General features: G+C 41.1%; 2 protein-coding genes across 2 annotated transcripts in view; both read right to left on the bottom strand.

Moving 5' to 3' along the window:
- The window catches only part of ethe1 (ETHE1 persulfide dioxygenase), a 14,485-nt gene extending 9,215 nt beyond the window's left edge, over nucleotides 1–5,270 (bottom strand). The window contains exons 1-2 of the mRNA XM_017703924.2: nucleotides 4,845–5,270; nucleotides 1,456–1,600 (exon numbers count right to left, since the gene is read on the bottom strand). Coding sequence (XP_017559413.1) covers nucleotides 1,456–1,600; nucleotides 4,845–4,964 — 265 coding nt within the window. The 5' untranslated portion in view covers nucleotides 4,965–5,270. The remainder of the gene's footprint in view (nucleotides 1–1,455; nucleotides 1,601–4,844) is intronic.
- Nucleotides 5,271–24,055: 18,785 nt separating this feature from the next.
- On the bottom strand, nucleotides 24,056–71,016 carry drd2l (dopamine receptor D2 like). Its single transcript, XM_037534182.1, has 8 exons — nucleotides 70,988–71,016; nucleotides 53,056–53,466; nucleotides 52,673–52,782; nucleotides 46,753–46,889; nucleotides 32,617–32,822; nucleotides 28,664–28,747; nucleotides 27,624–27,906; nucleotides 24,056–25,184 (listed from the first exon to the last, which is right to left on the bottom strand). The coding sequence occupies exons 2-8, from the start codon at nucleotides 53,452–53,454 to the stop codon at nucleotides 24,988–24,990; spliced, it is 1,416 nt and encodes a 471-aa protein (XP_037390079.1). The 5' UTR covers nucleotides 53,455–53,466; nucleotides 70,988–71,016; the 3' UTR covers nucleotides 24,056–24,987.
- Nucleotides 71,017–72,089: the final 1,073 nt, after the last annotated feature.

Raw genomic sequence — 72,089 nt, 5'->3', positions numbered from 1 at the left:
AAAAAAAGTCTCCTGATTGTGTCTCACTGAGTTTCGTGAAAAGGTGAGGGCGAATTAAAGAAGGAAGTTTTTTATGGGGAGCTCTCAGTTCGGGTCATCTTTTGAAGTCTTTAGATAGCTTGGCCACTATTCCCTTTGGAGGCACACTGCCTGGCACATTAGTCGAGCAACATGGTAACTGAGGGTTTGACCCTCAATTTTGACCAGTTTTTTCACATCATGCCCTATTTAATACGTTGCTTGTTTAGTTTGTTTTCACAGCTCTCAGCCCCTTTCGTTTCTTTTTGGGGCTGTACCTTTTCTCAGTGTCAGAAACCACATAATCAAGACTACTACAGATAGACAACATCTGAACATGCTCTGAGGACAGTGTGTGATGATTTAGATGTGCAGTTAGCATCATGCTAATTGGTGGGCTGTATGCCTTCATCATTTGGTAGCCAAATTAGCCTCATAGCTCCAGGGCTAAAACTAAAGAAGAAAACATTAGACTCGTCTTAAGTGTACAGGAGCGAACATGGACACATCTGATTTCTGACTGAATTATCCAGCATAAGAGAATGACAAAAAACAGGCTAAATAAAAATACCCTATAATAATAATAAAAATAATAATAAAGAGATAGAGAATGACAAAAAAACAGGGAAAACAAAAGCTATGTTATAATAATAATAATAATAATAATAATAATAATAATAATAATAATAATAATAATAATAATAATGAGAGAAAGAGAAGAATAGAAAACAAGCAAAAAAAGCCCTGAATAAGGAAGGAAAAATTTAAATGTAATAAAAATTCTAAATCATTCTTAAAAATATGCACAAAAAAAACTTTTCATAAATTATTAGCTCTCTCTATACTAAAGAAGCTATATTAATATATACTTATATTAATAATATACCATACCTATAATAATAATAATAATAAAAGATAAATAAATAAAAGCCCTGAATAAGTAAAAAAAATAGAAATGTCATAAAAATTCTCCATAATCCAATACAAAAAAGTAACAATAGAAATAAGCAAAAACAAAATAATTCTAAAATACAAAAGACCAAAAAATAATAAGTAATCTACAAATAAATCTTCTAATTTACCAATTTTTTCATTGAAATACAAGGGAAGAGTGTGTGATGTTAGCAGGTGTTAACAATTCCATCTCACACCAAACCACTCTGAATATTTGGTGGAATTCCCCTTTAAGCCATGCTAAGTGTTTTAGATATATCACATTTGTTTAACAGCTAAAAAACCTGAGCCTTTAATAGTGAACATGCTAACTGGAGGTCCGTAAGCTTCCATCACATGGTAGTGACATTAGCCTTGTAGCTCCAGGGCTGAAACTGAAGGGCAGTTCTGACGCTGAACTTGTGTTTTTGGGGGTGTTATATAGGCACAATCTGAGGGTTTTGTCTGAACTACGCTTTAAAGTGCTATTTGATCTTTGTTTACCGGCTACTTTGAGTTTGAGGCCGAGTTCGTCAATGAGCTTCAGGTCTCGCTCCACCGTCTCCAGCACCGGGTCGATCAGCACGGCCTCCCTGCTCTCCACATCTGCCAGCAGGTAGGAGTACGTACTGCTCTCAGACTCGAACAGCTACAGAGAGAGACAGACAGAGAGAGAAAGCAAGAGCGTGAGAGACAGACTGTATGAGTATTCATCACATCTTTTTTGTTCCTTGTTAATCACATTAATGTATCTGATAATTAACTTTTTTCTTGTTATATAACACTTTATTATTATTATTATATATTATTGTTTTATTATTAGATATTTTATGTTATTAATTCATAGATGTTTTATTTACTTTCTTAACTGTCATATTGTTATATATTATATATTGTTTTCCTTCACCTTTAGTCTTTTACCTCTTTAAACATGACTGTTGCAGTGCTTTGATTTACTGACATGACAAAAATGTCAAACTTGAACTTGAGACAGAGAGATACAGATACCGAGAAAGAAAGAAAGAAAGAAAGAAAGAAAGAAAGAAAGAAAGAAAGAGAGAGAGAGAGAGAGAGAGAAGGAGAGAGAGAGAGAGAGAGAGAGAGAGAAAGAAAGAAAGAAAGAAAGAAAGAAAGAAAGAAAGAAAGAAAGAAAGAAAGAAAGAAAGAGACAGAGATACCGAGAGAGAGACAGAGAGAGAGACAGAGATAACAAGAGAGAGAGAGAGAGACATTTACATTTACAACATTTGGCGTGACGCTCTTATCCAGAGCGACTTACAATTTGATCATTTTACACAAGTAGGCGAAGGTGGTGTTAGGACTCTTGCCCAAGGACTCTTATTGGTATAGTGTAGGGTGCTTAAGAGGTGTTAACCACTACACTACACCAACCACTACCACTAATTCTTGAGATGTGCTATGGTAATGGTGTTGTGTTATGGTTACTGGCCATTACTGGTCATTTCTAAAACTGCCCTTAGTACACTTGTGGGTCTTTACAGTATTAAAATGTTTGAAACTCTGTCCACACTCTGAACAGTGATACGGAGACAGACAGAGAGAGACAGAGATATAGAGATACCAAGAGAGAGATACAGAGAGAGAGAGAGAGAGATACAGAGAGAGAGAGAGAGAGAGAGATACAGAGAGAGAGAGAGAGAGAGAGAGAGAGAGAGAGAGAGAGAGAGAGAGAGAGAGAGAGAGATACAGAGACACTGAGAGAGACATACAGAGATACCAAGACAGAGACAGAGAGAGACAGACAGAGACAGAAAGAAAAAGAGAGAGAGACAGAAAAAAGAGAGAGAAGAGACAAAAAGAGAGAAAAAAGAGGCAGAGAAAGAGAGAACGTGATAGATACACAATGAGAGACAAATGCAAAGAGAGAGAGAGAGAGAGAGAGAGAGAGAGAGAGAGAGAGAGAGAGAGAGAGAGAGAGACAGTGAATCAGTTAAATGTACAGGTCCCTCCTCCCAGCTTATCTTCAGACCTCTATCACTACAATATCATAAACACTGTTTCTGTCAAAGGTCACATGCTAACACTCACTAACACTCGCTACCCTACATTATATACACGTTACAGCTGCATGTGGACCTTCACTAAATCTCACTGCTGACTGATACAGTAGCTGCTGCTCTGCCCTAATCAGTGTTGATTAATTCTGTTTAAGTGAGTGATAATGATGCAGACCAGAGAAAAAGCTCTTTAACAGGACTTAATGTTGACCTGCAACACAGTATGGAACACAGTGCGGATCCTAGTGCGGATCCTAGTGCGGATCCTAGTGCGGATCCTAGTGCGGATCCTAGTGCGGATCATAGTACGGATCATAGTACGGATCATAGTACGGATCATAGTACGGATCATAACAGCTCTAATAAACATCTCTCTATAAGCTAAATAAAAATTATTGATGAAAATAATGCCAATTACACAATACACAGAATACTTCAAATATAACCTATTAATGATGCACCTGCTTTACAAGGATAAAGGCAAACAAAAATCAGCACAAGAACAGAACAGAAAATAGGCAAAATAAAAGTCCAGAATAAGGAGCAAAAATGAAAATATAACAAAAATTCTAAATCATTGTATAAATATTCACTAAAACAACAAGATAGAATGTTTACTAGTCATCATCATTATATATGATGAGATTAACCTATAGCCTAATAATAGTAATTAATAATAATAATAATAATAATAATAAAAATAATAATAATAAAAATAATAATAATAATAATAAATTACAATAACAATAATATAAGAGGAAAATAAGAAGAGAAAGAGGAAGACTAAAATGTCATATAATGACACGGTGACTTGTGTCAACCCTTTCAACACTTTGTGTGTCATAATGTCATAATACATTTTTTTAACACATTTGCTTTAAGAGTGAGCAACAGTAACAATAATAAAGAGAAGAACAGAAAACAGGGAAAATAAAAGCCCTGAATAAGTAAGGAAAAATGAAAATGTCATAAAAACTTTAAAATAATCAATTCTAAAAAAGTATCAACAGAAATAAGCAAAAAGATTAAAAAAAAAAAATCAATATTCTATAAACTGAGCTTATTCCTTTTTTCCATAGAAACACGATGGAAGATTGTGGGGTGTTTATAAGTAGCCTTAAAGGGCAAGTCCACCATCGTTTTGTCCGAATAATTAAATTGTAAACAAAAGTAATTCGGAGTCCTCCCACCACCGCTGCAGAGAGATCTGAGCTTCTCTACAGTGAACCAAACACCTTTTTGGGTGGACCTGCCCTTTGAGCGTTTCAGAAATGTCAGATTTGTTTATCAGTGACCTGCAGAGCCTTTAACAGTAGAGCAGACCGTATAACGCCGTATACAGAGATCAGATTAGCTCCACAGAGGAGCTGCACAACTACACGTAGGCTCTGAGTGCCAGAGGAGGGGCTCTCACTCACTCAAACATCAACAACAAACAAACGAGAAAAAACGATCTCCGCTTTAACCCCCTGACTCCCTTTAGGGTCTAATTTCAGTCTGATTTGCTGGTTCAGCTGCTAACCTGCTTAAACTTCCATGACTCTCCGGATTCTCCTTCCAACTTCCCGGTCCACCTTAAAACGCTGCTGCTCACATTCTGGCGCCTGACGTGCAATAGATGCGCACTTTTAAGGCGGACCGGGGAATTGAATCAATAAGCAGAGCTTAGCCTCGTAGCTCCTGCGCTGATGTTCTAAGAAGCTCCGCTGCAGTTCCATAAAATACTCAGAAGTTCGATGGGTTCTAGGTTCTATGTTCTAGGCTTCAGTTCTTCCTCTGCTTGAGTCGCTACGTCGGTTTGGAAGTTATTTGTAAACGCAGTGGAACCTTTTCCCCTCCTCTGCTCTGCAGGTGAGCGCTGTGAGGCGACCTCACCTGTCGGAACAGCAGCCCCCTGGTCTCCATGCGCGCGCAGTAAGCCCTCAGACCGGTGTATCTCCAGCTCGCAGCGGTCAGCGCAGCTTTAAACCCGCGCGCGGCCAAGCCCAAACCCATACTTATCAGATTAGGTTACCAAAACAAACTAAACCGGTTTGAGAAGTAGCTCGAGCCGCGTTCCACAGACCTATGCGCGTGCGAGCGTCTCAGATAAGAGCACCGTAATGACCGTAACTGGCGCGCGGAGAGTGTTTTATTCCGCAATGTCCGTTCCGCTCTCCGTTGCGGCGTGACGTCACGCAACGTCACTGGCTTTTGGGTTTCATTCCTGAACACTGACTGGATCGGATCTGATCTCCACATCGGATCTGATCTCCAGATCGGATCTGATCCCGCCGCAATCCGTTCAGGTTCGTTTGTTTTTGTTTGGAATAGTCTCGCGCGCTCACAGCACAAACAGGATAAGCGGAGTGCTTCTTTTTGTGCACAAGCACGGCACGAGCGCACTCTGGCGCCAACTGGTGGTGGGAAAGCGCAAAAAAGAGCCCCCCAAAAAATCCCATCGCCTTAAACCTTCATTTATACTGCCAAGAGCTAATAAAGGCAATGGCTCTGTTTAGAACCATGAGTTCTGTATGGAACCACTTGCATGCTTAAATGGTTCTCTGCATGGTGAAATGGTTCTTTAGGTTGATGATGAAAGTGCTGTATAAGGTTCTATATAGCACCAAAAAGTGTTCTGCTAGTGCTGTGATGTGAAGCTTGTAACAGCAGAAGATCCTTTTTTTGGTGGAGCTGTGCAGAAAACCCCTTCAAAAAGGTTCTGTGTGGAACAATATACGTCACCTTCTTCATCGATCTGAAGGGTTCTTCTAAATAGAAATGCAGTTCAGTCCAAGGCTAGGCTTAATCTATGGCCACAAATCCGGCACCTGCTTTTCATATTCAACATTTATTAAAGGACAATTCCACCCAATTTCCAACATTTCCTCATAGCTAAGTGGTTAAAATGTAATCAGAGTGGTTCAGAGCAGTTTGGTGTGAAACACTCTGTTCTAGATAAACTTACTGAGTCAGTATTGTTCAAAGTGGTGGTGATAGGAACTTTGAGAACTTTCATGGTGAAGGGATACATGCAGGGCGCTGTGAGGCAAAATAGTCCCCAAAGAAAACGTATTATTTCAGATTTCCCACTATTTTCCATCATCAACATTCCAGATGAACTCAGAAGACCTGTGTAGGTTCACTGGTGGTTTTGGTTAGTAAATAAAATAATCTGTGTTGTAGTCATGGCAACCCCTGGGTCCTATCAACTCCAATGTAAAGACATCTAAACCTCTACAATGAACAATTTCATGCTGGGCTGGTCTAAGCTGGTTTTGTGCTGCCTTAGCTGGTTAACCTGCATGGTTATTCTGGTTGACCAGTGCAGTTTCTGTAAACTCTAGTTAATTTTTGTATTGAGTTGAATGTCATGATGAACAGACCAAAGGGAACCAGTTTAAAATGACTTAGAAAACAAAATTTCACTTTAATTTCTGTTACAAGTTAATGATAATGATCATTTTCTCCTTCTTCTATAAAGATACTGTTTTAGAAATATGAGATTTGCTCATATTTGCTCATTTGCTCCTACTTGATGCTGATCCGTGCATCCTTAGTGACCTTCACATTCATTTATTGTGTTTTAGTAATGCTAACATTTGCTAGCTGTTCTAGCACTAATGGTAATGGGTGTTGTTTTAGAGGTGGACAATACGAGGAAAAGTAATATCGTGATGCATCAGGAAGATTCTAATGGTGCATGATGTGTCATAATATCTAGTTTTTAAGTTATGAGAGACAAAGTGGTGTCATAATAAAAAATACTATTAAAAACTAAGAATCCACTGATTTGTGTTCAGCATTTCACACTTAATCCAATCAAGCAGGACTGAGTAAGTTCTCTTTTTAACAACCCCAACAACAACCCCTAATTAACCTCTTGGACCCCAACTGTCTCAAAAGTAAAATTCTATGGGTCCCTAAAAATAAACTGGTGCTGTTCTGCTGTCTGTTGGGGAAAAACAGATGCTCAAATCCAGACTCAGTGAAGCTGATTGTTTATCTGCTTCACCCACAATCAGCTTCAGTCTCTGGTGATCTAAACTAACTAGAGCTGCAGCTCTGCTCTGCCTCAGGGTGGCACTGTAGCAGACTGGTTCACCCAGTTGGTCCTTCATAGACTAGAAACTGTAACTTTGCCCAGATTCCTCTGAAAAACTTTACAATGTGCTGCAGCAAATCTGAAAATCTGAAAACTAGCCCAGTTTCCCAAGAATTTAGAGTAAAGAGTGACTGTTACTCATTTTTCACAATGAAGACAGAAGAGGAGACAATGAAGATTTCAGTTAATGTGTGGAAGAGTATAGAACTGCACTAAAACAGAGAATTTACAGAAGAACAGCTGATAAAACAGACGTTTACTGACACTGAAGCATCAGCTGTGCAGTGTGTTGTTCCATACACTGGTACTGATGACGTCTATGATATGTTCAGAAAACCAACCATATAGTGACATGTTGTGTAATTTATCACAATAACCCTAAATATTGTCTTATTGCTCAGAAGCCATATTATAGAAACTTCCTCCGATTAGTCCTAAGTTAAGATCTGACAGGTCAAGATAAGATTTTATACAAATGTGTGTTACAGAATCAAATCTGATCTTAATCTAGGAATTTTATCTGATCTCCAGTTAGGAAATCTTCACCTACTCAATCAGAGTCAACAATCAGCTATCATGTCTGTTTCTTAGGAACTGACCATAAACACACGGCTGAAACATAAACATGTCAGTTGCTGTTACTGATGCAAAAAAGCTCAAACGGAACTAAAGTGTGATAAACAGTAAATAGTGAATGCTGTGAGAGCGCCCCCTGTTGTTTATCAGAGCATCGCCGCTCGTCAGTTTCAGTCTCCATTTCCCAAACGCTTTAGCCAAGCGTGCTAATGTTATTCCTGCTAATTATTCACCAGCATCACTGTAATATTTCATCATCAACATTAACACTCAAAGGTAATAAAAGGGACAGTGGAGAAAAGAGAAACATCTAACAGTGAGAGCAGCGTTTCACAGTTTAAATATATGTAGCTCATTATGCTGGTAGTGAGCTATGCTGCCTGACACAGCTGCCTAAAAACCATAGAAACGGACCTTAAACAGAAGTTAGGAGCCTGTTGGGGTTTATCCTAAAGTTAGGACAGTATTTAGGAGGTTTAGTCTAGTCAGGGTGTTTGTGTGATACTGTTTTCTTATTTGGAGTTAATGATGAGATTGTGAAGTTAGGACTCTTATTCTGGAATAGCTACTGCCTTGAATTCAGTATGTCATGGTGACTAAACAGATCAGATGTCAGAGTTAAGGTGGTTTTCTAATGCAGCTCTACGTCCTTTTCTTTTCAGTGTAATAGTAGAGTGTAAAGTTGCTGTTAATCTCTCCTGCCCACTCTGGAGCAGCTGAATTAGCTGAGTAATGCTAAGTTAGTATGTTAACTTTAGGTGAAACACTAAACCAGCATGTAGCACCTGATGCTCAAGCACTCCTAAAGTTCCAGGAGGAGGTAAAACATTAAAACACACTATAAATGTCCTGACGCTGTAGGAGCAGCTGGTAGGAAGCTCTTTATTAGTATGTTGGCGAAAAGCCACCAAACCTGTACAGGAGCCTAGCATGGTCTACGTGACTATAAGCAGGTTCCTCTACTGAAAATATCAGTAATATACAACATAACAAAAATATCAGTATAACAAAAACATTGTTTATGACAATATTGATTAAAAAAACGGATCAGAATGTGTCATCCAGTGACGTCAGATCTCCATCTGATCTCCCTGAGTCTTCAGCCTGAAACACACAGTTACAGCTCACTGCAAATACACAGAGAACAGAGTTCTGTACAGTATCAAAAAGATTCTATGTCTTGTGACAATAGAGGAACTCTTTGGTGCTATAGAGAACAAATTTAAATGGTTTGTTAAAGAAGTGCCTACAACAGGCACTTCTCGTGGAGAATAAAAGATTATAAAATGGAAAAGATCTCAGAGTTCTATAAATAATAATTGTCTTTATTAAAGAACCCTTCAAGAACCCAATTTTTTAAAAATGTAGCACAGAGAGATGGTAAAGGATATACCTGTATGTATTGATTGCTGTACCTGTATGTATTGATTGACTTATGGGTATGTATTGATTGCTGTGTCTGGATGTGTTGATTACTCTACCTGTAAGTACTGATTATTGTACCCATATGTATTGATTGCTGTACCTGTATGTATTGGTTTAGCCACTGCTGTAGCTGAGAAACGCGAGTGTAAACGCCTGGTTTGTTTGGTCTGCCGCATCCCTCGCCCCAGCTGACCACCCCCGCCAGCCTCCACTGTCCATCACCCGTCTGGCACACCAGAGGACCCCCGCTGTCGCCCTGAGGGGCAGAACACATACACTGTGTGAACCAGTGAACGTGCCCTGGGGCAGGTAGCTCTCTTGCAGCTGTACCTGGAATACCTGACAAGCATCCACCCCTCCATCCATAGTCCCGGCGCAAAGCATTCTCGGAGTGAGGTAGGAGCCGTAGACCGACTGAGCGGAGCACACGGTCTGATCGATGACCTGCACCTGCGCCTGCCTCAGCTGGGGAGACACGGTACCTACTCACATGAGAAACAACAGCACTGTGTTACCACAGCGTGTGGACTAAAACGCCTACAAACAGTATATGTAGATATGACTTTAATACGTTGATCATTTGTTTATTGGCCATATGATTTTTTATGATTTATGTTTTGATTGTTTATTGAGAAAATTGCTAACAAAAATCATGGTTGGGGCTGGGCGATATGACAATATATTGTTATAGTGATAAATTGTGTCTTAGTACAATACAACATGCTTTTCTGAACATAATGTGTATCGTCAATGCTTATAGACACTAATCAACTGCTTGATTCATTATAAAGAGAGTAAAATTAGTCCTGTTTAACTGGATTTAGTGACAAACACTGAATAAAAATCACAGCGTTTGATAATTTTTAAAAAAATGTAGTACTGCTAGATAGACAGACAGACAGTCAGACGAACAGTCAGATAGATCTTTGTTGATCCTGAAGGGTAATTGCAGTGTTTCAGTAGCAAAACATATCATTTCACATAAATTTCATGGTGGTGTGGTGGGTAGCGCTGTCGCCTCACAGCAAGGAGGGCCTGGGTTCGATTTCCCGGCTGGGCAGCCGGGGTCCTCTCTGTGTGGAGTTTGCATGTTCTCCCCGTGTCTGCGTGGGTTTCCTCCGGGTTCTCCGGTTTCCTCCCACAGTCCAAAGACATGCAGTCAGGCCAATTGGACATGCTAAATTGCCCCTAGGTGTGAGTGTGTGAGTGACTGTCTGTGTCTGTCTGTCTGCCCTGTGATGGACTGGCGACCTGTCCAGGGTGTATCCTGCCTTCCGCCCGGAGACTGCTGGGATAGGCTCTGACCTGCTGTGATTTATTACATCTACTACAGGAGGACGGCATGGGCTAAAGGTGAAGTCATGATTGTTTACTGTACGTGTGTAAATGGTCTGAAAATTTTTTATCATAAGGGAGCAGTCAGTGCTCACTGTTTTACCTCCTTCTCGCGTGTAGCCCCAGCCAGTCACCCAGCAGGAGGAACCAGCCAAGAATGACTGTTTATAACCCGGCAAACACACTGGCCTCACGCCATCTACAACACACACGGCACTTTCTCAGAACTGGAGAACATAACAGTTACTGCTACATTACTGTTACAGGTGATGTTCATGCACTGAACTCAGAGGAGCACAGTCTTTAAAGTTTAAAAAGGACAAAAATGAGTCCAGAGAAACATCCAAAAGTGTGCAGACAGCCCATTTAATGAGTGAATTCAGTCATTTTAAAAGGGTACTCCACCAAATTACAAAAACTAAGATGTAAACAGAGTCGTTCAGTGTGGTTTTAGTGTGAAATGCTCTGTTCTAGAGAAACTTACTGAGTCAGAATTGTTCACAGTGGTGGTGATAGGAACCAGATGTCCACCTCTAAAACCACTGAAAACAATTCTGACTTCTCTAGAGAAACTTATTAAATGACTCTGTTCACATCTTTATTAGTTAATAATCCAGATTTTAAAAAAAAAATCAGTGTTCCTCTTTAAGCTATATTTCATAATCACAGGAAACAAGAAACAGGAACAGAAGTCCATCAATTTTCCAAAATTCTTTCCACAGTTAAATGATTAACATGGAGAGTGTTACCACAGAGTGGTTTGGTGCGAAACGTTCTCTTCTAGATAAAATAACAGAGTCAAACTGTTCACAGTGTGGTGGTGATAAGAGCCAGACATCCACCTTTAAAAGCTCCCTCACAGAAAGTTACCACGTGAAATGGTTATGAATTCACTGCCTGATGACTGAGACACTGTTTTATGATAGTTTTGAGAACTTAAACTCCATTCATGGTGGAGGGATACATGCAGGGTGCTGTGAGGCAAAATAGTCCCCAAACAAAACTTATTATTTCAGATTTTCCACTATTTTCCATAATCAACATTCCATATAAACTCAGAAGACTTGTGAAGGTTCACTGATGGTTTTGGATAGTAAATAAAATGTCTATATTTGGCGACGCCTGGTTCCCATCACCACCATTGTAAAGACATCTAAGCTGGTAAGTTTCAAAGATTAAACTATGTAAAAAATATTTTTAAATGGTGGAATTCCCCTTTAAGGTGCACCCACTGTTAGCACTGCTTGTATAATCTCCTTTAAAAAGCACTGACTAATAGAATGGGACACTCTGCAGCAGCTGCACATGAGTCTAAGGTCTCCATGCCCAATGCCAAGCATGGGCTAGGGGGGTATAAAGGCCCCCCCAGCATGAGCTCAGCATCTACTATGAATTATTCAGCATGTACTATGAATTAGTCAGTGTCTACTGTGAATTATTCAGTATTTATTATGAATTATTCAGTATTTACTATAAATTGTTTAGTAATTACTATGAATTATTTAGCATCTAGGTGGGGACAGCTAAGTGCCAAGCCAATGTGGCTAACAGTAAATGAACATCAGTGAGGACTGAATGCTGAGCAGTGAGTACCGATGCTTCTCCATTCACTGCGGTGTTTGCATTTCTGGGTAAATAAACAGTCTCAGTTGTTTGTAGCTGCTGGGAGTGAGAGTCTGTGTGAAACTTACCTCCCATCCTCATCTCCGTCTCGGTGCGCAGGAGGCCCAGGTCGTAGTCGTTGGTGTCCACAGAGAATTTGGGGTGGGGGTGTATCTGCAGGGTGTTATAGCGTTTGCCATGCGTCACAACAATCGAATCGATCAACACCTGCCAGTCCGATTCCAACATCATGTTATATCTGCCATAGAGAAACAATATCAGAGGATTAATCCTTTAAAGACATCGTCCAGATACTCACACCGTCTCTCTCTGTCTCACTCTCTCTCTCTCTGTATCTCCATACTATCTCTCTGTCTTTCTCTCTGTCTCTCTCCCTCTCTCTGTCTCTCTCTCTCTCTCTCCCTCTCTCTGTCTCTCTCTCTCTCTCTCTCTTTCTCTCTCTCTCTCTCTCTCTCTCTTTCATTCTCTCTCTCTCTTTCTCTCTCTCTCTCTCTCTCTCGCTCTCTTTCTCTCTCTCTCTCTCTCTCTCTCTCTCGCTCTCTCTCTCTCTCTCTCCCTCTCTCTCTTTGCTTACTCTACGAAGCAGTGTGCGGCGGTGATGATCCAGCGGGGGGTTATTATTGCCCCCCCACAGACATGCTGCCCCCTCCACTGCAGGCTGGCCTGCCACCCCCACTGATCCTCCACCGCCAAAGACCCCCCAACTATCCGTACCGCTTGGCCCCCTGCTCCCACCAACTCCACACAGTCTGAAACACACAAACACACATGGGGGGACATAAAGGCTGTTCATCCAACACAGAACTACACAACACGCCTCCACTTCAGAACCATTAGAACAGGTTCGGTTCTATGGTGAAGAACCCACATCCAGAGGTTTCTGGACAGTTTAGTCTGAGCAGCAGGTGTGGAAACTGTACCTGACGAGATGGTGACTGTTTGATTTACAGGAACCTTCTCTGAAGGGGAAAAGGGGGCCAACGTGCCGCTGCAGTTCCATTTGATGTCTTGCGGTTTGGATGGAAAGTAGACGTACTTCACTACAGAGGAGAAAATGATGAGACTCTTCATCAGACAGTGTCTCTGACCCTCATATCAGAAACCAGAGACGGACAAACACGCTTTTAAAATATTCACATTAAAACATTGACTTCTGTCTTGAAGGAAAGGCTGTGTAGGGTGGCTATTTTGCATATAGGCAAACATGAACAGTATAAAACTGGAGTTTCATATAGCACTGTGTCTTCTGTTGATTCCTTAAAATAACTTTGTAATTGGATGTTTTTATTATTGTTGTTGTTGTAGTTGTTGTTTGTTGTTTGTCCTGTCTCTGATATGGAGTAGTGTTTATAATACCATGTCTTGCTGAGAGTGTAGATGTATATGAGTGTACAGAGTGTGAACAGGCTGTGTGATGGACAGCGTTACAGACCTGTTATAGCAACAATGACGACACAGGTGATGAAGATGATAATCAGAGCTGAAACTATCGCCAGACGAGAGGAACACGCAGACTGAGGAGAGACACCTGAGAACAAAAAACAGAAATATTCACTTAATCCTTAATCAACTTCACTTTTATTACACACTTGTTAACTATTTCTTCAGTATCTAATATGAATTACTCAGGTTTTATTCTAAATTATTAATTAACTGCAATAAAGTATTCAGTATCTAATATAAAACTACTGTGTAAGTTCTGTAGTTATGAGAGTGACTTATTAACTACTATGACTGAATTATTTAAACACTATTAGACAGACTATTATGAATTAGTAAAGAACTACCACTAATATTTACAGTTTACTTTGAATTATTTAGTATCTACTATGAAGTATTCAGTATATAATATGAAGTATTCAGGGTCTACTATGAATTACTCAGTATTTACTATGAATTATGCAATATCTACTATGAATTATTCAGTAGCTAATTCAAATTATTCTTATTCAGTTATTCAGATTTTATTAAAGCAATAAGCAATAATTTTAGTTATTATTAATAGTAATTGACATAAACAGCTATTCTGCCAAGAAATGTAGTTCCTTTAGTGTATGGCATCATTACCACGGATCGCTGAATGAGGAGAACGTTCTATCACCCTTCACTGTATGTTGGGATCATTTCAGGATTTTTTTTCACTTTGGTCACATAACAAGGAACATATCGCTGTTGACGGGAGAAAACCTTGTATCTCCATTTTTTATGTTTTTCGGTTTTTGACATTATTTGAAAATATCTGGTGCCTTTTATACTGTATGTAAATTCTATGATAAATGTTCTAAAAGAAATGACCCAAAATAACTTGAAAAAATGTTCCGTTGATTTACATTAAAAGTAAAGTAGAATTTTTTCTTCTCCTGTTATCATTTTTGGAAATACAAGGTTTTGTTCCAACAACAGTTATATGAAAACATAGCACTGTTTAATGCAGAAACCTTCACTTTATAACTACTTTCTGGTCAACAAATCACCATTGCAAGTCTTATTTAGCACCAATCCAGCGGTGCCCTCTTCTCACACTGGGGCTGAATCTCAAATGGCTCCCTGCTCCCTACATAGTGCACTATGTAGGAATTAAAATACTGGATCCTGCAGCTCAGCAGAGCAAAATACAACTAAGAAACAGTCACTTGGTACTACATACTTGATACAAGATGCACTGCTTGACTGTAGAGGCTAGAATTTCTAAGCTTTCATATCTAGAGCCGTTTGGGATTCAGCCTGGGTTTGATGTGACTTCTGACTGAAACACAGACAGTAAGACATTCAGGTGACATTTTTAGTTTTTCATATTGCAGTTTTACAGTTACAGTTAAGTATTTTAATTCACGACCGCGAGGTGGTCATAGGTGTGCATATATCGTGGATTTTACAATGGCTTCTAACACAGCTCAGCCAATCAGATTTCAGGACCATAACTATCTGTTTATGCTCATTATTAAAGCAGGACTCAGCAGAGGAGCGTTCAGTACCTGACTGTTCCTCAGGAGTATCTTTAGAAAAAGCAGCGCCCCCTGCTGTAGCCGAATCCTCCACAGACAACAACTCTGCCTGACCGTTAGGGTGAGCCTCAATCTGCTGAGAAGGTAGGGCAGTACTTGGCATAGCAGTACTGGGCCGATTCGGCGGGGCAGTACTGGGCAGGGGGGGCAGGGGGGCTGAAGCAGTGTCAGGAGCGGGGTGATATACAGCTGTTACCTGTGGACAGGTAGAAGATGCTGGAGGGGTGAGGAGGTGGGTGGGGAAAGGAGAGAGGGAGGAGTTTGGGAAAGGCAGTGTGAGCTGCGTTAACACTGCTCCTGAGTCATGGAGACTGAGGAGGAGGGGCAGCTGAGCTATGGCAGAGGGATTCTGGGAAATGGAGTTTAGGGGTGGGGTCATAAATGCAGGTCCAGGGGCAGATAAAACAGCCAGGGGAGGGACTGTGAGTAGAGGCGGGGCCGTGGGAAGAGGTGGGGCTGTGGCAGGAGGTGGAGGTGCAAAATGAGACGGGACTGTAAGTGGAGGCGGGGCTGTGGGTGGAAGTGGTGGGGGGTGAGATGGCTGTGGAGGTGGATAGATGGTGGATAGATTTTGGGGGGATGCTGCTTCCTGGAGAAAAGACAGATGACAGGCATTAGTGCATTTAAAAACCCCTAAAGGCTAAAAATAGTAATTGCAATATTAAATATACAATCCAACATACTAACTCAAGGATATTGTAATATAACAGGTCCTGCATTACAGTGATTTTAACCTGTGACAAAATCACTAACACACACCCTAAAGTGCCTCATTACTGTAGGAAAACAGCAAAAATGTAAATTTGTAAATAAAAAATGTAAATAAAAAAATGTAAAACATGTAAAATATGACAAAATACACAAACATATAATTAATAATTTAATCCACAATTTTTATGAAAATTCCAACATATTTCAGTGTGTGAGTTGTAATCAGAGAGATTCAGAGTGGTTTGGTGTGAAATGATTCAGATCTCTTTACATTGGTGGTGATAGGAACCAGGGGTCGCCATGACTACAACACAGATATAGACAATTTATTTACCATCCAAAACCACCAGTGAACCTAAATGGGTCTTCTGAGTTTATATGGAATGTTGATGATGGAAAATAGTGGAAAATCTGAAATAATAAGTTTTGTTTGGGGACTATTTTGCCTCACAGCTCCCTGCATGTATCCCTCCACCATGAATGGAGTTTAAGTTCTCAAAACTATCATAAATCAGTGTCTCAGTCATCAGGTAGTGAATTCATAACCATTTCATGTGGTAACTTTCTGTGAGGGAGCTTTTAAAGGTGGATGTCTGGCTCCTATCACCACCACACTGTGAACAGTTTGACTCTGTTATTTTATCTAGAACAGAACGTTTCGCACCAAACCACTCTGAACGACTCTGTTTACATGTTAATCATTTAACTGTGGAAAGAAGTTTTTTGGAAAATGTATGGACTTCTGTTCCTGTTTCTTGTTTCCTGTTATTATTATGAAATATAGCTTAAAGAGGAACACTGATTTTTAAAAAAAATCTGGATTATTAGCTAATAAAGATGTGAACAGAGTCATTTAATAAGTTTCTCTAGAGAAATCAGAATTGTTTTCAGTGGTGGTGATAGTAACCAGACATCCACCTCTAAAAGTTCCCTCACAGAAAGTTACTACATGAAATGGTTATGAATTCACTGCCTGATGACTGAGACACTGTTTTATGATAGTTTTGAGAACTTAAACTCCATTCATGGTGGAGGGATACATGCAGGGCGCTGTGAGGAAAAATAGTCCCCAAAGAAAACTTGTTATTTCAGATTTTCCAATATTTTCCATCAAAGTTGTGCAGGTTCACTGGTGGTTTTGGATATAAATAAAATGTCTATATTTGTGTTGTAGTCATGGCGACCGCTGATTCCTTTCACCACCTCTGTAAAGACATCTGAACCATTTCACACCAAACCACTCTGAATCTCTCTGATTATAAAATTTTGAAAAAAAAAAAAACTCTTTATACTCTCTCAAAGTGGACCTTCACTATTCTCTGACAGGGTCTGACCCCTGGGCGATTTCTGTGTAATTGTACACTCTCCGAAATGATTGACCACTGCACACAGAGAATATGCTCAATTATTAATTTCTGAATGGTGTCCTGGTTCTACATGGAGATCAAAAGCAGGATGTTGGCTGTATTTTTCAGAATGTTCCTCCGTTTAACAGTTCAAAGACAGGAAGGCCAGTGCAGCCTATTTCAGCTCGATCTGTAGAAAAGGCTTTCACTCCAGTCCCATTGACGAACTCACCGGCTGGTACAGCTTCTCCTTACCTCAGGCAGAGCCATAATGAAAGAGTTGGCTTTGCTGCTGTTCGTCTTTTCTTCTACTCCTCAGCTCCCATATGAGACTCCAGCAGGTGAAGCTGTGAGTAAAAGCCTTCTGAAGGCAGCAGGAGCAAACAAGTGAAGTACAAAGCCATGGACGGTCAGCAGAGCTGCAGGAGGTCGCAGGGCGTCTCACTCATCACGCTCTGTTCTTTATTCCTCTTCACAGTCTTGTTTGCTCTGCCTTTTTGCCACTTCTTCCTCTCTAAACCTCCATCACTCCATCTCTACCTGCCCTCCAGGTGTCCTGGCTGGCGTGCTCAGTGGATGCGACGGCCTGACTGTAACGGATAGCTGTACGTCAGTCAGCCTAATGAAAAATGCATGCTAATGATTGTGGAGTTGGGTCAGAGTTGAGCAGTTGAGGATAATGTATACTCTGTTATGGGGTCATAGTTGAGCGCAGCGGCCTAAACACTGCACACACAGGCCAAACACCTGCTGTACATGATAAATTAGAATGAATTCCACACATTTTTCTAAATATCTGTATAATGTTGTAACTCTTTGTGGACAAACTTAATAAACCAGATGTCTTTGCAGGGATGGTAATAGAAACCAAGGGTCACCATGACTACAACACAAATATAGACATTTTTTTATTTACTGTCCAAAACCACCAGGTAACCTACACAAGTCTTCTGAGCTTATAAGGAATGATGATGGTGGAAAATAGTGGAAAATCTGGGAATTATTTTGTCTCATAGCGTCCTTCATATTATGTATCCCTTCACCATGAATGGAGTTTAAGGCCAAAATTTTCTCAAAATTATCGTAAAACGATAACGTAGTGTAAAACTGAGGCCTATTCACTATACCATACACTATTTTGGATTTCTGCTGTTTTTTAGTGGCATCCCAAAACATAGATCCAGTGCAACCAACGTAACATAACAGATAGGGGACACCTGTATTGTTTGGTTTGAAGATTCACACACAGCTTCTCTGGGTAGGATTAACAAGTGCAGCTACAAAACCAGCATCCCCACAGACCTTCAGACCTGTTACATAGGTCAGATCAGTGAATTCATAAACATTTCATGTAGTAATTTTCTGCAAGGGAGCTTTTAAAGGTGGACGTCTAGTTCCTATCACCACCACTGTGAGCAATTCTAATTGCATTTCACACAAGCCACTCTGAACCACTCTGTTTAAAAGGGCAATTGTTCAATATTTCTGCATAATGAACAGTTAAGATGTAAACAGAGCCACTGTTTAAGGATAGTTAGGAGAATTTAAACTCCATTCATGGTGGAGGGATACATGCAAGGAGTTGTGAGGCAAAGTAGTCCCCAAAGTGAACTCATTATTTCAGATTTCCCGCTATTTTCCATGGCTTTATGCAACATAAGACACCTGCTTCATAAGACACCTAGTTCAATAGCTCAGCCAGTCCCTGTAAGTGGATAATAAGCCATAGTATATAATAAACCTGCACCCTTAAAAAAAATATGTAGATGGTTCTATAAAGAACCAAAAAAGGGTTCTTCTCTTGCTACAGACAATACTCTTATGACCTCATAGCAGCAGTATAACCATTTTTGGTGCCTTATTTAAGCAATAGAACCCAACAAGGGTGATGTGCAGAGCTGCAGTAACTACAGAGGTATAATGATGAGCCACACCATGAAGGTATGGGAAAGAATTGTTGAAGCAAGGCTAAGGTGAGAGGTTCAGTTTGGTTTCATGCCCAGAAAGAGTACCACAGATGCAATTTTTGCATTGAGAGTGTTGGTAGAGAAGTACAGAGAAGGTCAGAAGGAGCTACATTGTGTCTTTGTGGATCTAGAGAAGGCATATGATAGGGTGCCAAGAGAGGAACTGTGATACTGTATGAGGAAGTCAGGTGTAGCTGAAAAGTATGTTAGGGTCATGCAGGACATGTATGAGGATAGTGAGACAGTGGTGAGGTGTGCAGTTGGAGTGACAAATGGTTTCAAGGTGAAGGTAGGGTTACATCATGGATCAGCTTTGAGCCCCTTCTTGTTTGCAATGGTGATGGAAACAAGGTTGACAGGATGACTTTATACCTCTGTAGTTACTGCAGCTCTGCACATCACCCTTGTTCGTAAAAATGGGGACCAATACACTGCTTCTCCACTCTTCAGGCATCCTCTCACTAACCAGGATTTAACAACCTGGTTAAAAAGTCCACTGCCTTCTCTCCTAAACATCTCCATACCTCCCTAGGTATGTCATCTGGACCAACTGCCTTTCCAATCTTCATCCTTTTTAAAGCTGCCCTCACTTCCACCTTACTAATTCTCTGCACTTCCTGATCCACTATCTCTCCCCCCGTTGTCCTCCTCTCTCTCTCGTTTTCCTCATTCATTAGTTCTTCAAAGTACTCCTTCCATCTACTCAACACTCTCTGTTCACTCACTAGTACATTTCCCTCTTTATCCTTTATCAGCCTAACCTGCTGTACATCCTTTCCAGCTCTATCTCTCTGTTTAGCCAAACGATACAAGTCCTTTACTCCTTCTTTACTGTCCAGCCTCTCATACAGCTCATCATAGGCCTGAGCCTTTGCCACCATTCTTTTCACTATGCGACTAGCCTCACAGTACTCCTGCCTACTTCCTTCATCTCTCTGGTTATCCCACTTTTTCTTAGCTGCCATCTTCTTCTGAATACTCTCCTGGACTTCCTCATTCCACCACCAACTTTCCTTGTCTTCTTTACTCTGACCAGACGAAACACCCAACACATTTTTGCCAGTTTCTCTCACCACCTTAGCTGTAGTTTCCCAGTCCTCAGGTAGCTCCTCACTGCCCCCAAGGGCCTGGTGCAATTTTTCCCTGAACTGCCTGCAACCATCCTCCTCCTTCAGCTTCCACCATCTAATCTTCGGCTCTGTCTTCACTCTCTTCCTCTTCTTTGTTTCTAATCTCATTCTACAGACAACCAGCCCATGCTGCCTTGCTACACTTTCCCCTGGTACCAGTGTACAATCTCCAATCTCCTTTAGGTGGCATCTCCTGCTAAGGATATAATCCACCTGTGTGCACCTCCCTCCACTCTTGTATGTCACCCCGTGTTCTTCCCTCTTCTGAAAATACGTGTTCACCACAGCGATTTCCATTCTCTTTGCAAAATCTACAACCATCTGACCTTCCGCATTTGTGTCTTTCACATCATACATACCCAGCACCACTTCATCCCCTCTGTTCCCTTCACCAACATGTCCATTGAAGTCTGCACCAATCACTAATCTCTCCTCTCTAGGGACACCATCTACCACTTCATCCATCTCACTCCAAAATTCCTCTTTCTCCTCTAACTGACAACCAACCTGTGGTGCATATGAACTGACCACATTCAAAATTACATCATCAACCTCCAACTTCAGGCTCATGATCCTGTCTGACACTCTCTTTACAGCCAGAACACTTTTCACAAGCTGTTCCTTTAGGATTATCCCTACTCCATTTCTCTTCCTCTCTACACCATGATAGAACAGTTTGAATCCACCTCCAATGTTCCTGGCCTTGCTTCCTTTCCATCTGGTCTCCTGGACACACAGAATATCTACCTTCCTTCTCTCCATCATGTCTGCAAGCTCTCTGCCTATACCAGTCATTGTCCCTATGTTCAGAGTCCTTACTCTAACCTCCACACTCCTGCCTTTCCTTCTCTCTCGCTGCCTTCTAATTCCAGCTACACTCCAGCTCCTTACACTAAATTTTCAAACTATCATCACCACTGAGCAGCTTTTCTGCCAGCAGCTGTGACAGAAGAACAGCTAATCAACCTGGAATCAGCCAGAAATGAATCCAATACTATTGGATTGCATGGTGATGACAGTTTGGGAATTTAGTGTAGTCTCATCTTCACAGTCTGACCACAATGCCTGCTGATCTTAAAAGTATCAATTTTCTGTTTGTTTGCAAAGCAAGAAGTAAAAACGTTCAAATGGCTTGAGCGTCTCCTATGGCTGTCTCAGCGGAGTGATACAGTGTTTGTGAAAAACCTGTGATGTTATGGTGAAGTACCTGCACAGTTAGAACACCTCTCAACCACTGTTGTTTAAAAAAATACACATCATTCTTCATAAATCGGAAGAGCCATTTCACTATGCAGAGAACCATTTAATTCTGCAAAGGGTTCTTTGTGTGTTCATGGTTCTATAAAGAGCCAATTTCTTTACTAAAGAACCCTTGAAGAATCTATTTAAATGTAAGATTTTAAGGTGGTTGATGACTGAAATAAGCAGATATTTTGAAACATCAGTGTACTTCGCCCTTTAATAGGTGAACCAGTGTTAGTAATTGTGTGAGATCTGAACTGATTTATCTCCAGCGCTGGTGTTTTATATCTGAAGCTCTACAGTGTCGCTCCCCAGACTGCACTTACTATGAGTGTGTGTTTATAGGTTCAGGTGTTCAGGTGTTTGTGTGCGTGACACCCTGCTGGAGAATCCTGTGTCACCCCTCTGGTGTGTCTGTTGTGTATCATGTTACAGGATTAGCAAGCGTGACGTGCTGGCAGTTGGCGTGAGAGCAGCAGAATCTCTAAGAGAACCTGTAACTGAGTACACGACAAACTAGACACACACATCACCTGTGTGCCACACACACCTGTCCAGCCTACTCACACAGGCACGCTAGTGTCTCTACAACTTAATCATTCCTAAAATGGAGCTGCACACCAACTTTACCACAACTGAAATGGTGAAGTGTCTGAGTGCAGAATTTCGGAATTTCAGAATTTCATAACAGGGCAGACTGTTTCTCTGTATTTACACACTTAAAAGTGATGGTTCTTCAGGGGTTCTTTAGTAAAGAAAACAGTTTTATATAGAACCAGTAACATTCAAAGAATGATGAATTTTTTTGCATGATTAAATGATTCTTCAGATTGTGCTATAGATGTAATTCCATATAGAACCATATCCAAACACATTCGTCATCAACCTTGAGAACCATTTCATGATGCAAAGAACCCTTTAATCATGCAAAGGGTTCTTTGAGTGCTCATGGTTGTATATAGAACCATTTTCCTTACTAAAGAATCCCTGAAGAACCATCTTTTTAAAGGGTTTAGAATGAAGATGTGAATGGAATGAAGCGATTCCTCGATTCCAAGTATTCAGTTCCAAATAGTAGGGGCTCCATAGACTAGCCAACTAATAAATCCACTAGTGGGCGCTATAAGCAGCAATCAGCTAGTAGAGTGCCTGAAAACTGCAGGGAAGAGAAAGAGAGAACAGAAATGAGCTTTTCTGCTAAACAGGAAGAACTAACTACTTTATTATAGTAAAAATATGACACAAAATTAATCCAATTCCACTGCGAACTGAAATGCAGGCCTGTAAGCCAAACCAGGCAGGTTTAAAGAACCGCGATAGGATAGGCTGATATGCAAAACATCCAATCACAGAGTGTAATTTAGCACAATGTGTGTAATGAAAATATGCTTGGAGTTCTGCTTAGCAAACACCATCGTTTACTCACTACTTACTGATGTAGACACACCGTGTCCTACTAGCATTTAGCATCAGACAGTGCACGGACCAGAGCCAGGTAACACTTTACACTGAGGGTCACAAATCTGTTGATAACTACATGCTTAAAGGTAATTAAATACTTATTTATACAAGTAAACACACCTATCAATTCATTAGCAGCTTAATAAGCTGCATTTCGTGAGTAATGAAGCTATGAACCGAGGAAAAACTAAACTGAACAGTGTCCTAAATTACTAATTACTCAGGACTTAACCAGTAATGCAATCAGTAAAGCTTAATGAGTAGTTAATTAATAAATAAGCAATGAGTATTTAAATACTTATTAGCATATAATTATTAGTAAATTTGTGACCCTTAATGTGTTACCAAAACCAGATTAAATTCTCAGTGTCTGCTTACACGCAAAGATTTTCTCCAGTCTGACTGAACATGTTCTGATTATAGATTCAGACTGAGGTGTTTATTCTCTGTACTCAATAAACTCATAAAAAATGTCTTTTTATTTTCACACTACAAGTAATCAGATTCAAAATTATTCATGTGTGTAGAGAACCATTTTGTGTAGACATTACCATGGCAACCAGCATCTCATAAATCCAGCCAGAGTGAGATGGTTGTGTTAATTGCTTTAAAATTCAGGGAAATATTATTAAAGAATGTGTGTTCATCTCTGTTTTACACCAATGTGAGAAACTTCCATCTGTGTTTAATTTGCTCTCTATGTCACGTCATTCACAGCTTGTTTGTATAAACTATTATTCTTCTATTTAATGGATTATTTACCAGGTTACCCACCTCGTTTTAGGTAAGACACACCAATTCACCAGTTCCACACTGTGAGAGGCAGATGACGTGCATCTCAGCCCCTCTTCATAGGCTCATAACTCCGGATGTGAGTCTCGTATGATCTCATAATAAGAGTGGGATGGAAAGGACGACTCTACAGATTCAGGAAGTGTTTGAACTGAATTTCTGACTTGGATCTTTACAAAGATATTAATAGAAACATAGTAAACCTGTAATTTCATGCGCTGGCGCATTTGTTGACCCCAGAGGGATAAACACAGTGCTGCACAACTGGCACAATAAACACATACAGCATCTACACACAGTAAACAAACAGCATTTACACTCATTATTACTTGCTCGTTCATCTACGAAAAACAAGTCCAGTTCGCTTCCAGTTTCGTAGATCAGGCACATTTCTGAATGCGTTCCATTATTTGAGAAAAAACACATAATTTAACCAAAACAGGTGGAAATAGCATTTTCTGGCTGCTGTGAGGGTTAAAGGCTGTTTACAGCAGGTACGTATGAACCACTTTAAGAGAGCTGAGAGATCACAGATAGACCCTTTCTGACCACCAAAACGTTTAATCAAAGCAACGATAAATTACAGCTGATGGGTGAAATCAATAGCTATACCATTTTGTGTTTTGTTTACCGACGATCATCTAAAATCACAAAATCTGACATGCAGAAATCTTTTTTAAATATCTGACATTCCCAATATTTTTATGGCAAAAAATGTCTCTGGAAAAAAAAAACATCTGTCAAAGAAATTAAAAAATGAAAAAACATAACCTTCATATACAGGCTTGCCAAGTTATTTGAACACTGTGTTTAATATGTGTATTATTATTTTACATCGTCTGTTAGAAGTTCCATAAGAAAAGTAACTGAATGTACAGTAAACACAGCATGGCTTCATCCCGAACTCCTGAATTTCATCCCGAATTTCCAGCCATGTGTCCTAAGCAAACTTTTTTGGGCTTTATTCCATCCGTATTCAATCCTGCTGCTTGATGCTCTCTAGATCTCCACAGGCTGTGGCTTCAGTTCTGTCTCACAGGGGAAGTCAGTGTTGCTGATTATGTCCATGTTCGTGTCTCCAGTTTTCCCACAAAAAAAATCACAACATGGAACATGTTGCCTACAATATACTCCAGATTTTGAAGTATATCACTTTACACCTCCAATATCGATTTCTCACTGTCTTCTCTGTTCTTCTGTCTCTACATGTCTCCTCTTCTTCATTCCAGTGTTCGTGTTCACCTTTGGGGCCTCCTCAGTGAGCCTGCTGCTCCTCTGTGGTTCCTCTCTCTCGCTCTCTCTCTCTGTCTTTCCCTCCAGTTCAGCAGTGCAGGATCTTGATGAAGGCCTTGCGGAACTCGATGTTGAAGGTGGTGTAGATGACGGGGTTCACAGCGCTGTTTAGGTACCCTAGCCAGGTGACAGCGCTATAGAGCGAGGGGGAAATGCAGCAGCTGCCACAGTGGGCCTTCAGCACGTGGGTCAGGAAGAATGGCAGCCAGCAGATGATAAACACACCTGTGAAGCACACAAAGACAGAGACCAAGATGCTCATGGACACTATGTCCAAAAGTGTACAGATACCACCTAGTTGAAACATATGCATATATTCTGTCCATTGCCTTATATGGTCATAAATGTATGTAAAGAGTTTGTAGATGGCATGTTGGCTTGTGGCTGTCAGCCTTGGGCTAGGCCTCCTCCAGCACAGCTAGGGGGAGACAAAGAATCAGTTCATGCTGATTAGGGCTGATCATGTGCAGCTGTGGACACTACTTACACAGTAACTCCACCCCTGGCTCAACTCTGAAAAATGATCAAAAATGGACAGGACCAGCTGTGAGGGGTACTGCCGTGATCTATGGGTTTGGAGGTGTAGCTGTGAGGGAAACTGGGTGGCTGGGCTACCAGAAAATATGAAGAGAGACAGAAACAAACAAATAGCACTTTTGCAACTGAGAGTTTTTACGATGTTGACAATTTTCTCCACTACCGTCCCCATCTTCAACGAGGTAAGGAGTTTCTGATCAGGCAGGGTGTCTCGAGCCTGGTATGAGTCACTGACTCAATAAAATAAAATAAAGAAAAAGTCCAAAAAGTCCAACGGTTGACACAGTCAACAATGGCCATTTAACGTTAACCTTTCCTGAGGCGTTTCGCTTTCTGTAGGTCAAGAACTGCTAGATACTGATTTCTGTTCAGTGAGTCGCTGTCACACCTCAGACACATCCTCTCAGTGTCAAGAACTTAATCTCCCAAGATACATTGGGAGAACATGTGATCTCCAGAGCAGACTCCATTTCCCAGGAGAAGCTGAGTGATCAGTCATGCACCTGGTTCAGATCACAATCACCGGATTACTGAATTTCCACACCTGTGTTAGGCAATCACATGACTTGCTATGAGTATACTTAGGCTAGAGCTTTAGCTTGCTCTCATTGCGAGGTATTGTTTCATCTATGAACTTGCTGAGCGTTTTTCTGATTCTCCCGATCTTGTTTTTGTGCCTGACCCTTAGCCTGTACATTTGGACCCTGTCTTTTGCCTTACCCCTTTGGTTTTGTTTGGCTGTTTTTGGATTCCTGGTTTTGACCTTTTTGCTTGTTTCGATTACCTCCCGTATTGGATTATCCTTCTGCTTTTGTCTGTCTTGTGTCATGATCACTCTGGTGATCATTTATACGGTTTTGGTTTCGACCCACGCCTGCCTTTGGCCTGCCCCATGGTTTCACATAAATAAATCCAATCATTTTACTAGTATCTGCATTCGTCTGACTGATACTGAATTCTTACAGTCGCGCCTGTGGGTCTGAGTTGTGAAGGAAAACATGAATCAGATGCAACACCGGCAGCTTTATGGAAACTCGCAAGAATCCTCACTTAATCAGACCTTCAGATTTCATACTCATATGCTGAAAACATAAAATAATAAATTAAAACATAAGTGTGCTAATCATAACATCTTTATTACAAACTAAGCTCAGATTAACTGGGTTGTATACAGTTGGTACAGACATCATATCACAGCCCTGTGAGGTGGTGCTAGGGGATTTTTGATCAGTGAAAATGTGGTTCATCAGGTAGGGTATCATCAGGGGGCGCTAACGTTGGTTGACTGATTTGCACACAGGTCATCAATGCCTATAACTTGAACCAGTTGGACCAGAGGGGGCACTGCAGAGGCGGAAGTGATCATGGTAAAAATGTTATATTACAGTCTGGACTCCCCAGGCACCGTGGATAGGGCGACCCACTGCTCCGGGCAAGTGTGCTCACTGCCCCCTAGTGTGTGTTTTCACTAGTGTGAATGCATGTGGGTGTTTCGCTGCACGGATGGGTTAAATGCAGAGGTCTAAGTTCACAGTGTGCAAACACATTGACAAATGGTTGTTAATTCAAATTAAAGTTCATATTGACTGAACCTTCAATCTATACCTGAGTTTGTTCCAACAACATGTGACAGCAAACTGGATATTCCATTGTTTTCAATGGAGCCACAATGTATTCTGCCACCTCCTGCAGACCGCAGTGGTGAGCAGAACATTCAGTCAGTTTTCCCAGGTTTTGCCATCAACCGAAGTGATGGAATATACCAGGTGTTAATTTTATTGAGAGCCGTGGATGCCAAACACCTCGTTGTTGAATTCCAGACAAACTCAGGTTTATAAACCAAAACAAAAGAGTGCAGAATGCCTGCTGCCTTTCCCCACTTTAAATACTCTACACTGCTAAAACTCTCCTCTAATAATCATTCATTTTTGCTGGCAATGGAATCACAATGGCAACGTTTGCGTGGCTTCATGCCGTGTGCCGATACGGTGTGAGAAATGACGTGTTTTCAAGGCAAACATGTTAATACAGCAATAGTAAACCGATCAATAATTAACAGCTTATTCTGGGGTCACACTGTGGTTGCACGAGTCCCTGCCCTCGTTTGTACCCCCGGACCCTCCTCACCTAAAACGATGGCTAGCATCTGGGTCGCTTTCCTCTCCTTCTGCTGAGACAGTCGTCCCCTCACTCTCTCCTTCACCACTCCGCCCTTCTCTCTCTCTCTCTCTCCGGCCCGCTCCCTCCATCCTGGCCTTGTGTGTGTGCCGTCCTGTAGGGCAGACCGGGCGGGGCATGGGGGGGCGGGGCTGGGCGCCACAGAGATGGAGAGGGAGATTTTAGCCTGCTGCTGCTGAAAGCACACAGGCTCCGCCTCCAGGGGGTGGACCATCGCCTCCTTCACCAGCGTCTGAGAGACAGAGAAAGAGAGAGCGAGAACAGAGTGAGAGAGACAGAGAGCAGAGTGAGCATACATCACAGAAATGAAAAAGAGAATTCTTTTATTAATTTTACTACATCCAGTGTTCTATAAAACATGTTGTTCCTCCTGTTTAGTTTTTTCAGGCACTAGTTTATGACTTTTTGGTACCACTTTACAATAAAAGTATGAATGGTTTAAAAATAGGTTAACAATGGTTATTAATCTGTTCATACACACCTTAAAATCATTAATAAGCAGTTAAAACACATAAATAACAGGGGATATGCTGACTTCTTGTTTGCCTCTCAGTAAACACACACTGATCTCTGTTGTGAACGCTCAGAGGTGGCTGGTTACAGATCTTACTTTGTGTTATTGATCATTCAGTGTTAAACCTGTCAGCTTTATCTCATATTCATGTTCATCAAATATAACAGCTCACTTTTGCCCTTTTTCAGCAGGGAATGGGTTTGCTTTCTAATGGGAATTGGCCAATTCCTATCCCTTCCGATTAAACTTCCCATACTGTATAATTGAAATTTGTTTTAGAGTCAAGAACATACATTCACTTCTCCTCGTTCTCCTCACATTTCCAGACACATCCCTCCTGCTAAGGCCTGAGCCTAAACCGGGTCATAGCAGAGTGTGAGTCTCCACACTAATGATAGATCGGGGTCACGATGCAGGAAGATCAGGTCTGTGAACTGTCCAGTGTTCTGGATGCTGGACTGTGAAGGAAACTCACCACTTTCTTGCGCTGGGGTGGCACTGCAGGAGGCTTCACGATCAGAGTGCAGAGTTTTACATCTTCAGGATGAGTGCATTTATTCTGAGGAGCACAAATACAGACAGCCTGTTTACACCTCACATTCACATGCGTTTCAATCAATCAATCAATCAACCTTTATTTAAACTCGGAGTACACTGAGGAAGACCCTCACTTACAGTGTAGCCAAGCCAACACATAAATGAGGCACAGAGAAATTCAATAGTAAAAACATAACAAATGCTGAAAAGTAATAATGATAGTAGTAAATAAAAAAGAAATCAATAAACCATAAAAATGACAACAACACAGTAACTTAATAAATAAGATAAAATAAGCATAGATAAAAATATAATTAATAACAAATAATTAAATAAATAAAAGACAGAAAACAATAGCTTGGAAGCTTAAAAGAAAAAAAGAACGGAATCATAAGAATGAGACAAACCCAAAGCAAAATCAAGTAAAACAGTGTCAGGCTGAGTGGACGTGATTAAAGCCTTAAAGTTTAAAATGTCATGAAACACAAGAAAATGAAGCTTTAGAGTTTTGTGTACTGAATTCCAACTAAAAGCAGATTTTCCCAGCTCAGTAAAAGCTCTCGGCACCTGAAGGCTGATCCTGTCACTGAACGAGTCTGATAACTGCATTATTTACACTGAGCGTTTCTGTGATGTAGGATGGCAAACAGTCAGTAAGAGCTTTATAGATAAAAAGAAGGCAATGTGTCTCCCGACGCACAGACAGAGATGACCAGCCAAGCTTTTCATTCAGTACACAGTGATGGACACTGTAGGGGTCAGCAGGAATGAATCTTAAAACAGAGTGGATACGGAGTCTAGAGGTTTCAGTAGCTGCAGATGCATTTCTGTATATCTCATCATCATAATCCAAGGTAGACAATAACGCTGCAACAATCCAAAAGTGTGTTTGTCCTGTAACCATGTGCCAAGATACTCACTAAGGCCCAATCCCATTTCACCCCTTGACCCTAACACTTAGCCCTATCCCCCCATTTTACGCGTTCATGTCTAGGGCTAGGGTTGTCCCGATTGCTGTTGAGATGGAGGGGTAGTGTGAAGTGTTAGGGCTTTTTGGCCCTTCAAATGGAGATTTTTCAGAGGCGCACTACAAACGGAGTGTTATGAGAAAATTCCCAGAATGCCCTGCAAATCATCGGCAAGATGGATGCAGAAGCGACCAAAGAGACACATAAATGTAAATATTTCTCTGTTAAAAAGCCGTTGTATAGTAAGATAACCATTGTAATAGTGGTTAATGGTTTACGCTAGTAATACGCTGATGTCTCGGTCGCCACCTGATGAATTTTCCTGTTCCACCTTAAATAGTGCAGCAGTTATGTTCTGGTACCCAAGGTTGCTGCACCATTTAAGGTGGAACAGGAAATCGATCATGAAGCTGGTGATTAAAAAGCTAAGTTCAGCTTCATATCACCGAAGAATTCTTGGTGGCAATAATAAATAATTGTCATTCCCGTATTTTAAAGGCGCATGATGCCCTAAATGTATTTAAGCAGTGAGGAGCTGTCACTGCAGACTGGCAGGGTCGCCTACAGAGCAGTGCTAGCAGCTGTTAATGAAGTGACGTAGTTTTTTGTTTGTGCTTTTTTATTCAGTGACTCATTTGATTGATTGATGCATAAAACTGAAGTTGTGAATGAAGCGCGAGCCCCCGTGCTTTCCAGTCTCCTTCGGCTAAATGGCAAATGTCAGTGAGATATACCATTATTGCTATAATATGCAGACAAAGCAGGAAAACACGTCCTGATTATTTTTCCAGGCTATTTTAAATATGATTCACTTGTCCTGTCATGTGACACGCAAGTGAGATCATCACAGTTGGAGGCGGCATATTGGAAATGGTTGGAAAACCTTGTCTCGCCTGTTCACGAAAAAGTCGCTAATGGCAACTGATGACGTATCCGGCTCTTAAAGGGTTGTCCCATTTAATAGGGGGAAGATTTCAACCACTACCCCTTGTTACTCAGTTTCAAGTGGTAGGGTTATACTTGAAAACAAGAGTTAGGGGTAAAAAAAAGAAATGGGATTGGGCCTAAGTCTTTCAGTGTCAGATCCCTTCAGGGATTTTAAAAGCGTTAAAATCAATGTTAGAGACTCTGGAAAACAGCATAAACTTAGAACGCTGTAGATTATCCATGTCTGAATAATCGCTGATTAGATTACTCAGTGTGAACAAATGATCTGATTTCACTTTTCTGCAAAAAATACACATTAATATATGTTTCTGTTTTACTTTTGTTTACTCGTTTTCCTGTTATGATGCACATACCACAGACACTACAGCACTGACACACAACATGAAGAGAACAGAAGTGAAACATAAACATTAGGATGCCCTGATGTTGCATGTCCTCCATTGTTTGCTTCAGTGTCTGTGTCTACAGGCAAATATTTTTGCCAATCCAGCTCAACACATTCCGATTACAGATTAAGCCTGAGGTGTTTATTCTCACTCTACTTAACAATCTGATGGAAATTCTTAGTTCACATGCTCACTACAAGTAATCCGATCCAAAATTATGCGCAAGCTAAGAAAACCATGTAGATGTTACCATGACGACCAGCATCCCGTGAGATCCCGTCAGAGCAAGATGAGCAGCAGTGAGCAGTGCTTGTGTTTTTAATTACTTGAAAATTATGTCAGACTCAGGAAAATGTCCTTGACATGTCCTTATTAAAGAAGGCTGAGAGGAAGACGTCATCTTCTGAGACACATAAGCTGGACGTCCGGCCCACCGTCTTTTAAAGATCAGAGCATAAACCTTGTCTCCTCTGCAAACCAGTTTCCATTCCACCTTGTTGAACGGTATAAACCTTCACGATGATGCGACGCACATGCAGAACGGATTTAAACTTTCCCATAGGAAACGTTGTCACAGTTTCCCCCCCTGTTCCTGTGTCTGTTTCTTGCCCTGTGTTGTAGCCATGTGCTTTCTGCCATGTGCTTGTTTTTGTTTTGGTTCTTGTGCTCTGCCCTTTCCCTGCCTTGCCCATTAGTATCTTCACCTGTCTGTAGTCTGTCTCCTCCCTCTCCCAGGTGTTCCCCATTTGTTGTAACCTTTATCTAGCCCTATGTTTCAGTCAGTGTTTGTCTGGTCTACTCGTCATTTGTCACTTTGACTAGTGTAGTGGTTCTTCCCTGCCTCGTGTTTTGTTTGTGCTTTGTGTTTCTTTGTTTAAGCTTTGTAGTTAGTTACTTTGTAATTTGCTAGTTTGTTTTTGTTATTAAAGTCTGCTAGCACTTATATCCAGCCTCTAATCAGATACAGGCTTTTGCACTGATATTATTCTTCTATCTAACTTATTATTTACAGGATTATCCACCTCGTTCAATCGGATAGAAATTGTATTCTAAATGGTCTCAATCGTACTAGACTATTCAGATTGAGGTGTTTACATGGATGTATTATATTCTGACTGTATTATTAACAGATTATTAGGCTGCATGTAAACGTGGCTATTGTTTATTCGCACCTGCTACTCAGCGCTCAGCAGACACATTTCATCACAAAAACACATTCTGTTTACACTTTTGTTAAATGTGGTCAGATCCGTCTGTGACCCACCGAATGTGGATTCAGTGATATGATCATAATCCGATCCCTGACAGTTTTTACACCTGGCTTTTTATGTGTTCAGGTGAAATCAGAACATGATCAGATTACTGAATGCAAACAAGCCCAGAGAGACACTGAAACTGCACATATCATAGACACTACAGCTCTGATGCACAACAGGATCTAACACAGCAGAGAATAGATCCTCATACACCCTGAACAACAGTTCACTCGCAGTGTTGGACAGGACAGGACACTGTAGATGTATAAATGAGATATGATTATTTGCTAATATGTATAAAATCAGCGACTGTGATTAATTAATGACTCTCACCTTGTGCTGTCGGAGAGCATCTGCAGGCTCAGAGCGCAGGCCATGTCTGCGGGGTGGTGCTGTCCGTCGGCCTCGTCTGCGCAGCACCACGCAGATCTGTGCATACACCAGCAGGGTCACGATGAAGGGAACGTAGAAAGAGGCCACAGACGAGTAGACCACAAAGGCCGGGTCAGCAAAGCTGCAGTCCTTTCCCTCCAGACTCGCTGGACAGAGACAAACCAGGCAGTACCTCAGAGTCACAAACTATCCGAGAACCACGGAGACTCTGGTGACTAAAATATAAAAATGACAGTTTTCAAAAACCCGGTCATCCTTAAGGAACATTGAGCTCAGCCTGCTACCAAGTACCTACTATCATAGTGCCATCGTAATGCTAAACACTGAAACTGACACCGAAACTAAATTAAAAAACTTAACTAAAATTCATAGTGCAGCCTTAACACTAACTAAAACTAAGCTGAAATCAAAAAACAAAATTTAAAAACTAAATAAGTAAACACTAATGAAAATTTTAAAACTGTTATAACCCTGTTGTCAGGAGATGGTGAGATTGATCACTAGTGGGCGCTCTGGATTCTAGTACTGAAGTACAGCAGTGATCAGGCAGGAGATCTCCAGCTTTTCTGCTAAATACTCAAAACAACATATTCTATTATTCTGGAAATACAGGAGATTCAAATTCAAATACAAGCTGTGTTAAACGGTGCTGAAATACACACATGTAAGCCACCCCGAGTAGAACCACCGTCTTTGACAAGAAGGGCTACTTGACTGACATGCAAAACAACCCATCACAGACCATTTAACACAGCATGACACAAGGATACTGACAGCTTTAAACTACATTCTTGAACTAGAAAGGAAAAGTTCAAAATAACTTTAAGTTGGCTTGCTGTGTCACTGCCATGTGCAATGTGGCAGCTAAAGTTATGTTTTCCCAGGTGGTTCCTAATTTGCTGCTAGGCAATTGTTATATTATTCCAGGTGGGTGGTCACTATTGGGTTGCTAGGCTGTTGCAGTGTTAGTTGGTTCCTAAGGCGTTGCTAGGCTGTTGTTATGGTATCCCATGTGGTTGCTAAGGTGTTGCTAGGCTGTTGCTATGGTATGCCAGGTGGTTGCTAATATGTGTGTATCCACATTATTTTTCATGTGACCACTGTATTTAAGCAATAGAACATGAGTGGGAGTATGCTGTTCACAATAACAGAAGAACAAATGACAGAAGAACAGCTAATCAGCCAGAAATGAACCCAATACCATTCGCCAAACGTGTAGTCTGATCTTCAGAGTCTGACCAAATTGGACTGAGACATAAAACTGAAGCAATATCAAGTTCAGCTCAGTATTGTAATTTTTTCCAGATCAATGTTGTTATCAAAATTAATGTTGTTTTGTTCCAGCCAGTCTGTAAAGCATCTTTACAACCCGTTTTGTTGGGCGAATGGTATTGGGTTAATCCATCCATCCATCCATCCATTGTCTAAGCCGCTTCTCCGTCAGGGTCGCGGGGGGGTGCTGGAGCCTATCCCAGCAGTCTTCGGGCGGAAGGCAGGATACACCCTGGACAGGTCACCAGTCCATCGCAGGGCAGACAGACAGACACAGACAGTCACTCACACACTCACACCTAGGGGCAATGTAACATGTCCAATTGGCCTGACTGCATGTCTTTGGACTGTAGGAGGAAACCGGAGAACCCGGAGGAAACCCACGCAGACACGGGGAGAACATGCAAACTCCACACAGAGAGGACCCTGGTCGGTATTGGGTTAATTTCTGGCTGATTCCAGGTTGCTTCTTCTGTCACAGCTGCCAACTGAAAAGCTGCTCAGTGGTGATGACAGTTTGGAAATTTAGTGTAGTCTCATCTTCAGAGTCAGACCAAATCGGCTGTCAGTCAAATGTGACCTTAAAAAGTGTCCGTTTTCTGTTTGTGCAAAGTAAGAAGTAAAAACGTTCAAATGGCTCGAGCGTCTCCTACTGCTGTCAAAGTCGTTGCTTAGCAATGGCATCTCATCTATTTTGCCATAACAGCAAAGTTAGAACACTTCCCAACCAATCAGCTTGTGTGGCCGGAAATAACTGTTGTATATTCTGAGATCATGAACAAAATATCTGGTTAAGGGAACTAAAGAGTCATTCATTACTGTTTGAGCTAAGTTACATCAGGGAACCTGTGCTTTCTTATTACCGTTTCAGGTGTGTCTGTGACATTGTGCAGTGTCAGTGCGGTGTGCACACCATCTAATGGAAACTAAAAGTACAGCAAGAGCAACAATCCTACAAGCACAAACCACAAAAGAAAGTGGTGAGCTCTGCAGGACATGTGAAATCCATGCCAGTGTAATTGTGGCCGGTCAAAATAGCACAAGCACACTATTCCTGTACAGCATCCACAATCCAGCAAAAGCGTGTTGTGGCTGTCACAGTCTGGAAGTATTGCGTGATAGACCGTGTCTGTAATATATTTATGTGAATATATATGTATGTCTAAATATATGTATGTCTAAATATATATACACACACACACACACAGCTGATTTTTTTATTTATTGATATTATATTTTATTGTATCCCTTCTCTCTGAAATCATAACTCTGCAAAATTTAAGAATTATAATTGTAATGTTTACCATTTTAAGATTAACTTTTATTTGTTTTTCTTAAGCATGTTCTTAAACTCTAATATGTTCAGCTCTCAAATTAAGTTTAGTGATTTTTTAATCTCACAAACGGGGAAATTCCACCTCTGCATTTAACCCATCCGTGACGTGAAACACCACATACACACTAGTGAATACACACACACTAGGGGGCAGTGAGCACACTTGCCCAGAGCAGTGGGCAGCCCTATCCACGGCACCCGGGGAGCAATTGGGGGTTAGGTGTCTTGCTCAAGGACACTTCAGTCATTGACTGTCAGCACTGGGGACCGAACCTGCAACCTTCCGGTCACAGAGCCAGTTCCCTAACCTCTAGCCCACGACTGCCCCCTACAAAAATAGTTTATTTTCCGTTTTTAAACCTCATACCCTGTAAGCTGCTGCTCTGGTAGTGCTAAAGTAGCACTGGTTGTTATGCCAATAAAGCATTGAGAGATACTAACTAACTGGTGGAGCTGAACATTAATAAAATTATGGATAAAAATATACTGGAAAATAACATAGAAAATAAAAAACAAGTGTGTTGGAAAGAAAAAATCCCACAAAAACAGAAAACATGGTGATGCAGAGGCTGTGAGACATTTCAAGTGGCATCAGACATTTTAAAACCGTGAAACACTTGAAGCTGTTTAAACCTTGAGCTGCCACGCCGGCCCTCCGGCTCTTTGTCCTTGGAGAAGCGGGAGCTGAGAGACGGAGCACTTATAGAACACTGTGTGAAGATGAGTGTCCCACTGCTCACGTCACTGCTCAGGAGCTCGTACCTGCTAACGCAGAGGGCGGAGGAAGGTTCTGGAGGCCTGACACTCAGGTTACGCTCTGCATCTCAAGCCGGAGAAGAAGCCGGTGATTTGGATGCAGCCGCCCGCCACCGTGTTAGATAATCCTCCTCGAGGAGCACAACACACACACTCCCACTCTCAGGGGATCGGAGTGTGTTCCACTCTTTAGAGAGGCGTGATCACACAAACATTTGTGCTGAAGAGGGGGAGTGGGGGGGGTTCTCCAGCTTGAAACCAGCATTTCTTCTGAATTCAGGGGTTTTAAAAAGCCCATACTCTACATTCTTGTTCTATATTATTACATCCCTCAAGGTTGACTTAGAAAAAGATTTATGTGGTTTTATGTGCCAAAACATAATTTATTCAAACATTACCATTTCTCAACCTCTCTTTATCTGTAAGGCTACCTTTTCAACTTTCATGCGATTAGTTGCATGTTGTGAGTTGTATGAAACATTACTTTCATGCAACTTGACAGCTACACAAAGCAATCGAAAGCAATTAAAGCTGCAGGTAACACATTCAATTAGGCCTCTAATCAAACAAACAAGCAGCTGGTATGTTTAATGTGTATATACACTATATTTCCAAAAGTATTCACTCACCCATCTAAATCATTGAATTCAGGTGTTCCAATCACTTCCATGGCCACAGGAGCATAAAACCAAACACCTAGGCCTGCAGACTGCTTCTAAAAACATTTGTGAAAGAATGGGTCGCTCTCAGGAGCTCAGTGAATTACAGCGTGGTACTGTGATAGGATGCCACCTGCGTAACAAGTCCAGTCATGAAATTTCCTCACTACTAACTATTCCACAATCAACTTTCAGTAGTATTATAACAAAGTGGAAGCGACAACTAGGCCACGTACAATGACAGCGCGGGGTCAGCGGATGCTGAGGCACATAGTGCTTAGAATGCGTAGCAGAGTCAATTGATACAGACCTCCAAACTTCATGTGGCCTTCAGTTTAGCTCAAGAACAGCATAGAGAGCTTCATGGAATGGGTTTCCATGGTCGAGCAGCTGCATCCAAGCCTTACATCACCAAGCACAATACAAAGCGTCGAATGCAGTGGTGTAAAGCGCTGGCACTGGACTCTAGAACAGTGGAGACGTGTTCTCTGGAGTGATGAATCATGCTTCTCCGTCTGGGTTTGCCGGTTGCTAGGAAAAAATTGTCTGACTGCATTGTGCCAAGTGTGGCAGGTCTGCATTAAATTAACTCAATTCACAATTTCAACTTTCCACATCCACTTCAGCCCATTAACCTTTGCAAAGGAGCAAACCAGCCAGAAAGAATGAGTAGTGGGAATGAGAGGGTTAAAAAAAAAAAACATTTCATGTTGCTATCGGTTTGCAGTCTCTTGAAATGACATTTCTCATCTCTGGGGAATGAACCCAGTGAACCCAGCACTATTGGTCAAACTCCTCTTTTCTGGGTTTCAGGAGGGCTAGATGCTGCTGCCTCTTGCTGTTAGATATGCACATGCACAATCAAACTCACAGGTGCCACCAGCTTTTTGCATGGTTTAGAGTGACAAATCGTATCAGAGTACTTTGAGGTCTAAATTCATACCTGCTACGCAAAACGCCTAAAGGTTGGCAGGTCTGTATGTGTCAATGTTTGATGTCATCATGGGCTAATTACAGGATAATTAACAAAAATTAGCAGTGACATAAGCTGTCGTGACATCAACATTAAGCCATCTCTCATTAAAATGAGGTGTTACTGCTGAACAAAACCTGCCTTGACGACTCTTGACAGCATATGACATTTATATGTTTTATATGTCAACATTATGTATCAGGGTACATGCGATTTATTTAAATATCTTAGCTAAGCATACCAATACTTGTAAAGCTTTCTCAACATCCCTAACACACATGTATGCGGACACAAACATATATCCACCTGCCACATAATGTAAAGATAAATGTGTTTTGTACAATAAGGTACTTACTGTAATTGAGCAATATTGCAATGTATACACTTTTTATATGCATTCACATACACTTCAGTTCCTTCAGCCATGCAAATGACACTCATTTCTTTCCCCTGACACCTACCATCTTAATTGGGTACTCATTGTACTCATGCATTCATTTTTAATTTTCAAGCAAGCCACTCAAGACTAGTATAAGGCAGATTAAAAGTCATTACAGTCATTGGACATCAAATGGCATGCATCCCATAGTTGATTCATGCTATGCGATTGCTTCCAGAGTAAATGTGAGAATACTGACAGCTGATCTAAAGATCAAAAACAGTTGCTTGTGCAAAGCTAGTGTTGTTCTGATCATCAAAATGTACTGGCTGCTGCAAACAAAATGTATTGAGAACAATACAGTTTGTTACCTGTACCTCCTTGTTTTTACGCTCATTGTCCATTTTATCAGCTCCACTTACTATATAGGTGTGACTCCACCCCTGATTGTCTCCACCTGTTTTCCACCTGTCCCTTGTTTTCCATGTGTATTTAAGCCCTGTGTTTGCCCCTTGTGTTCGCTGGCTGTTGTTTGATTGTATTGGTTTCTATTGTTTGCTTGTCTAGTTTGTACTATTTATACTATTGGATCCTGTTTAGTGTTTATCCCGTCATGTCTGTCGCCCGATCGCTTCGTGTTCGAATATATATATTCAAATATTAACATTTTTCTCAGCAAATAAACACATACTACACAAAGAAATAGATTTTGAAAATGTGTCTTGGGTGCCTAAGACTTTCACACAGTACTGTGTATATATATATGTATATATATATATATATATATATATAAATGTTAATGTTATATATATATATATATATAATGTTCATATTTGAATATATATAATACTGGGCTTCCTCGAGGAGAGGTTTGGAAATGGTTAAACAAACACACTAACGTCCAGAAAATTTAAATTTGTTTTATATATGTATATATATATATATATATATATATATATATATATATATATATATATATATAAAAATGTTAATGTTATATATATATATATATAAAATGTTCATATTTGAATATATATATATATATATATATATATATATATATATATATATATATATATATATACATATATAAAACAAATTTCAATTTTCTGGACGTTAGTGTGTTTGTTTAACCATTTCCAAACCTCTCCTCGAGGAAGCCCAGTATTATATGTAGTTAAAAAACAACTCCAGGTTTGACCAATCAGTGCTTCAGCGAGAGAGAAGGAAAGGCAGGAGTGTGGATGTCAGAGTAGGGACTCTGAACATAGGGACAATGACTGGTAAAGGTAGAGAGCTTGCAGACATGATGGAGAGAAGGAAGGTAGATATTCTGTGTGTTCAGGAGACTGGATGGAAAGGAAGCAAGGCCAGGAACATTGGAGGTGGATTCAAATTGTTCTATCATGGTGTAGAGAGGAAGAGAAATGGAGTAGGGATAATCCTAAAGGAACAGCTTGTGAAAAGTGTTCTGGATGTAAAGAGAGTCTCAGACAGGATCATGAGCCTGAAGTTGGAGGTTGATGATGTAATTTTGAATGTGGTCAGTTCATATGCACCACAGGTTGGTTGTCAGTTAGAGGAGAAAGAGGAATTTTGGAGTAAGATGGATGAAATGGTAGATGGTGTCCCTAGAGAGGAGAGATTAGTGATTGGTGCAGACTTCAATGGACATGTTGGTGAAGGGAACAGAGGGGATGAAGAGGTGCTGGGTATGTATGGTGTGAAAGACAGAAATATGGAAGGTCAGATGGTTGTAGATTTTGCAAACAGAATGGAAATCGCTGTGGTGAACACGTATTTTCAGAAGAGGGAAGAACACGGGGTGACATACAAGAGTGGAGGGAGGTGCACACAGGTGGATTATATCCTTAGCAGGAGATGCCACCTAAAGGAGATTGGAGATTGTAAAGTGGTGCCAGGGGAAAGTGTAGCAAGGCAGCATAGGGTGGTTGTCTGTAGAATGAGGTTAGAAACAAAGAAGAGGAAGAGAGTGAAGACAGAGCCAAAGATTAGATGGTGGAAGCTGAAGGAGGAGGATGGTTGAGCTGAATGAGAGGCTGGACAGTAAAGAAGGAATAAAGGACTTGTATCGTTTGGCTAAACAGAGAGATAGAGCTGGAAAGGATGTACAGCAGGTTAGGCTGATAAAGGATAGAGAGGGAAATGTACTAGTGAGTGAACAGAGAGTGTTGAGTAGATAGAAGGAGTACTTTGAAGAACTAATGAATGAGGAAAACGAGAGAGAGAGGAGGACAACGGGGGGAGAGATAGTGGATCAGGAAGTGCAGAGAATTAGTAAGGTGGAAGTGAGGGCAGCTTTAAAAAGGATGAAGAATGGAAAGGCAGTTGGTCCAGATGACATACCTGTGGAGGTATGGAGATGTTTAGGAGAGAAGGCAGTGGACTTTTTAACCAGGTTGTTTAACAAAATCCTGGAGAGTGAGAGGATGCCTGATGAGTGGAGATGCAGTGTACTGGTCCCCATTTTTAAGAACAAGGGTGATGTGCAGAGCTGCAGTAACTACAGAGGTATAAAGTTGATGAGCCACACCATGAAGGTGTGAAGTTCAGATCAGTGAGCAGCAGTTTGGTTTCATGCCCAGAAAGAGTACCACAGGTGCAATTTTTGCGTTGAGAGTGTTGGTAGAGAAGTACAGAGAAGGTCAGAAGGAGCTACATTGTGTCTTTGTGGATCTAGAGAAGGCATATGATAGGGTGCCAAGAGAGGAACTGTGGTACTGTATGAGGAAGTCAGGTGTAGCTGAAAAGTATGTTAGGGTGGTGCAGGACATGTATGAGGATAGTGAGACGGTGGTGAGGTGTGCAGTTGGAGTGACAAATGGTTTCAAGGTGAAGGTAGGGCTACATCAGGGATCAGCTTTGAGCCCCTTCTTGTTTGCAATGGTGATGGACAGGTTGACAGATGAGGTCAGGCAGGAGGCTCCATGGACCATGATGCTTGCAGATGACATTGTAATCTGTGGTGAGAGTAGAGAGCAGGTGGAAGAGAATCTGGAGAGGTGTAGGTTTGCACTGGAGAGGAGAGGAATGAAGGTCAGTAGAGATAAGATTGAATACATGTGTGTGAATGAGAGGGAGGCAGGTGGAAAGGTGAAGATACAAGGAGTAGAGGTCGTAAAGGTGGATGACTTCAAATATCTTGGACAGTGCAAAAAAGAGGTGAAGAAGAGGGTGCAGGCAGGATGGAGTGGATGGAGACGAATGTCAGGGCTGATGTGTGACAGAAGGATAGCAGCAAGAGTGAAAGGAAAGGTTTACAAGACAGTAGTGCGTCCTGCCATGATGTATGGTTTGGAGACTGTGGCTCTGTCTAAAAGACAGGAGGCTGAGCTGGAGGTGGCGGAGATGAAGATCCTGAGATTTTCTTTGGGAGTGACAAGGCTGGACAAGATTAGAAATGAGCAGATCAGAGGGACAGTGAAGGTGGAGCAGTTTGGAGATAAAGCCAGAGAGGCCAGGTTGAGATGGTTTGGACATGTGTTGAGGAGGAATAGTGGATATATTGGTCAAAGAATGTTGGAGATGGAGCTGCCGGGTAGAAGGAGAAGAGGTAGACCTCAGAGAAGGTTTATGGATGTAGTGAAGGTGGACATGGAGATGGTGGGTGTGAAAGTAGAGGAGGCAATGGATAGGGCAAGATGAAGGCAGATGATCTGCTGTGGCGACCCCTAAAGGGAGCAGCCGAAAGAAGAAGAAGATTGTTCTGAGTTGTACAAATGAAACATGTTTGAAAATATCTGAGGGTCTCGGATCATTCCAGAGTTCGATCGGGGGGGCTAAAGATTCACCCGCTTATCAGATCATCCACACCCTCAGTCGCTTCTGATCGAGCTCCCGACCTGGAGAATCACTTCAGATTAGAAGATTTTGTCACTGGGGGCAAATCAGGGTAAAACTGGACAAAAAAATCATGTGCTAGACCAGCTTAAGGCATGACCCCATCATGAAACCCCAGAAAGAACAGATGAAGCTCACAGCTCCTCCTTCTCTCCACCCCCACCGCCCCTCCTGCATGGCTGATGGCACAGGTGCACCACGACACCACTCTACCGTCAGAAACCTCACCTAATAAGCCTTCATCTGACCATATTCCTCTCTGCTTGGAATCACTCATGTCTTTTCACAGTCTGATGATTTCTCTTCAGTGTCTATGAAATATCATTTTTTTTCATGCCTTTGCAAGACATTGCACTATTTCACACTTTTCATCTTCAGGAAGATCTTTCCTCCTCTGCATATTGCATGAGAACTGAGACTTGCTCAATAATATGGAAAAATTTCTTTAAGTAAGTTTCCCTTAAATGAAGGTCATCTGGCAGATTAATGAACACACCTCTCTGAGATAGACAGCAGTTACCTGAAAAAACATGAGAAATAAAAAAAACTTATTTGAAAAAATAAAACCTAAATGTTCATTTTATTGTCACCCTAAACTCTTTAAAAATATGTTTTTTCAAGGGTTTGTGAGTAAAGGAAATGGTTCTATACAGAACTGTGAACCCTTTGCATGATTAAATTGTTCCGTGCATGGTGAAATGGTTCTTCAGATTAATGGAGAATGTGTTGTATATGGTTCTATATAAAACCTTTCTGAAAAGGGTTCTATGTAGCACCCAAAAGGGTTCTGCTATTGTGACAATGTCAAGCTTATACAATAGAATAGAATAATGTGTTTGTGACTGGTCTGTGTCAGATACTGGATGGAGCTGCATGGGTGGGAGGGGGGCTAAACGTTTGGTTTGTGAACGGGACATTTGGGTTGTGGGTGGGAGCAGGACAAAAGATCCTGATGTTTTCAGGTGTGGGAGTGAAAACAGACCTCTGGTCACTGAAGTCTCTGTTATGTTATAAAAGTGTTGCAATGGTGGCAGCGCAGAAGACAAAGAATTAAAATTCTTTGTGTTTAATACTTCAAATTGTGCTGCCTTTTTAATACAGTGGAGTTTATATACACGTCACTGCTGACTGGATAACACTTCTAACAAATCCATGAAATGAGAGAAAACACACCTCAAAGCTACTACACAGCATTTCACAGTTTTGACATGTCACTCAACCTGAAAACTGCAGCAAAACGGTGCACAATGTTACCGTAATGTAACCACAGAGCATCACTGAGAGACACCTACACTCAGCGATGTCCACTCAGATCACCCAACACGCAGGACACTGCTAGGGCTTAATTTGTAAATAAGCTCAGCTTTATTTCACTTTTAAAATATACAAATGTTAAAATATATAATCAACAAATGGTGCAATCTTTCAAAGATCCCACAATAATTAAATAACAAACCATGTATAGTTGTTCAAATATTCAAAAGCATATTAGATCATTGAAAAGTACACATGCCTTTAATCCTGTGATTCTATAGGAATTGGGCATCGCTGTGTCACTGCTTTTAAGAATAAAAAATCAAGAATACAACAAAAGAAACGAAACCCACACGCTTTTCAGTAGAAAATTAAATATTCAGGAAGGCATCTCTAAGCTGCTGATGCAACTCCTCTCCTGTGTGTGTAAAATTCTTCCTACACAGCACTGTTCTGAGTCCTTGGTCCCCACAACAAAACCTTAATGTTAATTAAGCTTCAGTACATTAATACAAGCACAGGCAGTAAATCAGATCATCAATCCTCAATATTCACTAAACCCCGATATTGTTAATGCTTTCAGTGTGTGACACACAGTGAATCACATTCAAACACATTCAGATCTCACTGGAATCACTAAAATAACTAATGGAACTCTCACTGAGGTTCAAGGCTCAGTATGGACGTCAAAAAACTGCTTTGTGTGTTTAAAATGACTGTGTGCAGTATAATAGATGTGTTTTTTGTGTTGAGCTGCCACCATTGAAAATAGACTTTTAACCATAAACCATTTACAGCCTCAATATACATACATTATATTTTCAAAAATATTCACTCACACATCCAAATCATTGTATTCAGGTGTTCCAATTACTTCCATGACTACAGGTGTATAAAACCAAGCATCTAAGCGTGTAGACTGCTTCTACATTTGTGAAAGAATGGGTCGCTCTCAGGAGCTCAGTGAATTCCTGCGTGGTACCATAATAGGATGCCACCTGTGCAACAAGTCTAGTCATGAAATTTCCTCGCTACTAAATATTCCACAGTCAACTGTCAGTGGTATCATAACAAACTGGAAGCAATTGGGGGTGAGAGCAACCCAGACACAAAGTAGTAGGCCACGTAAAATGACAGAGCAGGGTCAGCGGATGCTGAGGCGCATAGTGCGCAGAGGTTGGCAACTTTCTCACATCAACAAGTGCAATGCAAAGCGCCGCCACTGGATTCTAGAGCAGTGGAGACACGGTCTCTGTAGTGACAACTCAGGCTTCTCTGTCTGGCAATCTGATAGATGAGTCTGGGTTTGGTCTGACTGCATTGCGCCAAATGTAGTTTGGTGGAGGTGGGATTATGGTGTGGGGTTGTTTTTCAGGAGTTGGGCTCGGCCCCTTAAGCAAGGTTCATAAAGACATGGATGAGCAAGTTTGGTGTGGAAGGACTTGACTGGCCTCAACCCGATAGAACACCTTTAGGATGAATTAGAGTGGAGGCTGTGAGCCAGGCCCTCTTGTCTAACATCTGTGTCTGACCTCACAAATGCGCTTCTGGAAGAATGGTCAAATGTTTCCATAAACACACTCCTAAAACTTGTGGAAAGCCTTCCCAGAAGAGTCCCAGAAGAGGCTGTCATAGCTGCAAAGGGTGATCCGACATCATATTAAACCCTATGGATTAAGAATGGGATGTCACTATGTTCATATGCATGTGAAGGCAGACGAGCGCATAATTTTGGCAATATATTGTCTATATGTACTTACTAATTAAGACCTGCAAAGGGAGTAAAAACAAGGGTTAAGGAGATTCTGAAAACTGACATAGTGTAAATGTATTTTAATATTATTTCATATTAATATTAGATTGTTAACTAGGAAGCTTTCAAAAACAAGCTAAAAAATCTGATTTGAATTGGTTGGAATTGGAATTTTCATCTTTGAAATCATAGAGTTAAAGATAACTCAGCAACTGCAGTTGCCACTGAAAGCCTGTCTTACATCTGATCTGATTGGTCAGCACAGAAAAATCACTTTTAAAGTAAGCAACTTGACCACTTTGAGGTTCCAGCCCTGCACAAAACATTCAGGGCATAAAACACAATTCACTGAATGCGCAACAACAGTGGACAAAACACATCCCTCCCATTGAAAGACTGTTTTTTCTTGGTCCAGAAAAAACTGCCCAGTGTGAACAAAATTTTATATCCCAAAAAAACAGCAACAAATACAATGAATATACTCAGAACAGTGGGCAGCCCTGAAACAGAGAGTGTTGAATACAGAGCGTATTGAGTGCAGAGCATGTTCAGTGTAGAGCATGTAAAGTACAGAGTATGTTGAGTGCAGAGCGTGTTGAGTGTAAAGCATGGTAAGTGTAGAATATGTTGAGTACAGAGTGTGTTGACCGCAGAGTGTGCTGAGTACAGTGTGTCGAGTGCAGAGCATATCGAGTGCAGAGCGTGTCGAGTGCAGAGTGTGTTGAGTGTAGAACGTGTTGAGTGCAGAGCGTGTCAAGTGCAGAATGTATTGAGTATAGAGTGTATTGAGTACAGTGTGTTAAGTACAAAGCGTGTTGAGTACAGTGTGTGTTGCCTACAGAGCGTGTTGAGTACAGAGTGTGCTGAGTATTTAGTGTACAGAGCATGTTGAGTACAGTGTGTTGAGTACAGAGCATGTTGAGTACAGACCATGTTGAGTACAGAATGTATTGAGTATAGTGTATGCTGAGTACAGAGTGTGTTCAGTACAGAGCATGTTGAGTACAAAATGGATTGAGTATACAGTGTGTTGAGTACAGCGTGTTGAGTACAGAGCGTGTTGAGTACAGAGCATGTTGAGTGTAGAGCGTGTTGAGTGCAGAGCGTGTTGAGTACAGTGTGTTGAGTGCAGAATATATTGAGTATAGAGTGTACTGAGTACAGTGTGTTAAGTACAAAGCATGTTGAGTACAGTGTGTGTTGTGTACAGAATGTATTGAGTACAGAGTGTGTTGCCTACAGAGTGTGTCAAGTACAGAATGTGTTGAGTAGTGTTGAGTACAGAGTGTGCTATGTGTACAGAGCATGTTGAGTACACAGTGTGTTGAGTACAGAGCATGTTGAGTACAGAGCACGTTAAGGACAGAATGTATTGAGTATAGAGCATGTTGAGTACACAGTGTGTTGAGTACAGAATGTATAAAGTACAGTGTGTTGAGTAGTGCGTTGAGTACAGAGCATGTTGAGTAGAGAATGCATTGAGTATACAGTGTGTTGAGTACAGTGTGTTGACCAGAGTGTGTTGAGTACAGAGCATGTGAGTGCAGAGTGTGTTGAGTACAGCGTGTTGAGTAAAGAGTGTGTTAAGTACAGTGTTGAGTACAGAGTGTGTTAAATACAGTGTGTTGAATGCAGAACGTGTTGAGTACAGAGTGTGTAGAGTACAGTGTGTTGAGTACAGTGTACTGAGTACAGTGCGTGTTGAGTACAGTGTTGAGTACAATGTGTTGAGTACAGAGTGCGTTGAGTACAGTGTGTTGAGTACAGAGTGTGTTGAGTACAGTGTGCTGAGTACAGAGTGTGTTGAGTGTGGAGTGTGTTAATTGGTCATACCTGTGTTATTGAGTCCGAACAACAGGGGGCAGGAGATAGCGAAGGAGAGAAACCAAACCACTGCAATCATCAGAGCCACCCTCCTTCTGGAGCTGTACCGTGTGTTATACAGCATCGGCATGGCAACAGCCGTGTACCTGCAGCACCAAAACACAGCGATATTAAAGCACGCTCTAAACAAAGATGAGTCATCTTCAGACTATTTTATATAAATCAGCTTATTATTTTGTAAGTAAATTAGCATTTTAGTGCATTTTCTTACATTTATTATATTTCAAATTGCTTTATCATTATTTATTAATCATTCTAATAAAAGTACACAATGAGTTATTAAGCTCTGTAAACCATTTCTTAATTAATCATCAAAATAATTGCTGGACTACTTGATTATTGATATAATCAATAGTGACAGCCCTATTTCAAACCTGAATTTTGCCCATACTTCTGTCCATGTTTATAGATGTGTTCACGCAGTTAGCACCATGCTAATTGGTGGAGTATAACCATGGCAGAAACATTAACACTCAAAGAACCATCTGCATGATTAAAGGGTACTTTGCATCATGAAATAATTCTTGATTTATGGAGAAGGGGTTCCAAAAAGGGTTCTTCTATTGTGACAAGCTTGGTTTCATAACTATAGCTATTTTTTTGGTGTTATATAGAACCATATACAACACATTTTCCATCAATCTGAAGAACCATTTTAGAGTACAGAGAACCATTAAAGCATGCAGATGGTTCTGTGAGTGTTCATGATTCATCAACTTTACTGCAGAACCCTTGAAGTACCATCCTTTTTAAAAGTGTAGTTTTAATAATAGTCGATTCTACTGTGAAAAGGTGAGAAATTAGTGAAGGTAGAAGTTCGGTTGTGCTGTGATGGGGGTGGGCAGGTTGGAAGAGGGTCTTCTAACCAAGGCCATGCTGCTAACAATAAAAGCTGAAGAGTTGAATAGGAGACATGTTTTCATCACAGCTGAATGGATGAATTAGATCAGCACTGCAGAGTCTCTGATGCTGCACATGCTCAGATTGTGATGTCTGTTATTTGCTGCATAACTTTCTGATCTAATCTTCTGTTACTTTTAAGAGAGAAAAAGCCTAAAGTCCATTGTACATCAGACACAAAACCAATACACGACATGAAAAATTTTTCATTTATATTCAAGTATTCAGACCCAATATTTTTGTATCAGTATAACAGACCCGCATGACTTTTTAAAAACATTTGTTATGTTACTCACGGAGGGAAAAAAAAAACAAACAGGCAGAATGTCTGTCACATACATTTTCATCTGAAAATGTAATATTTTAAACACTTATTATTTCTAACCATTTGTGAATAATATATTGGCCCTCAGGAATCTTAACACAGTACCATCTGGCCCTCTTTGACCATATAGTTTCACTCAGTAGTTCTACAGTTACAGACTGTAGTCCATCTGTTTGTCTGCATAATCTGTTACTCTGTTCATCCGTAGTCAGGACCCCCATGGACCCTCACAGAGCAGGTACTATTTGGGTGGTGGGTTATTCTCAGCACTGCAGTAACAATGCAGGTGGTGCTGTGTTAGTGTGTGTTGATCAGACAGCGGTTTATTCTGTTCAGCCACTCCCCCCAGTTCTCCACTCTGTTCCTGCTCTGTGCTACTGCAGTGCATCCAACAATAAAGGCACCATGGATTACAAACACTAAAACTGTAAATGTTCATACATTTGAATAGCCATACCCTCCTCTACAGAGTGTGATACTATTTTTGTGTCGACATCTCAGGGAGACTCATGTCTCAGTCAACTTTCTGGTTCCTCCTTCTAAGTTAGGCTGCAACAGCTCGACCTGTCAGAATCTCTGCTAATGATACCACTTTTTCCCTTCTGATACCAATACCTGATCCTTTAGTCTCGGCCAATACAGAGTACCAATACTGATACTAACTCTATCTAACCTAACTCACATTAATTCCTGATATTAATACAGTTACATTTTTTAAAATATTTTTTTATTAAAATCATCTGCATAAACCAGCCATTAGGGGTGTACTTTGTGTACTTCTGGTGCCGGTCCCAAGCCCGGATAAATGGTGAGGGTTGCGTCAGGAAGGGCATCCGGCGTAAAACTTGTGCCAAAACTATCATGCGGATCACAAATATGATTGGCATACTGGATGGGTCGAGTAATCAAAAAGGAGAAGAGGAAGGCGGGTTAGAAGGCAGCAAGAGCGAAGGAAAGGCAGGAGTGTGGAGGTCAGAGTAGGGACACTGAACATAGGGACAATGACTGGTAAAGGCAGAGAGCTTGCAGACATGATGGAGAGAAGGAAGGTAGATATTCTGTGTGTCCAGGAGACCAGATGGAAAGTAAGCAAGGCCAGGAACATTGGAGGTGGATTCAAACTGTTCTATCATGGTGTAGAGAGGAAGAGAAATGGAGTAGGGATAATCCTAAAGGAACAGCTTGTGAAAAGTGTTCTGGATGTAAAGCGAGTGTCAGACAGGATCAAGAGACTGAAGTTGGAGGTTGATGGTGTAATTTTGAATGTGGTCAGTTCATATGCACCACAGGTTGGTTGTCAGTTAGAGGAGAAAGAGGAATTTTGGAGTAAGATGGATGAAGTGGTAGATGGTGTCCCTAGAGAGGAGAGATTAGTGATTGGTGCAGACTTCAATGGACATGTTGGTGAAGGGAACAGAGGGGATGAAGAGGTGCTGGGTATGTATGATGTGAAAGACACAAATGCGGAAGGTCAGATGGTTGTATATTTTGCAAAATGAATGGAAATCACTGTGGTGAACACGTATTTTCAGAAGAGGGAAGAACACGGGGTGACATACAAGAGTGGAGGGAGGTGCACACAGGTGGATTATATCCTTAGTAGGAGATGCCACCTAAAGGAGATTGGAGACTTTAAAGTGGTACCAGGGGAAAGTGTAGCAAGGCAGCATAGGGTGGTTGTCTGTAGAATGTGATTAGAAACAAAGAAGAGGAAGAGAGTGAAGACAGAGCCAAAGATGAAGGAGGAGGATGGTTGCAGGCAGTTCAGGGAAAAACTGCAACAGGCCCTTGGGGGCAGTGAGGAGCTACCTGAGGACTGGGAAACTACAGCTAGGTGGTGAGAGAAACTGGCAAAAATGTGTTGGGTGTTTCGTCTGGTCAGAGGAAAGAAGACAAGGAAAGTTGGTGCTGGAATGAGGAGTCCAGGAGAGTTGATGAGCCACACCATGAAGGTATGGGAATTGTTAGAGTTGTTGAAGCAAGGCCAAGGCAAAAGGTTCAGATCAGTGAGCAGCAGTTTGGTTTCATGCCCAGAAAAAGTACCACAGATGCAATTTTTGCATTAAGAGTGTTGGTAGAGAAGTACAGAGAAGGTCAGAAGGAGCTACATTGTGTCTTTGTGGATCTAGAGATTGATAGGGCATATGATAGGGTGCCAAGAGAGGAACTGTGATACTGTATGAGGAAGTCAGGTGTAGCTGAAAAGTATGTTAGGGTGGTGTGGTGTGAAAGTAGGTTGGTGTGAAAGTAGAGGAGGCGGTGGATAGGGCAAGATGGAGGCAGATGATCCGCTGTGGCGACCCCTAAAGGGAGCAGCCGAAAGAAGAAGTAGAAGATTATAATCATCTGCATCACAGATAAAACACACTCAGCTTGGCTACATGGCATTTACTTGTTTTTATTTACTTTGCATTGTATTTATTAGATGCTTAAGAAAATGTGTCTTTGTTTATTTACTTTATCTGTTTAGTGTTTACTATTATATAATTAGAAATGGAACAGGTCAGATAAACCTTTGGTGTTTACACATCAGCACACAACAACTTCTCCAGCTCAAAAATGGAGCTGAATGTTATTTCACATCCACATTTCTCAATTTGTTTGTCTCCTGTGTGTGGCTTGCTCACATTTACACTGCCTGTCTTATCATCATTTCAGTAAACATCACCATTGTTTACGCCATCAGTATCAGTGACTTTAAGTGTTTTTTCTGGCTTGGTTGAAACACCTGCTGAGTGACACAGCTGACCGACAGAGGCGCACCACAGACAGGGCTAGTGGACGCACAGACTTGGCTAGCAGGCTGCTATGCTAAAGGCTAAATCCAGGCTAAATGCTATCGTTACACCGAGAGTCCGGCAGTTCCTTCAGCTACCCACCAGTTTGTCCCTCTTTTCTGTATTTTAATACCTTATATAAAAGTTAAAACCTTATTCTCTGCTCATTTTTTCTCGTGTTATTGTTTGCTATCCAGTGTGGACCAGAGGAGGATGGGTTCCCCTTTCTGAGTCTTGGTTCCTCTAAAGGTTTTCCTGCCTCTGTGTCCTCTGGTGATGCTCATGGGGACCCAGATTTTTCTGTAAAGCTGCTTTGTGACAAAACCTGCTGTAAAAATTGCCATATAAATAAACTTTACTTGACTTGATTTTTGAACTTATCATTTCTGCGATTTCCCGATTTGGTGATCACTGGCATTTTGTCTCTGCACATGTTCTCTTGTACGTTCATCTCATGTCTATAAACATTAATAAATAAACACTCTCTGCCACATGCTGAGCTCTGTTTCCCTCTAATGATGCCCATGATGTATGAATTGATGAACAAGCTGGAGTTGCATGGCTCCTGCTGTAACATGGACACTACACTCCTGACTTCAGCACATTTCTGACTCTGGCTTTAATCAGTGGGCATGCTGAGAGCACCTCTAACGCTCTGATGAATTTATAATTCATAACTCCCTGCTGCTGGGGGCTTCTCTCAATCTCACACCAGTAATTGCCTGGAGTGGGTTTAATCTACGGATGAATTCAGGTCAGACGGGTTGAGGGAGAGCGGAGGAGCAGATGAAAGTATTGACAGCGTATTGACTGAGTGGTAATGAGAGCGCAATTATCATTCTGACTGAATCCATCAGTAACACAAGACAGTCTCACTATTCATCCCCTCAACACTAGCTGAGCTGGACCACCAACACCACACTGGCAGAGAGCGATGAGGAGAGATGAAGAGGAGGAGAGGAAGGAAAAGTGATGGAGAGGAGTAGAGAGGGACTGATGGGGAGTCATGAGGAGGAGGAGTGCTGGGAAAGAAGAGTGGTGATGAAAAGTGCTGGTGAAGAGGAGGAGAGACTGATGAGCAGGAGGAGTGTTGGGGATGAAGAGTGATGAAGAGTAAGATAAAGAGTGATGATGAAGGGTGATGATTAAGAGTGATCAAAAGTGAAGATGAAGAGTGACAAGAGTGATCAGTGATAATGAATAGTGACAAAGAATGATGATGAGTCATGATGAAGTGATGAAAAAGAGAGATGATAAAGAGTGATGAAGAGTAATGATGAAGAGTGATGATTGAGAGATAAAAAAATTATGAAGAGTGATAATGAGTGTTGATAAAGAGTGATGATGAAGACTGATAATGAAGAGTGATGAAGTGATGATTGAGAGTGACGATAAAGAGTGATGATGAAGACTGATGATAAAGAGTGATGATGAGTGATGATAAAGAGTGATGATTGAGAGATAAAGAGTAATGATGAAGACTGATGATGATTGATGAAGTGATGATGAAGAGTGATGATAAAGAATGATGAGTGATGATTGAGAGATGAAGAGCAATGATGAAGACTGATGATAAAGAGTGATGATGAAGAGTGATGAAATTATGATGTAGAGTGATGATAAAGAGTGATGAGTGATGATGAAGAGTGATGATAAAGAGTGATGATTGAGAGATAAAGAGCAATGGTGAAGACTGATGATGAAGAGTGATGATTGAGAGATAAAGAGTGGTGAAGGGTGAGGAGGAGGAGTGATGATGAAGAGTGGTGAAAAGGAAAAGTGATGATAAAGGGTGATGAAGAATGAGGATGAGGAGTGATGAGGAGTAAGGATGAGGAGTGATAGTGAAGAGTACTGTATCAGTGACCTGTCGATGCTGATGGCACACAGGTTGAGGATGCTGGCCGTGCACATCATGACGTCCAGAGTGAGGAGGATGTCACAGTGGATTCGGCTGAACCTCCATTCACCGACAACCTGAAACAGATGGAACACACTCAGTACAGTCTCAGACTCCGTCCACTAACAGCAGTGCATTAAAGAGCCCTTACTTTGAAAAATTAATTAATTCAACATGCACTGTATCACAAATGTTCAGGGAAGAAATCGCGTGAAAAATGTGGAATAAGGGCTCTTTAAAATAAGGCATTAACACCTTATTGTTATTTAATGTGCATAATTAATTATTAATAACACTATTACCGCAGTGTGAAATGAAACTGGAGAGCACTGTGGCTCAGGTGTTCTGACCTCCAAGTAGACGCCCCAGGGCATGACCAGCGTGGCCAGCAGCAGGTCAGACACAGCCAGGGAGACGATGAGGTAGTTGGTGGTGGTCTGGAGTGACTTCTCCCTGGACACGGCCATGCACACCAGAACATTCCCGAACACCACACAGAAGATCAGCAGCACCAGCAGCACCGCGTAGAAGTTATAGGGAGGGGAGGAGGGGGAGGGGACGAGCGAGCAGTTAGAGGGAGAGAGGGAGGAGGAGAGGGATGGAGGGAGGGAGGGGGGGTAGAGGGAGGAGTAAGGGATGGAGGAGAGTGAAGGAAGAGAGAAAGAGGAAGAGAAAGAGGAGGATGGAAAGATAGAGGGGGCAAGTGAAGGATCAGGGGCAGAGTCTCCCGTCAGGTTCAGAACAGGCATCGTTAACGTCCTCTGAGATCAAAGAGAGCAAATATATAAATAAACACATCTTCAAAATAATTTTAAATACTAGATACTAAATAATAAATAGTAGTTACTGAATAATTCGTAGTAGATACTGAATAATTCATACTAGATACTGAATAATTCATACTGTATACTTTATAATAAATGCTGAATAATTCATAGCAGATACTGTATACTTTATAATAAATGCTGAATAATTTTTAGTAGATACTGAATAATTCATACTAGATACTGAATAATTCATAGTAGATACTGAATAATTGATAGTAAATGCTGAACAATTCATATTAGAGGCTGTATAATTTACAGCAGATGCTGAATAATTCATAGTAGATACTGAGTAATTCATAGTAAACACTAAAAATTCATAGTAGATACTGCATAATTCATAGTAAATATACTAAATATTTCATAGTAAATACTGAATAATTCAAAGGTGGTACTGAATAATTTACAGTAGAAGCTGAATAAGTCACTGCAATTACTGAATTATTCATAGCAAATACCAAATAATGTACAGTTTATATTGAACAATTCAAAATAGAATAATTTAGACAAAAATAATTAGTTGATGTACAATTCATGGAAGTTATTGAATAATTTGAAATAATAAAGTTAATAGATAATAAATAGCAACTGCTCAAATATTAATAGTATTTGTTGTTAAAACATTAGCTGTAGTGACATCTCAGTCTATGCTCACGCTTATTTAGCAGGAGCGGCAGTTCAGCAGAGTGCAGCTCAACACAGTCAGAGGAGAAGACCAGCATCACCTCCAAACACCACACAACTGTGTGGACCTCCTGCTGGAATCAGTTAATCCCTCATATTAGGCTTCAGTTTGGGCTTAAGTTATCTGGCTAACTGAGGGATCCTGCTTTGTGAAGGCCCCCGCCCCCCAAGTTGTGCTGTGTTGTGTTTATACTCTAGAACGGAGCTGAAAGCCCTGATTTTTGGTGGCATTTAGCTGCGGATTATGCAGCCTGTCTTGTCCTTTTGCATTGTTCTCTCTGAGACACGCACACAGTAGAGCCATTCTGCTCAACCTGGCCTTTACCGGTCCACTGTTCTGACCTGTCCGTTGTCCGAGTTTTCAGCCAGAGAAACCCAGAAGGCCCTGCAGGACAGCTGGAGAGTGCATATGTACACAGAAACTCACTCAGCCGCTCACAGAGGGAGGAACGTGCTCAGGTCTACAGGCTCTCTGCACGTCCATCACTGTAAACCAACACTGTGGAACATGATACTGTATCTTACATGACTTTACAGAAGGCAGACAGTCCTGCTGAAAAATAGGGTTCTTTAATCAGGAGAACAGTTTGATATAGAACCATGAACACTCATGATTGAACATGATGAACATTTGCATGATTAAATTGTTGTTTGCATGGTGGAACGGTTCTTGAGACTGATGGAGAATGTGCTGTATATGGTTCTATATAGCACCAAAAAGGGTTCTGCTGTTCTTACGATGTCAAGCTTGTAACCATTTTGGTTCTCTATAGAACCATATACAACACAATCTCCATCAGCCCGAAGAACCATTTCACCATGTAAAGAACAATTTAAGCATGCAAATCGTTCTTTGAGTGTCAATGGCTCTATACAGAACCATTGTCTTCAACAAAGAACCCTTGAAGAACCATTTATTTTAAGAGTGTACAAGTTATTGACCTTTCAGGAGATATTGGTATGAGGATTTGATGTAAGATGATGGTTCTTCAAGGGTTCTTGAAAGAGGTTCTACACTGATATATTGTTGGAGAATATGTTGTATATGGTTCTATATAGCACCCAAAAGAGTTCCTCTGTTATTACAAGCTTGACATTGTAGCAATAGCAGAACACTTTCTGGTGCTAAATAGAACACTTTTCAAAAGGATTCTATATAGAACCATATACGACAAATTCTCCATCAATCTGAGGAATAATTTCACCATGTAAAGAACCATTTAAGCATGCAAATGGTTCTATGAATGTTCATGGCTCTACATAGAACCATTGACTTTATTAAAGAACTCTTGAGGAACCATCTTTAAGAGAGTACAAGTCATTGATGTTTCAGACAAGATCGTTAAGAAGATTAGAAATAAAACAACCCGCTGACATACACCCTTAAACATTATGGTTCTTCAAGGGTTCTTTAGTAAAAAGAAGGTTCTATTTTGATACATTGATGGAAAAAGTGTTGGATATGCTTCTATATAGAACCCCTTTAAAAGAGGTTCTATATAGCATCAACCAAGCTTTTCTATTAATGATGTCAGGTTTGGTAGGTCACTCTGGATCATGGTGTCCTTCTACAGATGCAGATGTAATTTCAGCAGCTGCCTTTAGAAAAACATTGTTTTATTGATAATCTGATGTTTGATGAACAATCAGGTCTGTATTGGTAAACAAATTAAGCAAAATCTGCTGTTGAGAAATTCAGAAATCATAGTGCATCACGATGCCTTGATGAGTTTTATGAATAGTTTCTTTCTTACAGTGAGCCATGACAACCTCTGCTGAGTCTCATATGCATATATTTGCATATTTTAATAATGCAGATTCAAAACACCATTACTTTGTGTGTTTCCTGCTATAAATATTGAGCTAAGATGCAGCAATTTTCTGTTATTTATGCCTGACTGGGCTACTTATTTACTTATTGGCATCTGAGAAAGATGCAATTGACCTGTGAAGCTAGTGATGGAACTCTGGGCTGAAGCTGATCAATCATGGCAATTGCTTTCGCACAGGTCATGTTGCTTCATTAACCCTCTGGGATCCACAAACTCGCCCGTGTCAAATTTGATGTTTCTATAAATGAGGAGTTCATTTGAAAAAATCAATAAATGTCCTCTTTTAAAAATGGAGCCGACTGAGGTGATTTATTCTAACACTCGGCTCATTCTGAACCCTGAACATGGCACAAAAGCTGTTACTGTTCATCTTCAAGACACTGCAAGGTCACATCAATATTACAAGTTCATGCATAATTAAAAAAACATGATTTCTATCTGTTTTAACAAATATTCCTCTCTCTTTGTGATGATCCAGCTCATAAATTGAGTTCAAACACTTTCTGTATCTGTAGGGTTGGCCTTTCCATTACATCTAATCACAAGATCATACGACACTCACATCTAGAGTTATGAGCCTGTGAAGAGGGGCTGAGATACACGTGTGGAGCTGGTGGATTTGTGTGTCTGTCTATATTCTGTGTATATTCTGACTGATGGACACTCAGGAAGTCACTAAGGACTGACCATCGTCATGATGAAAACCCGTGAAGAAACCCCTCATTCTTCATTCAGTCCATATTGGAGACACGTGTGAAATGGCATGCAGAGAGTTTACAGCTGCTGAAGTTGTGGCAGGGGGTTTGGAAAGTAGCGATGAAGATAATGGAACATTAAGATATGAAACATATGAGGATCATGTTATATAAAGGACAAATGGAGAAAATGACCTCAGAGCCCCAAACCACAGACTACTTCACTTAATGGCATGTCAAATCTAGTATGCCACTACTGAGCCCATTTCACACCAGAACCGCTCAATACAGAACACACAATACCTCTGTATTGCACATTTATTGCTTATGTAAACTTTAAGTAGATGATATATCGAGATTTACAATAAAACCTTCCCTGCTGCCACGATTGTGATGTGATGTACAGCTATATGAAGAGGTAGAGGCACACATTTGTTCACAATACCCTACAGCCTTAAAAAGATTCTTTAAGGGCTCTGTTGTGATGAAAATGGTTCTATATAGAACAATGAACACTCAAAGAAGACTTTGCATGATTAAATGGTTGTCTGCATCATGAAAGGGTTCTTGCTGTGTTGTAGATGGTTCTGTATAGCACCAAAAAGGACCCTTTTCTTTTATAGAACCGTCTACAACACATTCTACATCAGTCTGAAGAACCTTTTCACCATGCAGAGAACCATTTAATCATGGAAATGGTTCTTTAAGTGTTTATAGAACCCTTTTCTTTATGAAAGAACCTTTGAAGAACCATTATTTTTCAGAGTGGGGCAGATGATTACACTTGTTGTTAGAAATGTGCTTGATACCAGCAATATGTGCAAACACAGTGAAATAATTTAAATAATCTCATTCAAAGAGAGCAAAAATGTCTAGAAATTAATCTTATAGTGAGCTTAGAACTGTTTAAAACTAGAATTATATATATCGATTAATGTATATGTGTGGGAAGTGAGCAGAGAAGGTGCTGAACCAGCACAACAGAATGACATCCAAAAATGAGCATAAAGAACTAAACATTAATGACTACAAAGTGATAACTGATGTGCTCTGATGTGAGTGTAAATTAAAACATATTTATTATTATTATTCATTCAGCCTAATGAGAAACTACAGAACAGCCTCAGTTTATATCACAACACCTACATTTAGAGTCAGTTATTCATTCAGCCTAATGAGAAACTGTAGAACAGACTCAGTTTGTATCACAATACCTACATTTAGAGTCGGTTATTCATTCATCCTAATGAGAAACTGTAGAACAGACTCAGTTTATATCACAATACCTACATTTAGAGTCGGTGATTCATTCAACCTAATAAGAAACTATGGTACAGACTCAGTTTATATCACAATTCCTACATTTAGAGTCAGTTATTCATTCTGCCTAATTAGAAACTGTAGAACAGACTCAGTTTATATCACAATACCTACATTTAGAGTCAGTTATTCATTCATCCTAATGAGAAACTGTAGAACAGACTCAGTTTATATCACAATACCTACATTTAGAGTCAGTTATTCATTCAGTCTAATGAGCTAATGAAATGAATGAGCTAATGAAAGAGCAGATAAAGAAGAGCGCGCGCGAGAGAGAAAAAAGACTGAAAGAGCAGATAGAGAGAGAAAGAGAGAATAGAGAAGAAAGAGGAAGGATAGAGAGAATAAAGCCTGAACAAGTGGATAGAGCAGAGAGAGAGGATAGAGAAAAAAGACTGAAAGAGTAGATAGAGAGAGAAAAGATAGAGGAGAGAGAGAAAGGAAATAGAGAATAAAGACAGAAAAAGTGGATAGAGCAGAGAGAGAAAGAGGATAGAGAGAAACAAGACTGAAAGAGTGGATAGAGAGAGAAAGGACAGAGGAGAGAGAGAAAGGATAGAGAGAATAAAGACTGAAAAAGTAGATAGAGCAGAGAGAGAAAGAGGATAGAGAGAAACAAGACTGAAAGAGTGGATAGAAAAGAGAGAAAGGATAGGGAGAAAAAAGACAGATAGTGAGAAAAAAGACTGAGAAAGTGGATAGAGAAGAGAAAGAGGATAGAGAGAAAAAAGACTGAAAGAGAAGATGGAAAAAAGACTGAAAAAGTGGATGGAGGAGAGAGGATAGAGAGAAAAAAGATTGGATAGAGAATAGAGAGAGAGGATAGAGAGAATAAAGAATGAAAAAGTGGATAGAGCAGAGAGAGAAAGAGAGGATAGAGAGCAAAAGACTGAAGGAGTGGATAGAGAGAGAGAAAGAGGTTAGAGAAAAAAGACTGAAAGAGTGGATAGAGAGAGAAAGGATAGAGGAGAGAGAGAAAGGATAGAGAGAAAAAATACTGAAAGAATGGATAGAGAAGAGAGAGAAAGGATAGAGAGAATAAAGACTGAAAGAGTGGATAGAGCAGAGTGAGAAAGAGGATAGAGAGAAAAAAGACTGAAAGAGTGGATAGAAAAGAGAGAAAGGATAGAGAGAAAAAAGACAGATAGTGAGAAAAAAGACTGAGAAAGTGGATAGAGAAGAGAAAGAGGATAGAGAGAAAAAAGACTGAAAGAGAAGATGGAAAAAAGACTGAAAAAGTGGATGGAGGAGAGAGGATAGAGAGAAAAAAGATTGGATAGAGAAGAGAGAGAGAGGATACAGAGATAAAAGACTGAAGGAGTGGATAGAGCAGAGAGAGAAAGAGGATAGAGAGAAAAAGACTGAAGGAGTGGATAGAGAGAGAAAGAGGATAGAGATAAAAGACTGAAAGAGTGGATAGGGAGAGAAAGAGGATAGAGAGAAAAAAGACTGAAGGAGTGGACAGAGAAAGAAAGAGGATAGAGAATAAAGACTGAAAGAGAAGATAGAAAAAAGACTGAAAGAGTGGATAGAGAAGAGAGAAAGAGGATAGAGAGAAAAAAGACTGAAGGAGTGGATAGAGAGAGAAAGAGGATAGAGAAGAGGATAGAGAGAAAAAAGACTGAAGGAGTAGATAGAGAAAGAGGATAGAGAAGAGAGAGAGGATAGAGAGAAAAAAGACCAGAAGACTGGATAGAGAGAGGGGGTTAAATTTCTCCTCTACAGAGATGACCTTGTGCTGATGTCACCCACTGAAAAGGGGCTGCAGCTGCACCTGGATCTGCTAGAGCAGTACTGTCAGAACTGGGCCATGATAGTAAACTCAAACAAATCTAAAGTCATGATCTTCCAAAAGAAAGCCAGATCTCAGGAAAGCAGATATATGTTCAGTCTAGGAGACACTGCCCTGGATCAAACACTTTCCTATGATTACCTGGGACTAAAGATTAGTGCCTCAGGAGGCTTAGGTCTTCAGTGAGTACACTGAAAGAAAAGGCCTGCAGGGCCCTCAACTCAATCAGGAAACAATTCCACAAGATTAACATCCCAATTAGACTCTGGACAAGGATCTTTGACAGTGTAGTCCTGCCCATTGTGCTGTATGGTAGTGAAGTCTGGGGACCAATCAGTCATCGTGACTACACTAGATGGGACAAGCATCCTACTGAAGTCCTGCGTTCAGAATTTTGCAGAATGATTTTAAATGTCCAAAGAAAAACACCAACAAATGCATGCAGGGCTGAATTAGGCAGATTCTCTCTAATCATGAACACTGAAAAAACAACACTTCAATTTTGAATGCACCTTAAATCAAGTCCCAAAACAACACTGCAGGCACTCCGATCTCAGGAGCTGAACCCTGAAAAGAGTCCCCTGTGTCAGCTGGTACAGAGATTGACCACCTGACTGACCCCCAACAACCCAAACTCAGCCAGCACTGCTTGCCAAACAGCAATCAGAGTAAATCAATTTATTAAACAAAGCATAAATACCAACCTGGAACATTGGAATTCACTAACAAAACAGACTGAACTGCTTTCTGGCCCTAAATCACGAATACAGACTGGCTGAATATCTTTTTACTGTCTAAGAGCAGAGACGGATCCTCACCCAATACAGACTCAGTGACCACAGCCTGGCAATCAAGAGAAGCAGGTTTAAAATGTCCTGGTTAGCGAGAGAGGAGAGAGTGTGTGGTCACTGCAGGACAGGGGAGGTAGAGACAGAGGCGCACTTCCTACTAAACTGCCCAAAATATGAGTCTATTAGAAAGAAATATTTTAACCAATTTGAAAAACAGATAAACAACTTCAGGACGTTGGTAGATGAGGATAAATTAGTAATTATATTGGGAGACGGTCCATCAGCGTCCACTGCAGCCAGATATGTGTACGAGTGCCATGCACTCTGGGACAGTGAGTGATTGCCAAACCACGGCCTTTACTCACAGTTATATATGTATATCTGTAATATAGATGTCCCTTTTTTCATTATATTTAATTTATCAATATATTTGATGATTAACTTTTTTTTCTCTTTTTTGTTATAAACTACATACACATATTCAATAGGCTTTGTTTTATTATTACATATATTTTTATATTATTAATGGATGATTAACACTTTCTCCTCTTAATTATTACTTTATACATTTATCTTGGTTTGTATTTTGTTTTATTATTACTATTAACTTTTGATATACAGATCATTTTTGTTGTGCTTGGACAATACAAATGTACATTTGTCATGTCAATAATGCAAACCTAAACTTGAGAAAGAAAAAGGAGAGAGAGAAATAAAAGAGAGGGAGAGAGACAGGGAGAGAGAGAGAGAGAGAGAGGATACAGAAAGGACAGAGAGAGAGTGGATTGAATAAAAGAGCGCATAGAGAGACAGAGACAGGGAGAGAGAGAGAAAGAGAGAGAGAGAGAGAGAGAGAGAGAGAGAGAGAGAGAGGATAGAGAAAAAGCGGATTGAGAAAAAGATTAAAAGAGCGAGCGAGAGAGAGAGAGAGAGAGAGAGAGAGTTCTTACCGCTCTCCTCTGTAGCCTCAGCTGGACTTCACTGGCTGAGAGGCTAATTAGCATATGATAATTAAGTTGCTCTGAAAAGTAACTGTTGTAATATATATGTTTGTATTCTGTATGCAGAAATAAACAAAATAGAAAGCCACTCATCCCTCGTTTATTTGGAGAATGAATGAATGAGGGGCAGTTTGGGGTTTGGAGGGCGACTCTGCCTCACTGATTCATCATGTCCCCGAATTAAAGCTCCTTAATTAAAGCAGCTCAGTGTATTCTGGTCTTAGTGAAGCTTCATCAGGTCTGATCTCAGCTCCCCTCATTAATCACGATCGCTGTGGAGCTGCGGTTCTCCAGGAGATCATAGCTGTAATGAAGTCCCATCACAGCATCGTCCTCATCCTCACATAGTTACTGTAACTTTTTAATTGAACTGCTCTCCTCAGAGGCTCTAATATGGTGATATATGATAATGACCGTACACTGTGATCCATAAGTAACTGGACTGCGCCGGTTCTGTTCTCCAGCTGCTTCAGAATGAAGGGATGATTATGAGTGCAGAACGTTCAGCTGTAATAAGAAATCAGAAAGATCTATATAAATCACACTGTCAGGACTTGATTTGCTAAATGTACTGGCCACTTTATTTGAAACACCTCTCCTCGCTCTGTCTTGCTGGTCGCTTTGTCAGAAAGACCTCCCTTGTAGCTCCACCATGCTGGCCACTTCATCTGAAGCACCTCCTTTAGCTCCACCTTGCTGACCACTTTATCAGAAACATATCCCTTAGCTCCATCTTGCTGGCCACTTTATTGGAAACACCTCTCTTCACTCTGTCTTGCTGGTCGCTTTGTCAGAAAGACCTCCCTTGTAGCTCCACCATGCTGGCCACTTCATCTGAAGCACCTCCTTTAGCTCCACCTTGCTGACCACTTTATCAGAAACACATCCCTTAGCTCCATCTTGCTGGCCACTTTATTGGAAACACCTCTCTTCACTCTGTCTTGCTGGTCGCTTTGTCAGAAAGACCTCCCTTGTAGCTCCACCATGCTGGCCACTTTATCTGAAGCACCTCCTTTAGCTCCACCTTGCTGACCACTGTATCAGAAACACATCCCTTAGCTCCATCTTGCTGGCCACTTTATGGGAAACACCTCTCTTCACTCTGTCTTGCTGGTCGCTTTGTCAGAAAGACCTCCCTTGTAGCTCCACCATGCTGGCCACTTTATCTGAAGCATCTCCTTTAGCTCCACCTTGCTGGCCACTTTATCAGAAACACATCCCTGAGCTCCACCTTGCTGGCCACTTTATTTGAAACACCTCAGTGAACTCAACCATGTTGACCACTTTATCAGAAATACCTCCCTTACCTCCAGTTTGATGGCCACTTTATTGGAAACAACTCTCATATCTCCACCTTGCTGGCCACTTTATCAGAAACACCTCCCTTAGCTCCACCTTGCTGGTCACTTTATCAGAAACATCCTTCTTTGCTCCACCTTGCTGGCCACTTTATCAGAAACTTCAAGGTAGTAGAGTGTGCAGTGTCCTGAAGTGCCTCCTGTATGTTTCTCTGTCTGGATTCAGGGTGAAGTGTGCCTAAAGCTCTCATACTCTGCTGAAGCCGAACACATCACAGCACAAAAGCGCTTTCATGTACTGTCCTCGCTTTAGAGGCAGAGTCAGTCCACTTCTTATCACGCAGATCAGCGACGGAGAGGCTTCAGCAGAGATTGGTTTGCTAAATGTACTGTCCACTTTATCTGAAACACCTCCCTTAGCTCCATCTTGCTGGCCACTTTATTGGAAACACCTCTCTCAGCTCTGTCTTGCTGGTCACTGCCAGAAAGACCTCCCTTGTAGCTCTACAATGGTGGCCACTTTATCTGAAGCACCTCCTTTAGCTCCACCTTGCTGACCACTTTATCAGAAACACATCCCTTAGCTCCATCTTGCTGGCCACTTTATTGGAAACACCTCTCTTCACCCTGTCTTGCTGGTCGCTTTGTCAGAAAGACCTCCCTTGTAGCTCCACCATGCTGGCCACTTCATCTGAAGCACCTCCTTTAGCTCCACCTTGCTGACCACTTTATCAGAAACACATCCCTTAGCTCCATCTTGCTGGCCACTTTATTGGAAACACCTCTCTTCACTCTGTTTTGCTGGTCGCTTTGTCAGAAAGACCTCCCTTGTAGCTCCACCATGCTGGCCACTTTATCTGAAGCACCTCCTTTAGCTCCACCTTACTGACCACTTTATCAGAAACACATCCCTTAGCTCCATCTTGCTGGCCACTTTATTGGAAACACCTCTCTTCACTCTGTCTTGCTGGTCGCTTTGTCAGAAAGACCTCCCTTGTAGCTCCACCATGCTGGCCACTTTATCTGAAGCACCTCCTTTAGCTCCACCTTGCTGACCACTTTATCAGAAACACCTCCCTTAGCTCCATCTTGCTGGCCACTTTATGGGAAACACCTCTCTTCACTCTGTCTTGCTGGTCGCTTTGTCAGAAAGACCTCCCTTGTAGCTCCACCATGCTGGCCACTTTATCTGAAGCATCTCCTTTAGCTCCACCTTGCTGGCCACTTTAACAGAAATACCTCCCTTACCTCCAGTTTGATGGCCACTTTATTGGAAACAACTCTCATATCTCCACCTTGCTGGCCACTTTATCAGAAACACCTCCCTTAGCTCCACCTTGCTGGTCACTTTATCAGAAACATCCTTCTTTGCTCCACCTTGCTGGCCACTTTATCAGAAACTTCAAGGTAGTAGAGTGTGCAGTGTCCTGAAGTGCCTCCTGTATGTTTCTCTGTCTGGATTTAGGGTGAAGTGTGCCTAAAGCTCTCATACTCTGCTGAAGCCGAACACATCACAGCACAAAAGCGCTTTCATGTACTGTCCTCGCTTTAGAGACAGAGTCAGTCCACTTCTTATCACGCAGATCAGCAACGAAGCGGCTTCAGCAAAGAAAGAGCGCTGTGAGAAACAGATGGAGGTAGAATCAAGGCTGTCGCTTCACTGTTCTCGCCAGTTAGACAGAGGCAAAGGCTTTATTTCTGTAGAAAATCCTTCATTTATAGACACTATTAGAACTGAACTGAGATTATAGCTTCCAGTTCAGTGCTGCAGGCTCTGAATTCAATTCTCACATCAGCTCTATGTGACTCCGCCCACAAGAAAATTTAATATTGTAAAATTTAATGGCAACATGTAAAAATGAATGCCTCTTAAAGGGGCATTCCAGCCAAAACTAGACTCTCTCTTTCTACACTCTCTGTCCATCTTATCAACTCCACTGACCGTATAGTTCCACTGTGTAGTTCTACAGATTCAGACTGTAGTCCATCTGTTTCTCTGCATACTCTGTTACTCTGTTCTTCAGTGGTGATGGTCAGGACCCCCATGGACCCTTACAGAGCAGGTACTATTTAGGTGGTGGATCATTCTCAGCACTGCAGTAACACTGACGTGAATTGGTGTGTTAGGGTGTGTTGTTCTGGTACAAGTGGATCAGACACAGCAGTGCTGCTGGAGTTTTTAAACACTGTGTCCACTCATTTTCCACTCTATCAAACACTCCTACCTTGTCAGTCCACCTTGTAGATGCAAACTCAAGGACAATAGCACATCTGCTGCTGCACAGTTTATGTTGGTCATCCTTTAGTCCTTTATCAGTGGTCACAGGACGCTGTTGGCTGATTATTTTTGGTTGGTGGACTATTCTCAGTCCAGCAGTGACACTGAGGTGTTTTAAAACTCCAGCAGCGCTGCTGTGTCTGATCCACTCAGACCAGCGCAGCACACACTAACACAACAACCACCACATCAGTGTTACTGCAGTGCTGAGAATGACCCACCACCCAAATAATACCTGCTCTGTGAGGGTCCATGACCACTGAAGAACAGGGTAACAAAGTATGCAGAGAAACAGATGCACTACAGTCTGTAACTATAGAACTACAGAGTGAAACTATATGGTCAGGTGGAGCTGGAAAGATGGAAAGTGAGTGCAGAAACAATGAAAAGGTCAGTCAGTGTGTTTTATTTGTGGTGTTTCTGTGTCTCAGCAAATGTGTACGTAACGAGTGAAACTGCTTTCATTTATACTGCTAAGCTTCATCAGTCAGCATTAAACCTGCCAGCTTCATCAGATTCTCATGTGTATAATATATAACTGGTTGCTTTTGCTCATTTTATTAGAGTGTTATTACTGTTTATTGATTTAAAAGTATTTATTGCCTAATTAGTAAAGCAATAAGCCACTTGAGGTCATGCGTTAGGCCCTGCGATTTTCTCACAGGGAATGGTGTTGTTAGGCATGACGCGAAGCGAAGTAAAACCTCCTTCCATTTCAGAAAATAATTTGGGTTATTATAATAATCAACATAAATAAATATTCCTCCAAGAAATAATATTCCTTTAGTGTATAGTTTTGTGGCCACACAACCATAGATCACTGAATGAGGAGAACGTTTGGTCGTCTATCGCTGTCCACTGCGGTCATTTCATCAACTTTTTAATTTTTGTTGTATAGCAGTGAACGTGCACTGTTTTAGTGCAAGCTGTTTCATGCACAGGCTTCACTTTATATATATTTTTTGGTCACCAATTTACCACTGCGAGTCTTATTTAGCACCAATCCAGCTGTGCACTCCTCTCACATGAGGGCTGAATCTCAAACAGCTCCCTGCTCCCTACATAGTGCACTGCGTATGAGTTTACTGGATCCTAAAGCCCAACAGAGCAAAATACAGCTAAGAAATAGTCATTTGGGACTCATCCACACTCAATACATGATGCACTGCTTGACTGTAGAGGCTAGAATTTCTGAACTTTCAGATCTAGAACACTATTTAGGGAGTATGGAGCCATTTAGGATTCAGCCTGGGTTTGACGTGTCTTCTGACTGAAACACTGACAATTAAGATTAAGTGACCCTTATTAGCCCCGCAGTAGGGAAATTTCTCCTCTGCAATCTAACCCATCTGTGCAGTGAAACAAGACATACACACTAGTGAACACACACACACACACACACACACACACACACACACAGGGGGCAGTGAGCACTCAGTCACCTCAGTCACAGACTGTCGGCTCAGAGGATCAAACCGGCTACCTTCTAGTTGCATGGCTGGTTCCCTAACCTCCAGCCCACCACTGCCCCATGAGTTTGAAGCATGTAAGCCACTCAAGTGATAATATTAGACTTTTATACGGTAGTTTTATAGTTGAACACAACGTAAGTGCTTTAATTCAACCCTGTGATATTAATGATGGAGCTGTTTAGCATGTTTGCTATCTTTTAGCCTGTTAGCTGGCTGACCAGCCTAGTTCTAGTTAAGATCATAAGTTCTCAGCCCCTCAGTTTAAACAAAAAAACAGGTTCTAACTTAAGTTCACTTGGTGCTCCATGCGAGCAGCATGAGAGTCAACGATTAATCCATTAACAGCACAAGGGTTTTTCTCGTGCCGTGCGTTATACAGAGTTCAGTGCAGTGTGCGTGTATTCTGCTTTGAACGCAGCTCAGCCAATCAGACCAGAACTATCTGTTTATAATAGTGATTATAAACTCATTTTAGACCATTCATAAACACTTCATAATGGTAGCATTATTCTGAAGTGGTACTAATATTTCAAAACAGCTCACATCCCAAAGCAGTTGTAGCTCCTCCCACCTTCAAGTTACATGGCCACCCAGGGTTTTGTTAGTCTTTAAACCTGAAAAAGTCTCACTCTAGATTGAAATTTGATTGTTTATTGTTATTTGTTATGACAGCCACATTTTTCTGAGACATACAAGATCAGACGTATAAAAAATTACATACATTTAAATAAACTCTATTAAAACAAACTACTTTAGAGGCACTGCAGCACCATTGTAGGCTCATTTACAGACCCTTAAAATTCAACATTTGTCATTAAATTACATTGAGCCTTGATTTTCAGAAAAGCATCAGCTCTGCAGAGCAGCATTAACATTAAAGGAAACAATCACTTTTTCCTTGAAAACTTTTTCTAATGTGGAAGCATTTCCAAGGTGAAGCCGCCTAGCTGAGTGAGATTGAGCTCAATGACACTTCAAGGGATAGCTTTATCTAATCAGGCAAACAGGGTACCATAGCGCACAGTCAGTAGCCACGTTTACATGCAGCCTAATAATCCGTTAATAATCCGACTAAAAGCTCAGTCGGAATAGAGTACACCCATGTAAACATTGTAAATAATCCGTTAAATAGAAGAATAATATCAGTGTAAACATGTGTATCTGATTACATGCCCTATCGGAAAGTTTAACTCCGTTCTATATGTGCGTCACGCCATAGTGAAAGTTTATACATGCATGTGAGTAATTTTGGATCAGATTATTGTCGTGTGAATGTCAACAGAGATTTATATCAGACTGTTGAGTAGAGACACTGAGGAAAATCAAGAGGAAGTGAGGTTATTATGAGGGTGAAACTGGGGGGTCAAACCTGCAGCAGGTGAAGAGGAAGTCAGAGGGAGGAAGAAGCCGCAGACTATCTCTTTGTTTCTCTATCCACTCTTTCAGTATTTTTTCTCTCTATCCTTTCTCTCTTTTTCTTCTCTATCCTTTCTTTCTCTCTCTATCCACTCTTTCAGTATTTTTTCTCTCTATCCTTTCTCTCTTTTTCTTCTCTAACCTTTCTTTCTCTCTCTATCCACTCTTTCAGTATTTTTTCTCTCTATCCTTTCTCTCTCTTTCTTCTCTATCCTCTCTTTCTCTCTCTCTATCCACTCTTTCAGTATTTTTTCTCTATCCTTTCTCTGTCTCTCTATAAACTCTATCAGTCTTTCTTCTCTCTCATGCGTGCTCTTCTCTATGCACTCTTTCATTAGCTCATTCATTTCATTAGCTTTTTAGGCTGAATGAGTAACTGACTCTAAATGTAGGTATTGTGATATAAACTGAGTCTGTTCTACAGTTTCTCATTAGGTTGAATGAATAACTGACTCTAAATGTAGGTATTGTGATATAAACTGAGTCTGTTCTACAGTTTCTCATTAGGCTGAATGAATAACCGACTCTAAATGTAGATTATGATACAAATTTTCTCTCCATCCTCTCTTCCTATCTTTCCTTTCTCTATCCTCTCTGTCTGTCTATCTTTTCTCTCTTCACTCTTTTTTCTATATTCTCTCTCTTATTTCTCTCTCTCTCTCTCTCTCTCTCTCTCTCTCTCTCTCTCTCTCTCTCTCTCTCTCTCTATCATACCTGATAATCACTCAGTCCTGTATGTGGGGGTCTCAGATGAATCTTTTATGCTGGAGGAAATCTGCTCTGACAGGGGTCCTCCACGGAAACACACTCCACAGACCCAAAAACATCAGACAAACTAACAGACGCTTACCGCCCTGCTCTGTATACGAACTAACGGATGCTTACCGCCCGAGTCTGTATACAAACTAACGGACGCTTACCGCCCGACTCTGTATACAAACTAACAGACGCTTACCGCCCGACTCTGTATACGAGCTAACAGACGCTTACTGCCCGGCTCTGTATACAAACTAACAGACGCTTACCGCCCGACTCTGTATACAAACTAACAGACGCTTACCGCCCGACTCTGTATACAAACTAACAGACGCTTACCGCCCGACTCTGTATACGAGCTAACAGACGCTTACCGCCCGGCTCTGTATACAAACTAACAGACGCTTACCGCCCGACTCTGTATACAAACTAACAGACGCTTACCGCCCGACTCTGTATACAAACTAACAGACGCTTACCGCCCGACTCTGTATAGGAGCTAACAGACGCTTACCGCCCGGCTCTGTATACGAACTAACAGATGCTTATCGCCCGACTCTGTATACGAGCTAACAGACGGTAACCGCCGACTCTGTATAGGAGCTAACAGACGCTTACCGCCCGACTCTGTATACAAACTAACAGACGCTTACCGCCCGACTCTGTATAGGAGCTAACAGACGCTTACCGCCCGACTCTGTATACAAACTAACAGATGCCTCCCGCCGACTCTGTATAGGAGCTAACAGACGCTTACCGCCCGACTCTGTATACAAACTAACAGACGCTTACCGCCCGACTCTGTATACGAACTAACAGACGCTTACCGCCCGACTCTGTATAGGAGCTAACAGACACTTACCGCCCAACTCTGTATACGAGCTAACAGACGCTAACCGCCCGACTCTGTATAGGAGCTAACAGACGCTAACCGCCCGACTCTGTATAGGAGCTAACAGACGCTTACCGCCCGACTCTGTATAGGAGCTAACAGACGCTAACCGCCCAACTCTGTATACGAGCTAACAGACGCTAACCGCCCGACTCCGTATAGGAGCTAACAGACGCTTACCGCCCGACTCTGTATACGAACTAACAGACGCTTACCGCCCGACTCTGTATACGAACTAACAGACGCTTACCGCCCGACTCTGTATACGAGCTAACAGACGCTAACCGCCCGACTCTGTATAGGAGCTAACAGACGCTTACCGCCCAACTCTGTATACGAGCTAACAGACGCTAACCGCCCGACTCTGTATAGGAGCTAACAGACGCTTACCGCCCAACTCTGTATACAAGCTAACAGACGCTAACCGCCCGACTCTGTATAGGAGCTAACAGACGCTTACCGCCCAACTCTGTATACGAGCTAACAGACGCTAACCGCCCGACTCCGTATAGGAGCTAACAGACGCTTACCGCCCGACTCTGTATACGAACTAACAGACGCTTACCGCCCGACTCTGTATACGAACTAACAGACGCTTACCGCCCGACTCTGTATAGGAGCTAACAGACGCTTACCGCCCAACTCTGTATACGAGCTAACAGACGCTAACCGCCCGACTCTGTATAGGAGCTAACAGACGCTTACCGCCCAACTCTGTATACAAGCTAACAGACGCTAACCGCCCGACTCTGTATAGGAGCTAACAGACGCTTACCGCCCGACTCTGTACACGTGCTAACAGATGCTATGTATATAGATAGAGAAAAACGGTCTAAATTTGTACTACACACACACACACAACAGATATTATGTAATCTGTTCATCCTCATCAGGTCGCAAGGGTGATGAAGTCTATTCCAGCACTTAAATACATGATTAATAATGTATATTTTGGACATACTTCTCTATTATATCACACTGTTTGGAGAAAAGGCACCACAAGCTCAGAGAGTAAAAGCTTCTAAAAATACACAAAAATAATCCGGATTCTTTATATAAATAATATTATATTATTAGTCATAAAAAAGAATAAAAAATAACACTAATAAACTCCAGACAAAATTATTCCGGTTATTGTATATCTCTCATTAAATTATAAACACAATTAAATCACAATGTTACTCTATAAAACCAAATTAGTAATAATATTACATTATGATCCCAAACTCACCTCAGCTTCTCATTCCCGCCAAACCTGCTCCCTCCGCGTGCAGCTCTCGTGCAAATGATTCCCGCGCTCTGTTCAGTCATATACATATATTCCACTTTTACCACCCGTATTCCGTCTGACCCCGCCCACCCTGTTTGTGATTGGCTGTCCTCGTCGTGCTGTTAGCTGCACAAAGACAATTCTGTAGAAAAACATAAACAAAAAATTATAATCTAAAGAAATAAATGTGGTCTAATCACGTGATTTGCTGCATACCTTGGTGCCCAGATGAGCGATAGCGAAATTCCTCCGCTTACATATGGATCAACACCTTCACCGTCAGTAGCTCCACCATCCAATCACAGCGCGGGGGGCGGGTTTTACTGGACACGGGTGTGAACAACGGCTCTAAAGCGGCGCACTAATAAAGCTCCACTTAACTGAACTGGATCAAATAAAACACTTTTAAAATCACTGTAGTAAATAAATCAGACAGTCTGATGTCATTTCACTGAAAAATATAATTAAAATGGATTTTTATACAACAAAGTAGTTAAATACATGCCCAAAACTATCAACACTTTCTTTTAATTAGTAAATTCTGTGAACTATTTTAAAGGGGAATGCCACAGAAAATGTAATCACAGAGGTTCAAAGTGGTTTGGTGTGAACCATGACTACAACACTAATATAGACATTTTATTTACTATCCAAAACCACCATTGAACCTACACGAGTCTTCTGAGTATGGAGTGTTGGTGATGGAAAATAGTGGAAAATCTGAAGGAATAAGTTTTCTTTGGGGACTATTTTGCCTCACAGCGCCCTGCATGTTTCCCTCCACCATGAATGGAGTTTAAGTTCTCACAACTATCATAAAACAGTGTCTCAGGCAGTGAATTCATAACCATTTCATGTAGTTACCTACTGTGAGGGAGCTTTTAGAGGTGGACGTCTGGTTCCTATAACCTCCACTGTGAACAGTTCTGACGGTTGAATTAGCTCAACAGCAGTTTAAGGTTTTAGCACAGGTTTAAACCTGAATGTTCCTAAACTCAGGTGCTGCTTCCTTGAAAGCTATGCTTCAAACCAAATGCAATTTTTAAAAGCTCTGACACTAGCT

Source organism: Pygocentrus nattereri, chromosome 24 (genome assembly GCF_015220715.1).
Source record: "Pygocentrus nattereri isolate fPygNat1 chromosome 24, fPygNat1.pri, whole genome shotgun sequence".
NCBI lineage: Eukaryota > Metazoa > Chordata > Actinopteri > Characiformes > Serrasalmidae > Pygocentrus > Pygocentrus nattereri.
This window is presented reverse-complemented; position numbering and strand designations above follow the sequence as displayed.

What these genes read in the sequence shown, in the direction of transcription:
- drd2l (XM_037534182.1), bottom strand. Translation starts at nt 53,454, where the DNA reads ATGCCTGTTCTGAACCTGACGGGAGACTCTGCCCCTGATCCTTCACTT. An exon ending in GTTCGGACTCAATAACACAG is followed by an intron (nt 32,823 to 46,752) that starts GTATGACCAATT and finishes GTCTCTGTCCAG; the next exon opens with CGAGTCTGGAGGGAAAGGAC. An exon ending in CACCCCAGCGCAAGAAAGTG is followed by an intron (nt 27,907 to 28,663) that starts GTGAGTTTCCTT and finishes TCTGTCTCTCAG; the next exon opens with ACGCTGGTGAAGGAGGCGAT.